We start from the raw sequence: 72,089 nt of genomic DNA, 5'->3' as shown, positions 1-72,089 counted from the left end.
AGGAGGGGAAGGGAGAGGAGAGCCACGTTTGCTGGGAGTTGCAAGCAGAGCAGGTCTGCTGAGTGCCAGTGTCGCTGAGCCCCGCGCGGGGGAAATGGAGCTGCCGTTCTGCTCCGTACATCACAGCCAACGATGAAAAGTTCTAGAGCTGGGATTTCTCAGGCAATTTGGCCAGTGATGCATGGGGCAGTAGATCCTCGCGCACTCTTCCGTGCTTCTGCCAAGCCAGCAATAACAAAAACTTATTTTTTGCCAGGGAAACGGATATGAGTCAGGCAAGCCATCAGGAATAAGGGGGCCTCTACCACGCCGCTGCGATTTGTACCGCTCGGCTGTTTCCCCGAGCTCTAAAGACCTGCCAGGAGGTGACAAAGGCGAGACAATTTCGAGTTCACAGTCCTGTGTCCTCGAAGCATAACAGCACGCCAGAGCTGGGGACTTTCAGGGGCTGTGGGTTGCAAAGTCAGCGGTCTTTTCCCCCAAGCCCACTGAGGAGGGGGGAGTGGAGGTGAGCAAGAGGAGAGGGACAGAGAGCTGAGCCCTGGGAGAAATGTGCAGCCCTTCCTTGCGCTGGGCAGACTCCCCAACAGCTCCTTCCTTATGCGGGGCATGGCAGGAAGAGGGCAGGGGGGCAGTGTTGAGGTGCCCCGCTGGCCCTGGGGACCAGATCAACAGACAGGGGCTGCTGCCGGGGTCTTTGTCACCCACGCACCCCACAGGGTCATGCCTTTGCTGAAGGGGCGGGTCTGGAAAACCCATTTGATCCTGTGTTTGCACTCTCGCTCTTGAGGTGTGAGCCCTGAGGAGCCCCGTGCTTTCTCTGAGGCTTGATCAGGAACACAGATAACCTGGGCTGCAGGCCTCCAGGGAAATGTGCGGATGGCGGATGGCGCTTCAAGGCCTTTAGACTCAGCTATCACTCATCTGACACCGCCAGTAACCACGAGTAAATACCCGCTGGCAGGGACCCAGGGCCTCCGGCTCGGCTCGCTTGAGTTGCCCCTGAGAACAACAGCAAGGAGGTCTCACCAGTGTCACAAATACACACAGATCACCCCCCAACATCCCCACCCTCACCGGGTGTTGCTTAGCAGTCGGGGGCACGCTGATGGGGGGCCATGGGAAAGGCCTAGCACCGTGAGCTAAAAATATTCTGCACATTCCTCAAGATAAAGGGCAGAGGTTTAAAAAGTGAAAAACCCCTTCCCCCAGCCTCTGGATGCTTTTCTTATGCCTACCTCCTGCCTCCCCACCCCTCCCCACCCCCCCCCGCCCCCTGCTGGGTTACTTTGCTCTCCCTACATTACACGGAGGCCTGTGGCCATCTCTGCATGAGTTTTCCTTCTGGGCACTCTCCCTTTCTGCCCTCCACTGATAAATATGAAATTAAAAGGAGACAGACCCTCAAAGTCAGAGGAAACAGGGCTGGGGCCAGACTTGGACTTGCCCTTTTGTCGGGCACAGCTCTGTCCTGGCTTCCATTCAGCAACGATGTGGAAGTAAGCAAGCGCACGGCCCCCAGAGTCCTCGAGCCTCCAAGATGGAAAAGTTTGCAAAGCTCGGAAAAAGAAAAGTGGGCCTGCTAGTCGGTCTATAAATTAGAGACTCATTAAGGAGAGGCGGGAAGGGCTTTGGGGGCCTGAGCCTTTCGATTTCTTGTTGAGCTAGTTTATTGCTATTGTTTCTATTTCATACGTTTATTGCAAAACCAATAAAAATTATCTATTAAGAGCAGGAAACTCATCTTTTGACTTGTTGGTTGAGGTTTCTACAGAATAACCTTTAACTGGTCCAGCATGTCTACAGGACAGCAGCAGGCCTGCAGAGATCACTCCAGAGGTCAACCAGGCAGAGAGAGTAGGCATGCCCTACTCTCTGGAGGGGACAGAGAGAGGGGACAGCTCTCCTTCTAGAACCAGCAAAGAGCAGAGGTTGGGACTCTAACCAGCAGTCAACCGTACTCTATTTCACTCACCCCACATTTAAAATGTTTTAATTGGTTGAAACCATTTAAATTTGAGACTTTTCGCCAAAATATCCCGATACCTGGCTTCTCTTTAAACATGGAAAGATCATACCAGAACTCATTCTCACCTGGGCGCATTAGATGCTGTCTTCTCTACACAGGCTCATGGCCTCCTGTCCCCCCACCCAGCTGCTCAGCTGGCTCACTTGTATTTACTTTACCCGCCTGACAGCTGTGATCGTGTAAATTTGCAACTCCTACCTTAGAGGAGGACTAGGTTGGAAGGGGGGACAGCTAAACATTTCATTTACAGAACTACTCTTAAGATAAAATTGTATAAGAACGTTTCCAAATCAGACTGATAAAATTTCTCTTCCAAGATTCCCCGAGGGAAGGCCTGGGTCTTTGTCCCCGCTGGATGGGAAGGGAGCTAACACGCGTCACATGCCTTCCATGCCAGGATCAGCCCCTCAAGCTTTCTGGCCATCATCCCTATTTCACTAACAGGGAAACTGAAGCTGGGAGAGGGTCAGTGATATGCCTCAGGGCAAAGGATAATATAACCCTCCACCAAAGAACACCAGCCCTAGAAGAACCCCGTAACCATCTCTCTGGTTTTGAAGAAAGAACAGAAGGTCCCCAGTGTTACTCTCTCAGGCCCGGAGAGGCTGGCCCCAGGGAAGATTCACAACCGACTGAGGGAAAATCCACCCAACTGTGACTCAAGTTAGAACTTGCCTCCAGAGTTACCAATACCCCTAAATCTATTGAAAGGGAACCACAGGGTCTTTAATAATCACTCTGTCAGGTCACTGGATGGTGACTAATGGGCCTAGAGGAGGAGACGGTGAAAAACACTCTAGGAAATAAATTTGGGTGATTAAATTTCAAGGCAGTTCATGGAACAGCAACCCGAGGCCTAAACGAAGCCATCAAGTTACCAAGAGAATCAAGATTTCAATTTAAGCACTGCTGCCCAGGATCCCATCCTGAGTCTGCGAAATAGTGGGTTCAGAGAAGCACCCCCACCATACACAAAAAACTTTCTAAGTGGCTCTGACATCTTCCCAACTCCAGCCCTTCCTTCCAAAGGGCCAGCCAGCAACAAGTCGAGGAAATCATTGTCTTTGTCTGGTTATTACACAACTCCGAGTCTCTAAGGAAAAAGTCATTGCTCACTCAAGTCAGGGAGAGGGGGGTGGGAAGGGCCTCCAATCAGACGCAGGCTAGAGCCCTGCACAAACGTCTGAGAGATTCTCAGTTTACTAAACTAACAGAAGAGGCCCCAACTCCTCCAGGTCTCGGCTATTTCCAATGAATGCCAAGTCTTCTGATTGGATCTCAGGCCCAAACAGTCATGGTCTAGTGTCTGGGACATAATCCACCCCCCCCCCCGCCCCCGGCTGAATCCCACCCACGGTGCTGTTAAGCTTTGTAGGTGAATACTACCTGGGCTCTAGGGTAAGAGCCCTGGGTCTGATTCCCTGTCAGATATCGTCCATGTCCGCTGGTTCTAGTCCTTCGGGCCTCACTCTTGCTTGTTTCTTTTTGAGAAAAGCCAGGGTGGGGAGCTTTGGAGCTGGAAGGCCCCCACAACCCCATGATCGAGGAGTCAGGGGCGGGAAGAGCTTAGCAATGGCAGCTGCTCCCATGGCTGGCTCTCCCTTCTGCAATCCCTTCCTCTCTTGGGGCTTCACCTCTCCCTGCCCTGGCTCCACCAGCTGTTTCCTGCAAATCCAGCTGAGACAGCTGCTGGCCCACCATGTGAAATTTCCAGGGGCCCTGGAACCCCTTGACTCTCTTGGCCCAAATGTGGGCAGATCTCAGGCGTCCAGACAAGGCTGAGATTGTTCAAAAACCACTCCACTAGGAAACTAGTGGGGTAGGGGGAGCCAAAAAAAAAAGTAAATTACAAAAGCAGAGAAACTGACAGCATGGAGAGTGCAGATTCTTTCTCCCAGAGTGACTCAAGTCTAGTCCCAGGAAAGTTTGTTGTAAGTCTAGGTGATTAGGGAGGGAGGGAGGGAGGGAGGAAGAGAAGGAAGGAAGCTCCAGCTTGCTGGGCACCCTCCCCACCTTGCTCCTCACTCCTCCTCAATTCTCTAAGGCTTGGATACAAAACAAAGATGCTCTCTCTAGCCAGAGATAGAGGTTAACGCCATCACCGTGCCTGATGGAGCTCTAAGTCGTTTGACACTCTGCCATCCAGGCCTCTGGTTTGATCCAGCCCACCGATCGGGCTATGCCGCCTGCCTGCATTGCCCTTTGGTGGGGGCTCCTTACCAGGCCCCCCAGACAAGAAAAGCACTCCTCTGTCGCCGCCTTCTTACACAGGCTCCAGGCTGTCCCTTACAGAGAGTTCAGTGAGCTTCTACCTCTCCTTAAAGTTAAGATCTTGGTCTCTGGGTCTGGTTAGGTGCAGGGGCCTCTTGGGTTGTTAGCTGACTGGCAAGATGGCACTGGAGTCCCCACACCAGTTGCCTTTCTCCTCTGAGTGCCTAACCCTGGCAATTCTCTCAGGTACCCTGTCCTACCTCACTCAGATGCCAACCCAGCCCAAAGGACCTTCCTGGATTCTAGGACTTTCTAGTACTACAGTGGAGTAGTACAAAAAGCACAAATTTTTACCCACTGTCAAGAAGAATGTCAAAGCTTTTCTCTCAGAGAACCTCCAGAAGAGGTAAGGCATATGCCAGATGATGCCTCTAATTTCTGTCTCTACATCTTGGCTCAGCAGAGTTCCACTTCCACACGCCCGTGTCCCATTGCTTAGAGGATATTTCTTTTCTTTTTTTTAAGATTTTATTTATTTATTTGACAGAGACAGAGACAGAGAGAACACAAGCATGGGAGCGGGAGAGGGAGAAGCAGGATTCCCACTGAGCAGGGAGCCCCATGTGGGGCTTGATCCCAGGACTCTGGGATCATGACCTGAGCAGAAGGCAGAGGCTTAACGATTGAGCCACCCAGGCTCCCCGCTTAGAGGATATTTTCATCTAGCTGATTCATCAGCACCTCAGTACCCATTATCCAATCCAACCTCAACCGAATTTGTTATCCCACCACTGCCAGTAACTGGGATCTATTAGTCCCACCATGGGCTTCACGTTCCAACCCTGGTTCTGTCACCTTTTAGCCAGATGACCTCGGTTAAGTCATTTAACCTGAACTGCTTTCTTTCTGTGAAAGAAAGAGGAGCATTTGTAGCGCCCTCTCATGGCTGATGTGAGGAATTGATAAAATTACCGCCGTAGAACATCTAGCATTTTGCGTGACGAATGCGAAGAATGTTAAAATAGATCTAAGCGTAGAAATAAGTATATAGCTATGCTCCCTTTCATGTGCAAACTGGTGCCCCACATCAACCCTCTAATATCCTTAAATGATGCCATCTTTTCCAAAAAATTCTGCCTCCTCAGAGAGATGGTGATGCCTGCAGGAGTCTCCTGGATCCCTGCGACAAGACTGCTCGTTATAAATTAATAAATTCACATTCTGGTATTAGGCATCCGTCTTTCAAGCCTGATTAATATGCTCTTGCTACCAGACAAGGATCTGCTTCTGGTTGCAGATAAAATGAGATTTATCTCGTTTTTTCTGAGCGCTGTAGGCCGGGGGTCAGATCTTGGACCCGAGAAAAGTCTCCAAGTTAATGGCTATCCCCTGAGAAACCTCTCAGGGGAGGTATTTAGGAGGTATTTAGGATCCACTTGTTTTGTCAGTGTGTGGGTGGGTGGACGGTTGAGCGGGTCACCGGGACCCGCCTGTTGGCCTAGCAACAGGGGAATCTGCCTAGCAACAGGGGCGGGAGGCGGGGCTTGCTGGAGTCGTGGGGAATGGCTGATGGGAAGGAGACCTTTCTGGATCTTGTCAAGCTGGGGTCTCAGGCCAAAAAGAGAGAAAGCAGACCCACAATGATCAGGAGAGAAGCGTGGGAGGCAGGGCAGGAATAGAGTCGGCGTATTTGGAAATGTTACAACCCTAAACTGGAAAAAGCCTCCTGCCTTTCCCAAAATGTGCGGAAGCTATGAGCCCTCCCCAACCCCACCCCTAGGGAGCGGAGGCCCGGAAGTGGACAGATCTGAAGAGTGTACCACCTTTTCTGCACTCCAGTTTGCAAGGGTACAACAGGATACGATTTCACGTATGTTGTCAAGTCTGTAATTTGCTCAACTCAGAAAGCCACAACCCCCCACCGCCCACCCACCCACCCAACCGGCCTGGAAAGGATAAAGCCCTATATTCACTTAAAAACAATCCAGAGGAAGATTTAGCAACTTTCCAACCCTGTCTGTCTGTCTAGGGCAAGTAACCATTAAGAACTCAGGACTGATCTGGCTTGAATCGCTTCCCTCCTTCCCTTCCTTCCACCCATCACAGGACAAACGGCTTGGACAGCCCCTCCTGTGAACTTTCAAGACCCTCCCCTGAAGAGAAGAAAAATTGTCACCAGCCTTTGACCTGATTAATAATTAAAACTGCTGAGTCTGAGCTGCCCCTAACAGCGAGGTGCTCCAAAACTCCAGCAAACTTTAACAAATAACCAGCCTGCTCAGGGGAGAGAGGAAGCTTTTTTCACTAGACAAACTGACAATTAGCCGCTATTCAAATCCCCCTCTAGTCTTAACATATTGGTTCTCCTTTGAAAGTGGCTCGGCATGGGGTAGAATTTTTGGCCTAGAGTTTAGAACTACTGTGCATAAAATCAAAGCAAGGAAGCCAGCAGTTGAGAGAACAGAGGCTATTTGGGGATTAGTGATTTCGGAGTTAGATTTCTAATAACTTGGTGAGTGGTGGGTTAGGAATGTCCTCCAGGAGCATCAGGCAGTCAACACCGTGGGACATGTCCTCACATTGAACTGGAAAGCAGTGAGTCACTACCCTAGAGGGTAGAAATACAAAATGGCATAAAATGACGGCAACTCAGCAGCGCTGCATGGTAATCTGCCTTTTGTAACTGCTGCGGGCTGCATCCGGGGCTGGCAGTGTTGGGGTCCCTTGTGAAACCCCAAGTTGGGCTCAAAGTTTTCTCCCCACAGAGCCACAAATACAGGCACCCCACATTAGGAACCATTTACAGAGAACAAAGGGAAGAGAGTGGGGGAGATGGGAGAAGGGAGAAGGAGGGGGCAGGCATTCAAACTGCTCATTTTCCCCTAGGAAGCATAAGGCCCAGCCACTACGGTGGGTGAGCAAAGCAAATTGGTAATGGGTGATCCAGATTGCATCGCGGAGTCTTGCTTGCTTTCCAGGCACTTACTGAACTTTATAACTCTTTTGGGGGTAAGGCACAAAAACCCAGGGTTTCTTATTGACCAGTGGGGGAGAGGGAGTTTGAGCCGGCTGGTCCAAGTCTGCTGCTTTTCCACAAGACTGTACTGTATTCCATCAAGAGATTGTTTTTAAAATATATATCCATATTTTTTAAAGAGGGGAGGGAGCCGGAAAATTGTGATGGGAACAGCAGCTGCAGGCCCATCAAGATGGCAATAGCCCAGCCTAGAAAGTGCTAGAAAGCTCAGTTTTTCAGAGACGTAGAAGTCAGAAGACAGGGGTGGGCAGATGGCCGCCCATCCTAGGCACCCAGAAGGGGAGAAGGGCCGTTCTGTGAGGACAAATTCCCTTTTATCCTTTTTTGTTTTAATTGAAATGTAACTTACAAACAGTAAAGTGGATGATTCAGAAATGTGTGGCTTGCTGGGTGTGTACTCACGTAATCATTAGTCAGATCAAATGTGGAGCAGGACCACTACCCTGGGACTTCCCTGTGTATCCCCTCATGGTCACTATGCATCCACCCCCCTCAAAAGTGACCACCATTCTACCCTATGTCTAGGGTAGTTTGGTCAATTTTCAAATTTCACGTAAATGGGATCGTAAAGTATGAATTTTTTGGTGTTAGTATCTGTGAGATTCATCTACAATATTGTGACTATTGATACTCCATTCTTTTTCATTGTTGTGTGGTAATTTCATTGGATAAATATGCCACAGTCTATTTTCCATTCTTCTGTAGGGACAGTTGTGTTGCTTCCAGTTTTTGTGGTGAATATTTTTGTATGTGTCTTTGGGTAGATGTGCATTCAGTTCTGTTGGGTATATACACAAGAGTGCAATTGCTGGGCCATTTACTTATTAAAAACAATAATCTGGAGGTGTGTGGTTGGCTTAGTCATTAGAGCATGTGACCCTTGATCTCGGGGTTATAACTTGGCACCCTATAATGGGTGTAAAGATTACTTAAAAATAAAATCCTAAAACAAAACAATAATCTGGACTCAAAGAGGGCAGAGATCATGTCTGTCTTCTTCATTGCTCTATCCCCAGAGCTTGTCACAAAGTACATGCTCAGTAAATATCTTTGGAAAAAAAATTGATAACAATGTCGATTTTTCCAAAAGTAATGTACACATTTGATGCAATTCTAATTAGATAACAAGAAAATTTTGATGGGGTGGATTGAGTAAAAAAATTTTAAATTATATAGAAGAATAAATTCTTTACAATGGCAAGTAAAATGTAAAAAAGAAAAATAAAGGGTGAGACTTGCCTTATCAGATATCAGAATGTACTATAGAGCCACTGCAATTAAATCAATTTGGTATTGGCATAGGAATAGATAAATGTATCATTGAAATAAAATAGAGAAGCCAGAAATAGACCAAGTGTATATATGAGAATTTACTGTATGACATAGTTGGTATTTCAATTCTGTGATAAAGGACGGATTATTTAATAAATGGTGCCAAGGCAACTTCCATCTGGAAGAAAATAAAACTGGACTCCTGGTTTATACCACATACAAATTTAAACTCTAAGTAGATTAAAGACAAATGTAAAAAAATGAGACAATACCAATCTTGGAAATTTAGGCGTTCACTTGTTCAATATAGGAGTCAAGGGAGAGGGGCTTTGCAAATCAAAACTGGAGTCCAGAATCTATACAAAAGAATACAGACATACTTTACCTGGTAACAATAAAAATGAATAAATAAATAAAATTAAAAACCTGTATGGCAATAGATAAACAAAGTCAATAGACAAAATAGATTTGGAGGGAAATATTCATAATGTCCAGGACAGACAGATAATTAAGAACAAAAATAAACAAAAAGGCTTCATAAATGGACCAGAGACACCTAACAGGAAAATAGGCAAAAGCGGTTGGAAGGCACCTCACAAAAGAGCATTTGTAAATGGTCAACATGCGTAGGAAAAGAAGCTCAAAATTATTAGTATTCAAAGAGATGCAAATTAAAGTACAATGAGATATTGTTTCATACCTTTCAAACGCAAAAATTAAAATGAGGGTAATTTCCATTGCTGGCAGGGATTCGTGGAAAACAGTTCTTACATTGCTGGTAGAATTATAAATTTCTACAACCCTTTATAAGCTGGCAACATCTTTTGAAATTGAAAATATGTATTCACTTTGACCCATCAATAGAAATGAAAACACCAGCACAGAAGGAGATGTGTGTGTGTGTGTGTGTGTGTGTGTGTGTGTGTGTGTGTGTATTAGCATTGTCTATTTGTACTGGAATATTCTCCCTCCCAAACCCCTCCCCCAGAAAAAAAGCTAGATACAAACTAAAACCCATTAATAAGTCTTTGTGATGGGCTAGTTAAAATAAGAAAAAGCCCTGTTCTGTAGCTTTTGCAGATTCCTAATATGTAACCAGTCTCACCATGCCTAACTTGGAGCTACCAGCCTAGTGCCCTTGAACGCCAGGCTGGGAAGAGATGTAAGGTCAGCTGGGGGCTTCAGCACAGCCACAGCTTGGACTATTATGCAGCCATTATAGAGAAGATGATCCTATAGAAGTTTACTTGGTAGATTTCCAAGAGCAGTTGTTGCAGAAGAAAAGCAAAAGGCAGAAAAGTGTGTAAGATGACATCATTATATTTTTGTAAAACATACTTTGACAAAAAAAAAAGTGTATGTGTGCAAGCATGTGCATGTGCGTGTACATTCTGCTTGTACATGATTACATAAAATATGAGAAGGAGAGAGCCAAGGAAAAAAATAATAAGGGCACGTTTATACATTAGATGTTTGTGTATAAAAGTAAAATATAATTTAAAAAATATAAAGAGCCTCCGCTACATGCCCAGTTCTGCAGCAGGCTCTTGGGAACGTGTGAGAAGGAACACGTGAGACATGGTTTCATTCCAATATCTAGATGGAAATATAAAAGCAAATCATTACAGGGTAATTTATTAACTCCTATTAGGTATGAAATAAGTACCATATAGAGGGATAAGTAAAATGAGGGTAGGGGTGAGAAATCCAACAGCGGAGGGCTTTTTATTTCTTCTTGTTGTTGATGTTCTGTGTTTTTTGTTGTTCTGTTTTTGACTAAGCCCTCCAGGGTCTCCTGGGCCCAGACCTGCTGTTGGGTCCGGGTCTCTTGCCCCGTTTCACAGTAGGTCCCAGGCCAGCCTCCTTTTTAGTCTCCCTCAGCGGGTGCCTTTGCCAGACCCCCACAGCCCCCTTCCCTGCTGCCCCCAAAGACAAACACATTTTATTTAAAAGCTCTGGCCGCTTTACTGCTACTGATTGCTGCTAATCACCATGGAAACAGACCTGGAAAAACATAAACTGGGGAAGCCACACACATAAAGAATCATACAGGTGTCAGGAGGTTTGGTTTTCCAGGCCTGGCTCTTGACTCCTTTCTACTCTGGTAACAGAAGCGCTCCCTGGGCAGCCACACTCCCCTTTCATGCTCCCACTCTCTCTCTCCTGGAGTGGCCAACCATTCATCAAGCAAGAGCTACTTTGGGTTGCCATCAGCTTTACCTTGGGGAAGGGTCCTTCTAACTCAGAGAGTTCTGTTCTCCCAGGCCTCCCTTCGACTGGGTTTGGTCTCTGTATAACATACAAGCAAATAGCCAGACAGGTCATCTGTGAGTCTCAGAGCCAAGAATTGGCGACAGCCCAGTAAATCCCCATTGGTCCCAACAGCCTTTGTCTTCAGGAAGCTCCAGACTCTGATGAATTCTCCACCCAGCCAGCCAAAGCCCCCATCACCACTTGAGAGCCCCACCTCCCACTGCCAACTGGCCACCTTTCGTCCTGCTCCTCTGTTCCAGTGGTTTAGCTTTCATCCCAGGATGGCAGGAACCCTGTGAGCAACCTCCACCTGGGAGAGGCTGGCTTTGGCTCCTGTTCTCTCATTCAAACACAGCTTTACGAACTTTCTGTGTTCAGGATCTTTGATTGCACCCACGTTTTACACTCATCCAGCTTGCCAGAGCACTTCCACAAGGTTTTGAATCATGCAAGAAAATGGCCAGAATGCCTATTTATATAAGAAAAAGGGGTAGGGTTTAATTAGAAGGTCTGGGGTCATATCAAAGGGGTCCATCCAAGCTGAAAAAGAGAAAAACAGTTGAGAATCTTAATAGTCAGATGAAAGTCAACCGAGACCAGCTGGACAAGGGGACAGGTAGACTATGGTCAGAGGTCAGACGTGGCAGCAGTGAATCAGGGTGAGCCTCCAGGCCAGGCTTGTGGGAGAGATTTTGTCCCGGAGTGTGACAGTGGAATCTCAGTAGCTGGAAATAGGCGGTAAAATCACATAACCTCACCGTCGGTGAGTGATATTCCCCGGCCAGACCCAAATGCACACTGCCTAAAACAAATGTGTTTTATTTTGTTTTTCATTTATTTTCCTAATTACAAAAGTAACTTACACTCCTTGTAAAAATGTTAAAATTTACAGAAATACATAACGTAGAAATTAGACCTCTATCCTTCAGAGATAAACACTTATAAGTTGAGATGTATTTATCCAGATTGCTTTCTCTGCATATATGAACATCTAATATAGGTGTACATATATGCAAATTTTCACAAAATTAGTATCATAACATCACAGCCAGACTTAGAACTTCAGCAGCCCTGAGCTTGGAAATGGTTACGGTGTACCCATCCCACTTGTGCTTCATTCGAAAAGAAAATTACTGAACAGTAAAACAAGCACATGGAAGTCAAAGTTTTGGTTTTTTCCTTCCTTTATAATTCCAGTACTCTAAAAACTACGTGTACTCTTTCAAAACTTTTTTTTTCTTTCTTGTCACCCTAAGTGTATGCCCGGTTTGCAATTAGGTCGTCTAACACTACGTACAGTACACACTGTCCAGCAACCTATTTTGTTTTTCATATGAGCTGTATCTTGGGCATCTGTCCATGTCAGTATCTAAACAACATTGTGACTGGCAGGTGTGGGCTCCTTTCCAAAGCAAAACAGGATCCTTCAAATGCTGGTGCCTGTGGCCAAGGGTTAGGATCTTGGAGGAATTTCGTGGCTTTCATACATTAGTGTGACAACCACTGACAAGGAAGTTTCCTCCGTGTTTAGCCTGAGTTCACAAGCAACCGAATGGCCTTCAAACCTGAACAGAAAGAGATGAGATATAAATAAATAAATTGACTTGTTCACTTCTTCACAGCTAGTTCAACTTAGGAACAGCAAACAGCCTCATCATAATTAAGGGGAAAAGTAAAAACCAGAGAAAACTCATTAAGACAGGGCTTCCTTTATGTTATCACTGTTAGAGAATTGAGAATTAGACTATGTCTTCAACTGGTATTTAACTATTACTTAAATGTAGTACTTTTGTTACTGATTTCTAATTTTATTACGTGTGGATAGAGCATGTTTATATGCTCCCAGTTTTTGGTATCTTCTTGCATCCTGCTGTGGCTTAGCACATGGTCATTGTAAATATGTGGCAAGTGCCTGAAATACTGCAATTTTGTCCACCATCCCGGGTGAAGGTATAAATAAGAAAACTAAAGTCCATATTCCTATTTGAAATTAGTGTTCAGGGACAGGCTTCCAAATACTATAAATTTTGAAATTTGCCCATCTAAAACCCTCAAAAGTGCTACAAAAAAATACTTCTTAAAAATTATAAATGGCCTCGGGACGCCTGGGTGGCTTAGTTGGTTAAGCGGCTGCCTTCAGCTCAGGTCATGATCCCGGGGTCCTGGGATTAAGTCCGGTATGGGGCTCCTTGCTCAGAGGGGAACCTGCTTCTCCCTCTGCCTGCCACTCCCCCTGCTTGTGCTTGCTCTCTCTGACAAACAAATAAATAAAATCTTTAAAAAAAATTATAAACGGCCTTTAAAACTTCCAAACAGGATAAAGATCATAAAGTTAAAAGTAATAATTCCCGGATATCTCCCCTATATGGAATCCCAGAAGGTGGATGTGAGGCACTGACAATTTCAGAGAACTTCCCCCAGACACGGTCTTTGTAGGTGCAAGAATATTGTAAATACATTGCATCTGTCCACTGGGGAAGGGAAATGTCCTGGAAAAGTGCTATTTTACTACTCACGCACTGTTCCACGATCTGTTTTTCGCTTAGTGTATGTTAAGTATCTCTTTTTATCACCAAGCTTATATCCTCTCTTTTCATTTTTTTTAATATATTTTTTAAAAGATTTTATTTATTTATTTGACAGAGAGAGAGAGAGAGACAGTGAGAGAGGGAATATAAGCAGGGGAAGTGGGAAGGGGAGAAGCACGCTTCCTGCTGAACAAGGAGCCCAATGCTTGGCTCCATCCCAGGACCCTGGGATCATGACCTGAGCAGAAGGCAGACGCTTAATGACTGAGGCACCCAGGTACCCTGTCTCTCCATTCTCTTTCATAGCTGCATGGTATCCCCTGGTAAAGCAGGGCAATGATTTATTGAGGCATCCTCTACTGATGGCCACGTGCATTGCTACCAACATTCTGTTACAGCCCATGCTGCTGTGTGCAGTCAAGTTCACACATGAAATTGCTACTGCTTGGCTCTGTCCTTTCTCAGGACCAACTGCTCCCTCCTGCCGTGTGCCTCACCAAAACTCTCCCGTCGTCCTTTGCTGCAGACCCAAGTATTCCGTCTGCCTCCTCCTCCTTTGGAGGCTGCCACACCATCACCCCCACGGGCTAAGGAGCCCCGTCCAGTTCCCTATGCTCCCTGTTTGGCTAGAACTCCTGATGACCGGCACGCAGGGCTGTTTGGATTTTAAGTGTTTTCTTTCACAGCTCTGAGAAGCAAACAGAGAATCACAATAAGAACAAATGCGGGGTGGTACAAAGCTTACAAAGTGTTTTAGTTAGCAGTCCCTGGCTCTGGTTTCTGTCCAAGAAATGCCTAATTTCCAAAATTCGACAACTCCATTTCTGATCCCCAAATTAGAGAAAGTCCTATTGATGCTTTTTTCCACAGAGGTCCTTCCTCCGCCCCGGAAACCGTCTTCTTGTTTCAAGAAAGCAATTTGTGGCTCTGAGGACCCCACACTGGGCTCCCAAGTCAGCAGGTCACTCTGCTCTGTCACTGTGGCCATTCCTGAGCATTTGCTTCAACCATAATTTTTCGTTATTACACAACATCTCTAGGTAGGCTGCAACATTCTATGACTAATAAACAGCCTGAAAATGTCAGAACGTTGTGTCCTAAAGCCGGCTAATTCTCAGTGAGTCACACATAACCTGCTAGTACCTGTAACATAAGGCCAGCAGAATGCCTCATTTCCCAAGCCCTGCAGAGATTGGGTGAAGGGGGCCGCACAGAGAAAGGGTAGATTTCATGAGAGAATTCAATCCCGAAGTAAGCTTTGACTATGAGTGCCTCATGGGTCGGTACATCTGTGGACACCTGTTGTTTTGCCATTCGTTCTACTGAGCTGTAGACACCCAGAATCCCCCAGGCTGATCCCTTGACTTTCACACCTGTCCACATCTGAATTTTTCATTTGTGATCGAAGCCAGCAGCACTCTAAGGGTGTTCTAGAAAATCAGGCATGACATTTCTAAGCTATGCTCTACAAAACAAAAACAAAGCATATTTTTCCTGCTCCCAGCTACCCGGGAAAGGTTTGTGTCTGCTCTCGTCCTAAGAACACGAAGTGAGAATTTTGTGCTTGAGAGAGTTCAGAGAGAGAACGTTCCGGTAAAGACCATCTGAGTCCCTACCATGGGAAACTGTGGATTCTGGGGGAATCTTGGAACGGCTGGTTTGGGCTTATCACACGTGGAGACCTCAGACTGAAGCCTGCTTCAAGGGTGAAGAGAAGAGGGAAAAGGCAGATTTGGTGAGTGGCTTGGAAAGGACTGGTGGGGGGGTCGCAGAGAGGGGCTAGCCAAGGTTTTTAAAATGCAAAGAATGTTCCCAGATTCATTTGATGTAATGCATTTTTCTAATGCCTACAGTTATTTCTGGTATGGTGGTTAAGTGCCTGGGATGGAGGAGCTGGGGAAAGAAAGGAGGAAGAACCGGCACCATTGAACAAGCCAGGACTAAGTGAATAGTGGGGATTACGCCTGAAATTTTAGTTGGGATGTCTGTGTGTCACCTAGGCTAGCACTGCTCCTACACTAAGCATCTCCTCTTGCCTTAGGAATTGCTTTTTGAGAAATGGGCCTATGTCCAGAAATCAGAGGAAGCCGGGACTGGGCAGGAGACAAACTGGGGAACTGACCCAACTATAATATAAGAGCCAGCCCCCATGGAGGATGTAATACCCCCAAAGACAGGGGACACATGTTTCAACAGTCTCAGTACTAACTCTGTAAAGGGCATTAAAGACATACAGTGCAGGTGGACAAGGTATTCATGCAAATATACCAAATGCCTACCATGAATAAGTAATAGTTATTAATAATAGGTTAACAAACACAGATCATCAGAATTAACCTTTATCGGGCACCTATTGTATGCTATATACTATTGTAAGGACTTCATGTGTATCAACTGATTCAATACAAGCCAATGAGGTAGGTACTATTATTATCCCTGCTTTACCAATGAGGAATCTGAGTCACAGAGAAGTTAAGCAACTTCTCAAATAGTAACAGAGCTGAGATTCAAACCCAGGCCATCTGTGGCTTCAGAGCTTCTAGTCCTAACCACTCTACTCTACTGCCTCTTGCGACAAGCAGACAGAACCCTGGCCAAATGAAGGTTTCAACCCATAGAGAAGATGTATATACAATAAACCATTCCAATGCAAGGTCATGAATGTTTTAGTGGGGTCATAGTGTATGTGGGTTGAAAAAGGAGCAACCAGGTCTCTTTAGGGATGTCAGGTAAAATTTTACTAGGAGGACAAGCTAGCAGTAGAAGTGAGGTACACAGAAGCCCAGAAGCATGAGTGAGGCCTATGTGTTCAAAGAATGGCCAAAACCACTGTTCCGACAGGCAGGAAGTATGACACACGGGGAGAGCAGTATGCTGGCCTGGCAGAGGTAGAAGGGGATCAAATCGTGGAGTTCCTCATACGGCCTGCCAAAGAATTGAGTTGTGGATTCGGTGCCTTAAAATTTGTTTGCCCGGGATTTGGTTGTTGATGATGATGATGATGATTGTGTTTTGGTTTTGTTTTCCTGTCAATAATGAATTTGGGAGTGGCATACTCAGATTTGGTTGTTAGAAAGATAGCTCAGGCTGGAGTGGGGAGATGGATTGAGGAAGGACAAAGGGACCAGCTTGGAAGCTGTTGCAAAAGACTTTGCAGGGGATAATTAGGATCTGTATTGGAGTGCAGCAGGAGGGATGGAAAGGACTTTAAAGTACAGAATATGTAGTTTTAAGTTCTACAAACCAATAAGAAAAACACAAACAGCTTAGGAATGAGTGAAATATGGAAATGGACAGTGGACAAAAAAATAATCCAAATAGACCCCCAAAAATGTCTGAGGACCTAGTCAACCTCATAAGTGAGGGAATGCAAAAGAAAACATGAGAAGCCACTTTCACCCTCCATACAGGCAAAAATAAAAAAGGAGCGTGGTATCAAAGATTAGAGCAGACATGATGCAAACTGAACTCTTATATGTTGCTAGAGGGCCATAAATTAATTTGACCATTTATGGAAAGCAATTTGGCAGCATACAATAAATTTGATAATGCAAATACCCTATGGCCCAATGATTTCCCTTCTGATTCTATAACCCACAGATATTCTTGCACATGGGCACAAAGAAGCATGTACAGAAATGTTCATGACAGCATTGTTTGTAATGGATAAAATGTGGCATAGGAACTGCATACAAAAATAAGAGTATGCAAGTCTTTTAAAAGCATGCAAATCTTTTAAAAACCATATACAAAATAATCCTATATATTCCTTATGATTGAATACAGGTATATGTAAAAAATAAGGAATCTGAGGTGCAGAGAACTTGTGTACTTGAAAAACCACAAGAGTGGGGGGAGGGGAATTATATTGGGGTATTGGTTAAAAGGGACTCAGCTATTTCTGTGATATTTTGTTATAAAAAACAGAAAGACCAGAGTGGCTCCTGGGTGGCTCAGTCAGTTAAACTTAAGCCTCTGACTTCAGCCCAAGTCATGATCTCAGGGTCCTAAGATTGAGCCCCACATAACCCCTCCCATAAGGATCCCTGCTCAGCAGGAAGTCTGCTTGTCCCTCTCCCCATTTCTCTGTCCCTCCTCCTACTCATGCTCTCTCTGTTCTCTCTCTCAAATAAATAAATGAAATCTTTAAAAAAAGGAAAAAGACCATTAAAGAGGAAAGGAGAGTAAAGCTGGGCAAAACGTTAACAGTTTGTGAGTCTGCAGTGGAGAATATTCACTTGTAATATTCTTCTTTGTGTTTGTCTGTATCTTTCACATTCCCAAAAAGAACGAAATATATATTTGTGTGTGCATGTGCATGTATTTTTAGGAGAAAAAAAAAGGATACAAGTGATATTGAGGGTGCAAAATCACTAAGACTTGATGACTGATGACAGGTGGGGGCTGAGGGTAATAGAGAGGAGGGGTTAGAAGGATTCCCAGGCTTCTGGCTTGGACGGCAGGGAAGGGGAGATGATGCCACCATTCTCTAAGATAAGAAATACAGGAGGAGAGAACATTACATTGGGAGGTTCAGGAGGGGAGATAGTGAGTTATGTTTAAGACATGCGGAGTTTGAGAAGTCAGCATCAAATGTTTGTACTACTGAATCCCTCCTCAGGCAACATAACTAAACGGTCTCCATGTTGCCCACAACAAGCAGACAGAAGCAGGGATGTCACTGTCAAGGTTCTAGGGAAAGAAGATGAAGGAGAAATGGGCAGAGGCTAACAGAAACAGTGGCGGGTATCTGGCAAGTCTTCCCTGAAAGCAGTTAATATAAGAGTGTAACTTTTAATCTGAAACTATTGGTCCTTTGACTTATTTTTTTTAAGATTTTATTTATTTATTTGACATACAGAGATCACAAGTAGGCAGAGGCAGGCAGAGAGAGAGAGAGAGGGAGGGAGGCAGGCTCCCCGCCGAGCAGAGAGCCCAACGCGGTGCCGATCCCAGAACCCCGGGATCACGACCCCAGCAAAGGCAGAGCCTTTAACCCATTGAGCCACCCAGGCTCCTGGTCCTTTTATTTTATTTTGTGAAGGTGAGAGAGAGAGAGATCTTTGGATCTCTCTTGGGGTTTTGGAGTTTCTTTGGAAACGTAATATATATAACTGGTAAAATACAAATTTCACATGTAAGGGAAAAACTCTCTCTAGAGGCAACCACTGTTAGGAGCTTCTTTACCTATGATCAAGGCGGCCACTTAAAGGCCCAGCGGCCTCACACATGGGGAGGTCAAGGGAGGCTTCAGGCAAAAAGAGCAAGAGGACCTGGAGTGCATACCTTTTTTTTTTTTTATTTTAAAGATTTTATTTATTTGTCAGAGAGAGAGAGAGAGAGAGTGAGAGAGCACAAACAGGGGGAGCAGCAGGCAGAGCAGGCAAGGGAGAAGCAGGCTCGCAGCTGAGCAAGGAGCCTGGTGCAGAACTCAGTCCCAGGACCCTGAGATCATGACCTGAGTTGAAAGCAGACATTTAACCACCTGAGTCACCCAGGAGCCCCAGCACATGCTTTTCTTAGGGTTCATGATAGAATCCTTCGGGGTTCCCAGGCTGAGGCCCGATTGGTCAATTCAAATTGAAAAGAGCTGGATTTTGGTAAGCTCCACAGGGGTATTATTAAGGGGCACATGAAAGGAAGGCCCTGGGAAACAGGGGAGACTGTTGATCGCAGGGACTGTTGGGGGACCATATCAGGAACTTAACATTTATTTGTTACACTGCAGGCTGTTATCTCAGCCTGCACGTGGGAGGGCAGATGTCAGCTCAAGGCCCCTGCAGGCTGCTTGGCCATACAAAGTAGCTGCCGAGGTGGCAATATTACAGAGTGGTTTCACAGAAATCTCTACACTTGTGAACAATATAAACTGGTATGAAATAGCTTTGAAGATACATTAAGCGAAAATATTAAGTTGCAGAATAGTGTATGTCACCCTGTATCCATAGACTGTGTTATTGCTTGTATAAATAAAAGGGGTGATTCACATGGATATGCCAGGACTCTCTGGAAGGATCCTGCGCTTTCCAAGTGACTTCCTAACGGCAGCGCAGCATTCTACTGAATGGCTGTGCCATGATTTGTTGTGTCCCCTACTATCGGGCTGGTTAGTTCCTTTTCAGCCTTACACTACAGCTAATGCTACAACAAACAACTTTCTAGACCCATCTTTGTGAATGGAGAGGTATAGTTCTAAGAGACATTAGAAGGGGAATTGCTGAATCAAAAGATATGTGCGTTTTACATCTTTGATAGATATTGGCCATCGGTTCTTTGAAATGCCCCCAGGTATTGATTACAGGTAAAGTGTGGCCAATTTCCTTAAAGAATCCCTGACTGAGAGCCCTGTTAACTCCCTGTGACACTCCTCTGGGCACCGATAGCACGATTTCCTCCTCTGTTGGTTCCCAGAGACATTTGCTTTAAGACAGCATTCTCTCCTAGAACTTTGGAAACAAATATTAGGACATAAATTAAAACACCTAGGGCAGCTCAAAGAGGAGTTGCTGTGCACTGCCCTGCCACATCTCCTCACTGCCAGATGCTTCTCTCGTTGATGCTGAGAGAAGATGAGGAAACACTAGGCTTACAATCCGGCGTGGAAACTGTGGCCTAGAGAGGTTGTCTCAATTCAGCAGGGAATGTGCCCCCCACCCCCTGGTTCCCCCAGAGCCTTGTCTCTCTACTCACTGAGGCTGAGTTCCACGTGCCATTTGTCACCATGCTTGTGCAAACACTGGGCCAATGCCACAATTTCCTAACTTGCAGGAACGTGGCAAAGATTAAAGGGGTACAGCGGTCATAAAGCGCTTACGACAGTGTCTGACCCGTAGTGAGGCCCAGTGGGAGTTCACCACCATCATCGTGCCACCTGCGAAATATTTCTCTGATCCCCCACTCTCTATAAAAGTCAGGAAAATGAAGTCTGGTTCACATATATATTTACCCAGCCACTGTGGGCATATGCGTGAGACCCCTCTTTGTACCTGTCAAAGCCAGAAATCTAGAGTTTTGTGTGAAATCTCTTGATTTTTAAGTGTCGTCCTATGTCTTTAACAAACTCTTTGGGAGCTCAGGGAAGCACGTTTTCAGGAAGGCCAGCACAGAGGGTTCCGTATTTTGGTGTTGTGGAAGCTTCCAGCTTCAGGATAATGTTGGTAGGGAATGACTGAAGAGGCGAGTCAGAGGCTGATGAAGTAAGGGTCATGCTGTGAGGAATTCTGGGAAGAGCACTGCAAAGATGTGAGATCAAATGCATTCTCCCTCCCGGACCCTCTCCAGTTCCAGGTGGTGGGGTTTTATATAAGGGGCAGGTTGGACAGGGGATCTCTCCCTCGTTTGCAACATTCTCCCTTCTTCCATTTCTCACCCACAGTCCCTAGATTACTGAGAACAAGGCTGGACCTAAGGGGGCCACCTAGGCCATCCTTCCCATCTTGAAGCTCTTACAGCGCAGGGCGGGGAAAGGCAAACTCCTCTGGAGAGGCATCAGCCTCCCTCTACAAGTCTCCCCACTCCTGGAGGGAACAGCCTTACGAGGACATAAGGGGAGCCTGAGTTGTATCTCCCCACCCTCCTCACCAGCAGGAGTGAACAAAGGAAGCCCACCTTTTCTCCTCCAAGCTGCATCTGCTGTCATTGCCTCCAATACACAGAAGGGTGAAAAGTATGAATACAGATTACGGCAATGACTTTCAAACGTTTCCACCACTGCGCACAGTAGGAGCACGGAACTACCTTTTACATCACTGCTTGTAAAAGGAAATACAGACAAGTGAAGTTTTGCAAAATAACACATAACTACAGACTATGTGCCATACACGGATATTCTCTATTCCACTCTCTCACCATTTTTTTCAATTACGGTCTGTGACCCCTTACATCAATTTCAAAACCCTCTAATGGTTTGCTAACCAAGTGTGAAAAACACCTGATCATAAGCTGGAGTCCGTAAAACTAGTATTTCCCAAAGACTCTCTTGTATTTCACGCATATGAATAATATCTCTGCCTACCACCACTAGTAAACAAGATGACCTTAGGAGAAATGTGGGGAGATAGTTTTTCTAGTTCTCATCTAGTTCTTTATTAGTTTTTACAGTCTGCTTCCATTTGGAAAGTTATCACTTTTCAAGGGATACTGATTTTTGACTTATGGAAATATTTTCAGTTTTCTTCCAAAATAAATTGATATAAGTGAAAATATTGAGTCAATAATAGTACAGGAAATATTCAGGTATGTCAAAAATCCCAAATATGTTCCTTGTGTTCTAAAGGGTAGGAAATATTATCTTACATTCCATAATGAAATAACACGAAATATACTTTCCCTAACATCGGATCTGCTTTTTCAGAGTGTTACTAGTTATTCCCAGGGAATTTAGATGATATGACATTACATCATATTACATTTGGCACTTCCCTAGCGGCCCCTTAAAACCAAGCCAGTGCTTTTTCCAAATGCTTTTTGGGCAGTTTTGAGTTCGGCATCCATTTGCAAAGTGACTCATGTGGCTCTTGAGAAGCAGGAGCTCGCCTTTCCTTCTTCAGATCATCACGTGGTCTTTCTTTCTCCGTCAGGCATTCAAGTTAATTATTTCCTTGGGTCTCAAGTTAATTATTTCTCTGGGTCTGTTCCTTATCCCCTTCCCAAGTCCCTCTACCTTCCCCTCCACAACTACAGGCTCAGCCACCAGCGGGCAGCTCTGCCATAAACCCGTCTTTGTCTCTCCACTTGCCCTAGAAAACCCTCTAACAAGAGCCTTGGAATTTACCAGAGGGTAGCAATGTCAGATCAAAAGTATGTCATTACTGTAGAACCAGAAGTTACTTTTACTTTAGTTCTCTTCTTTTTAGTATCGTTCTCTGTAACTTGCTGATCTTTTGTTCTTTTAGTCCCTGCCTGCTAAGGTACTGCATGAGCCAGTCTGCCCACTGCTGTTTTCTTTGTGCCCGCCTGGAATCTCTGGCATCAGTTACACTGTCACTCCTCTCAGGATTCCCATGTTGGGCTTACACTCCTAGCAAACTTGATCTGTTGCTTATGTAACACTGTTTCTGCTGCTGCCCCATCCCTTCCCATGAAGGCCGGAATCTGCCCTCCTCCTAATGGTCTTTAACAGTTCAGGGTCCCCGACGGAGCTGAGCTGCACCCATAGAAGCTTCATGCTTGGAAGCCACTTCACTCTTACAGTCTTTGCTTCCTCATCCCCACTTGCACTCCCAGAAATCTTCTCAAGCTTGACTTTTATGGCCATCTGGCCTTAATTTCTCCAAACTCGTCATCCAATCCTGGCTGAAGTTTTGTCTTAAGTCTCTAATTCAGTCTTGTCTACTTTATTCATCATCCTCTCCCCCAGCCCCACCCCAGTTCTATTCTCCTCTTGTCTTCTCACAGGCAAACACCTGAGCTCTTTACCATCTCTCACCAGGTGGACAGCTCCTGACTGTCTATTTCTGGTCCACGACATGAACCTTATGTGAACCGTGTGTGCACATGTGGCCTAGGTACACATTCAATGTGGGGAGAAGGCGTATAAACACAAAATAGACCGCCCAATGCTATTTGTGGGGGAAAGAGCCCGAGATGCTCCCAGCAGTTCTAGTTAGTAGTTCAACATATAGTAGTTAGTATGTTCAATATATTTCACCCTGTGACCAAATTTGTATCATTTTCAAACACAGCTTAAACAAAGAAGAGCGTTGATGCTTATTGAGGATTTAGAGAACTACTTCCCTGTTAAGAAGAGATTTTTAAAATTGTGTTTTCATTATGACTCCATCTCCATTTATTGATCAAGGGATTTCTTGCCTCACTTAACTCCATAATCTGTTGCTCAGATTAAGAAAATGTGAAAACTATTGTTTGGTAGTATGAGTACAGACTTTAAAGGGATACCTTGGAGGCCAGATGATTCAAATACTATAACCCAAGAAAAGCAACTGATTGATCATGTAGAATGTTCTTTTTTAAGCATCGCTCTTCCTTATGGACCGAGCATGCAGTGAAAAGAATCAGATTAAATGTTTTGTAGATGTGCCATTATAAAAGCAAGAATTTACTAGTGTTGAAACACCCAACAGAAAGCACTAATACAAGACAGAAAATAACACATGTAAAAAACCCCAAATAAACAAATGTGTAAATCATTATTCATTCAACACATTTCAAGCATCTACTATATTCTTTGTTAGGTAAAGAATGATGCTAGGTACAATTTCTCACTTATTCGCAGAAAAATGCCCCTTATTTTAGTATTTCCTTTCTTGTATTACCATCATCTAGTATATAGCTGTGTATATATGCTTTTTTGGATGTATGAGAGATCTGTACATTCACTGTTTATCTTTTTTCTTTTAAGATTTTATTTATTTGACAGAGAGACAGACAGCAAGAGAGTATACAAGCAGGGGGAGTGGGAGAGGGAGAAGCAGGCTTCCCAGCAAGCAGGGAGACTGATGTGGAAGGCAGACACTTAACGACTGAGCTGCCCAGATGCCCCTCACTGTTTATCTTTTACCCTATACTTTGCAACCTTGTGGGCTGCTTTTATTCTTCATTAATTCTTCCTCCTAAGGGCTGACTAGGAAGGAAAAGAGGTGAACTTCAGGTCAGTTAGCCTTGCTTAGCTACAGAAGCAGTCAAATCTCAGTACAATAAACTTAATTTATTTTGTTTTAAAGATTTCATTTATTTATTTGACAGAGAGAAAACACAAGTAGGGGGAGCAGCAGGCAGAGGGACAGGGAGAAGCAGGTTCCCCGCTGAGCAAGGAGCCCTATGTGCGGTTTGATTCTAGGACCCTGGGATCATGACCTGAGCCAAAAGCAGTCGCCTAACAACTGAGCTACCCATGCACCCCTCAGTACAATAAACTTTAAAAGACGTGTCTAAATTCTCTTGTGTCATTTAAGATTTTGTTCCACCCAAATGATTGAACAGGCCTGACAAAGCTTGGACATACTTAAGATTGATATTTTGGTTAATAGTTATTCCATATATGTGGTATACGTATATGTGATGTATATATAAATAACTATCAATATATTACATACAATATATATTGTATATATATATTCTATGCATATATTCTATGCATATATTCTATGTCAGACAGTATCTGATGTATCTCTATAAGATTTAAGTCTAAGAATATGTCTAAAGAGCAAAACAAAGGGAACACTAATTTGTTCAGTACTTACCATGCGAGAGACTCCAAACTGTTAAGTTTACACTGCTTATCTCTTTTATAGTTTACAATTTCCCAGAAAAATAGAATAGCATTTTACAGATGTGGAAACTGAGGCTCAGAGATATTCTGACCATTCTCAGTTTGTAGGGAAAACCCTGGCTGACAGCCTCCAACACACAAACCCCTTACAAAGAAGGACTGGAGAGTGCTGGCAGCTTTTAGTAATCTATGCTGTCCACACTTAACATGGGTAATTGAAAGCTGACCCTTTGTTCCTTTCAAAAATCTCCAAGGAAACTGGCTGCAGACTTCATGGATAACTCATTTCAACAGCTGAGAAACAAAATGCTCCTGTGGAATAAAAACAGCCTTTATTTGGGGGGGGGGGGTTCTTTCTTGAAAAAAGAGAGAAAACATCCACAACACTTAACAAGAACTCTTACAGAACAGACAAGTCTTCAGATTGGATTGTGCACCATTACCAAGGAAATGGTGACAGCATTAGGGCACTTTGGCCCAAGATGTTAAAAAGACGATGTAATGAACAGCTGGAGATTTCTAAGGCACAATTGTATGACACAGGAAGCCCAACCGCTGGCCACCCTCACTGAGGGCAGCTGCCGGGCTCGGGTTTGCTTCTACAAATCTCGTCCCTCGCCCTCGACCAGGCGGCTGTCGGCAGCTGCCGCAGAGCCCGCAGCGGCCCGCGCCTGTCCGCCCCCGCGTGCCTGCTGAGGCCGACGCGGGCCCGATGCAACTGTGCGCTCCCCCCACCCCAACTGCGCACGTGACGGGGGGGGGCAGTTTTCGTATCCCCCACCCCCTTCTCGAAACCCCGCCTTCTCCTAAGAGGCTGCGGCTTTCTATTGCTCCACTACTGAAATGACCGCCGTGTCAGCCAGTCAGAGTGCGACCCTTCAAGTAAGGCCCGCCCCCTGTTGGTCCTCAGGTTCCTTCCCGCTCACACAGGAGTCACTTCCGAAGGGAGAGAACCGCCATGAAGAGAGAAGGGGGTGCCGCCCAACTCTGCTCCGACAGCCTCCCCGAGTCCCAGCAGCAAGACGGCAACCACGCACCCAACTTCTCCAGCCACAGCTCATGCCGCCGTCGCCAGCGGCGCCGACATGACAAGGCGCTGCATGCCCGCTAGGCCAGGTTTCCCCTCATCCCCAGCCCCGGGGTCGTCGCCCCCGCGCTGCCATCTGAGACCCGGTAGTACCGCCCCTGCTGCAGCGGGAAAGAGAACAAAGAGTCCTGGGGACAGGTACCGTGCAGAGGGCTGGAGAAGGGGCCGGGTCGCGGGGGCAAGGGTATGAGGGAGGACTGCGGACGCCCGCTCTTTCAGTTCCCGCCATCCTCCGCGAGCTCGGGCGTCGGCGTTCCGGGGCCTGGCAAACCCCTGCCCCGCCTCCGCGCGGGGGCTTCTGGGACTTCGAGTTTCCTTTTCTGTAGTTGGGACGCAGTTCTCCGTCTAGTGACCACAGTACAGCCTGGGTGGCTACGGAGAACCCGCCTTAGGTAGACCGTGATTTTTGTCCTTCACGATAACTGGACCCGGGGCCCTACCTGCTTAGTGCATATTTAGGTGGTTTTTTTGTACGTTGCAGTTCTACGGATCGTAGTAGCTTAACAGTATAAATCTTTTCTAAATTGTGGGTGAAATTATGTACGATGTGACGAGGAAAACCCTTCCACGAATTACTTTATAGTCCAGTGTGCACGATAATTGATACTTATAATATGCAGATTTGGAATGTGGTATGTTTTTTTTTCCTTCAGTAACTTTCTGCCTCTCTAAGAGGCTAGGTTTTTTGTGAAGATTTTGTGGGAGCTATGTAATAAGATGGGGAGTTTTGACATCCTCTGACAATAAAACATGTTTAAATTCTCTACGCACTTGGTACTGTCTTTTTTATTTTAAGTTTTAAAAAGCTTGTAACTTAAGTTTAACAGTAAGTTTATCTTCTAATGTTGTGGTACAGGTCCACAATCCCTTATCTCAATTGTGAAAGCCAAAATGCTATGAAAATCAAAAGTTTTCAGTGTTTGGCACCACCTCTGACTTGGCAGCCAAACCTGACTAGAACTAATGGAAGGCTGTATATGGGCTTTATCCCATTAAGTGGGAGTATTTGTAAGCGATGCTGGAGAAATACTGGTGTGTTTGCTTTTGGGGTGCAGTGTCAGACCCCACTGGGGGGCTTTATGTAATGCATCCAAGTTACCCCCTTTCTAAAATCCAGTAACTTCAAATTTCAAAAACACGTTTGACCCCAAAAGTTTCAGATAAGGGCTTGTGAGCTGTCAAAATTTTTTAAAAGGTAGTTATAAATAACTAATGCCCATTTCTGTGCATATGAAATTAGAGAACGGTTCCTACTTGAAAGTTACATTCATGGTTATTTTACAGATTCCTTGTTTTACCCAAAACCATTTTTCCCTCTGGTGTATTACTCGAAAAGGAGCCTGGGATCTAATGTTTTAGGAAAGATGTAATGTTAACTTAGTAATTAATGTAAAGGCATATATAGTATTGTTTCAAATTAGCTGCTGCTTAATCCTTTCTCATCTCTTTCCTCGACCAGTAGCAGAGGGCATCATTTCCCGATTTGCAGAACCTGTGGCATTTCTTCGTTTATTCTCCTGTGGAATTAATTTTTTATGTTTTATGAAAGCAAATGCATAAATTCTTCCTTAGTCTGTCACTCATATTCATTTCATAACCAGTTAGCTTTTCCGCCAACATTTCACAAACGTGGACTTTCAGCAAACCATTAAAGAAGGATGTTGTCTTCTAACGTGACCTGTGAGGCGTACAAGGGACATGGATTGTTCAAGTTTTCTCTGAGCATTCCAGCCTCATAGTGAATAAATGTTCAGGGAAACTGGTAGTGTATTGCTTCTCTTTCAGTAAAATGAATACATTTTAGCAGAATTTTGCCGGGAAGTTAATTTTTCGCTCTATATATGATGACATTCCTCTTTATGCAGCTGACAAATAACTCTAAATACATCAATCCAAACACAAATTCTGGTAATAATGGTTCACTTTGTGTTACTGTGCAGAAAGGATCGGAAATCCTTAAAAATTAAAACAATTTGGATTTGGTAATTGTTCACATTCTTCCTTTTCTCTTGTGTTTTCCTCAATGTGTTATTTTTGTTATTTTGTTAATATCCTAAGAATTTTTAGGTAAAAGACAAGATTTTGGAACATTAGTTGTGATGACTCATTCTAATTTCTGCTGTTACGTAGATTAACGTCTTACATTTTAGTATATAAAGAAGGTAGTATCAGCTTGGCGCTTGATCCTTTCTGCCTTTTGGCCAGCATGCCCTTCAACTCAGCTCCCTCCCCATCTGGGCCCAATAACTGATACTGCCATGCTACCATCTACACTTGTTATGAGTCTTTTCAGGTTTTACTCAGTTTTTATAATTTCCATTATTCATTCAGCAAACATCTATTGAGCATTATTTTGTACCAGTTACTGGAGATACCAAGCAATAGGATCAGATCCCCTCATGGAGCAGTAAACTTTTCTTAGGAAGCACACTGTCAATTCCCTGGATCCATACTCCAACAATCTTACATTTTAGTACTATAGATTATATAAACCTCAGTTGTGCATTTATAAGGTTGCTCCTAAAGGAAATGGTAAATTATATTGAAAATGGAAGTTTTTAATAATCAGCTTAGCAAAGCATTATTGCTATTGTCAGAACTTGATTAAACCAGGTAATGAGATCCAATCTATATTCTATAAATCTAGTATTCTCCCCTTAATCTGAATTAATGAGGTTTTAATATTTGCTTATGTGATACTATATTAGTTATGCTTTTATTTTCAGGAAGCAGTCAATTATAGATTTCTTCAAACCAGCTTCAAAACAAGGTATGTATACTATTGATGCATTTTTTTACAGGATCTTTTAAAGAGGGAGATGGATTCAATTTTTAAATTTCTCTAAGCTCTTACTTGATTAAGCAGAATGTTCGAATTGAAAAAAAAATGAAGATGCAGTGTTTTTAACAAACATAAGTTCTAAACATCATGAAGAAACTTTTTGCTGTTATTCTTTCTTACATTTAAAATATTCCAGTCAATAATGTTCATATTGTGTACTATTTTAATTTTCTAATACAGTAAAATTTTGTAAATAGAGCCATATAAGTTTACAAGATGTAGCAAAAGGGAGCATTATGAAAGTAAGGTTATTAAATAAACCATGTCTTAATCTCCGCATAAAATGTGTGTCATCATCTAAATATTGATTTGAAAATTTTTGTGATGACTTAGTATTTTTATTTATATAATTGTACAAAATGTAATAGTTTGTGTTATTTTTAATAACATGCAATTTGTGTTTTAATTGACTATTTAGACAGACATATGTTGGATTCTCCACAAAAATCAGACATCAAATATGGAGGAAGTGGATTGTCCATCACTGGGACAGAGCAGTTTGAAAGGAAACTATCTTCACCAAAAAAATCTAAACCCAAAAGGATGCCATCAGAAAAGAGCACTATTTTAGAGGCTTTCATGAAAGGTGTTAAAGAGCACCATAAAGATCGTGGTATGCATGAGTCACGTCGGCCCTGTGTGTCAATAGCCACCAAATACCCAAAAGCAGTTACAAAAGTCTATGTTCCTCCATACTGCTTGTCAAAGGAGATGAAAGTACTGAAGAAAAAACATCGATCTCCAGAGAGGAGGAAGTCACTGTTCATTCACGAAAATAGCAGGGAGAAGAATGATAGAGATCGAGACAAGACCAATACAGATTCCAAAAAGCAGGCCACAGTGACAGAAACTGACATCTTCAAGAACAGCTCTAGAAGTCTTAGCAGCAGGAGCAGTCTATCCAGGCACCACCCAGGAGAAAGTCCACTGGGGGCTAAATTCCAGTTGTCACTAGCTTCTTATTGCAGAGAAAGACAACTAAAGAAGTTGAGAAGGGAGCAAATGGAGCAGAGAATCAACTCAGAAAATTCTTTCTCAGAAGCAAGCAACCTTTCCTTAAAATCTTCTAGTATAGAAAGAAAATGTAAATCAAGGCAGGAACAAAGTAAACAGAATGACGTCACACCTGGAAAGAGTAATCTTTCAAACCTGGTATGTGTAATAATTACTGAATCAGTTTGACTACTACTTTAATTTAGCATGCTAAATCTAAAAATATTTAATAACTGTTAACATCATATTGGTATCTTTTGTTAAGGGAATACTGATACACATTTTGTTTAAAACCTAATTTCATTATGTTTCCTCCGACTGTCCATAGAACTTAGTAGTGTTTCTTACCCTTAATTTTTTCAGACCATGAACAAAGACCTTTCTTAAGAAAGTAAGCATTCTTTTTTTAGGCAAGTACCATCATTTTTTTTTTTTTTAAGATATTTTCTATTTATTTGACAGAGAGAGAGAGGTCACAAGTAGGCAGAGAGGCAGGCGGGGCGGGGCGGGGGGGAGCAGGTTCCCTGCTGAGCAGAGAGCCCGATGCGGGGCTCGATCCTAGGACCCTGGGATCATGACCTGAGCCGAAGGCAGAGGCTTTAACCCACTGAGCCACCCAGGTGCCCCCAAGTACCATCATTTTTAAATTAGGCTGTGCTGAAGGGAGATACTTAAGGAATGGAAAATCTAAAACAGGAGGAAATGTTTTAGAACAACGGTTCCCTAGACTAACCACATCAGCATCACCTGGGAACTTAGAAATGCAAAATCTTGGGCCCTGCCCCAGACTCAACTGAACCAGAAATTGGAGGTAAGACCAGCAATCTGCAATTAATAAAGCTTCCAGATGATTCTGATGTACTTTAAAGTTTTGAGAATCACTGTTTTAGATTATATGTAAGTCCTAAATAATTTTGAGAATGGGTCTTAGACAACTTAGATGATAATACTTAGAAAGCTATCCAAATACATATTAACTTCATCATATTCTCCCTTGAGAATAGACCAAACCTAGATAAACAAAAGCTGGTCCTTTCCCCTAGAAAGATAAGTGCTCTGTTTCAGGGAATTTCTCTACATACAGAGCCAATAAAGTAAGTTCAGATATCAAGAAAGGGCTGTGTTGATATGGTGCTATAAGATTTTAAAACCAGATAGACCAAAACAGTAAGCGTAACTGTGACATTTTAGGAGGGAATGGAGAGTGTTGCTGTGTATATTGCTAGAAAATGTATTTGTAAACTCTGTGGTTGATTTGCAAGGAGTTTGGTGTCTTTACCAATGAGATTTGCTAATAATCATTAGTAACATTCGTTCCATTTTTTTTTTTTTAAGATTTTATTTATTTGACAGAGATCACAAGTAGGCAGAGAGGCAGGCAGAGAGGGGGGGGGGGAAGCAGGCTCCCTGCTGAGCAGAGAGCCTGATGTGGGGCCCGATCCCAGGACGCTGGGATCATGACCTGAGCTGAAGGCAGAGGCTTTAACAACCACTGAGTCACCCAGGCACCCCACATTTGGTCCATTCTTACAAGATTGCATTGTTTGGTTGTACATCAGTATTTGAACTGAAGTATTGAAGAGTCCATTATGTCCATTATTTTTAGAGATTTTATTTATTTGAGAGAGAGAATACAAGCAGGGTGAGGGGGCTAGGCAGACGGCCCTCTCAGGGGGGAGCCTGATGCAGGGCTCCATCCCAGGACCTTGAGATCTTGACCTGAGCCGAAGTCAAAGGCTTAACTAACTCAGCCACCAAGACGCCCCTGAGTTATTTCCCTTAATTGGCAAATATTAGGCTTACTATTTCTTTATCAAAATTATAGTGTTAATACTAATCCTGAGTTAATATAAAGCTCTAAATTTGCATTACGAAAACTGGCTCTTATTTTTATGACATTTTTACATTTTTATCATACAAATACCCTTCATTTTTGTAAAATTTAAGAGTTTAAAGTGTCTTTTTAAAAATGTTTTATTTATTAGAGAGCACAAGCAGAGAGAGGGGCAGAGGAAGAGGGAGAAGCAGACTCCCCACTGAGCAGTGAGCCCCATGTGGGGCTCGAACCCAGGACCGTGGAATCACCACCTGAGCTGAAGGCAGCTGCTTAACCAACTGAGCCACCCAGGCGCCCCTAAAATGTCTTACTATAGAAGTTTGAATTTACCTCCAAATAAAAGTACTTGATTTATTTATTTTGGTCTAGAAATCTGTGTTTAAATGTTATAAAGAAAAGTTCACATCCTTTACTGGTCTCAATTCCTAATTAATTTTTTCTCATTTTGCTAATAGGAAAATGGACATTTCTCAAGGAAAAGATCCTCTTCTGATTTATGGGAACCTGCTTCAGGTAGAATCAAAATTAATTTATTAATTTTTATATAAAACTGTATCTCAGTGGCATTTTTATAAAGCAGATTTGTTTAAATACACAATTTCCTTCTAGGAAGGAAATTGTGAATGTCTGAGATTAGTTAAGAGTTTGGTTAAATTATATTTAAAAAGACTAGTCCCTGAATTAGTATGCATAACCTGTGGTTTTTCTTGACTTTTTGCCTCTTTCAAGAGTTCCTAGCAACATGTTTCTCGTTTTGGTATTCAGTGCTCTATTACTGAATCTTGGCTACAGTAAGAAGCATAATATTTTATTAGTGGAACTGTGGACTGAGATCTTGGTATTATAGATGCCTTGTATAAGGTTGAAACTGTTATCATCATTCACAACAACATCCAAATATTTCTAATATTTCAAGTACAAAGATAAACTTTTTAATATCAAATTTCAAGGACACCTACATAATATTAATTTGTACTTTTACTATCTATTAGTTGAGGAAATACATAGTAATAAATAGCTACTGTTAATTCAGTAATTCTTAAAGTATCTTTATCTTTTCTTAACTGGAAAGTAGAACAGTGTAAAAGTCAAACATTGCAGAAATTTGTAATACAGAAAATGAAAGGCTTCCAGAAATAACAACTGTTAATAGTCTGGTGTAATAGATTTTTTTTCTGCCATGATTGCAGACTTTGAAAAATGGATTTTACAAATTCCCACACTGAGTAAGATACAGTGAACATAACGATAATAGCTAACATTTACTGAACAGTTATTGTGTGCCATGCCCTGTTCTATGTGCTTTTAATTCATTTGATCTTCACATCCTCATAAGATGATTACTTTTAAAGAAGAAAAAACAGAGGTACAGAGAGAGACAGATGTGACTCCTTGCTCTTCAGGTTTCATGTAAAACTGTATTTTTTGTATATTTTAGAGGTGCATTGCATTTTGACCAGGTGATCTCAAGTGTTAATATCAATTTTTAGCCAGGGCAGAAACCATAGTTTACCATCGTAAAGAGAGCTTCTAGATACAGGAATGAATTTGAAGTTTTATATGGTTTTTAAATTTTTTATTTAATTTTTACAGTGTTGATTTTAGTGATTAAATTTTCATTGAATTTTGACATTATGAAGTACAAGAACAATAATTTCTCAGCCATGAGATTGTTCTGTACTCACTGTATTATACATTTATAGTAAAAAGTGATCAATTTGCAGTGAGGTGAATGGAAGAACAAAATATTTTTGGTATAAAATATTTTGCTCTTCCCACTATAAAGGGCTGCTATAAAAGCTTGCTTTTTCTTTCTCTAGTAATGACTAAGATAAAAATTCTATTCAGTTCATAGATTTGCAGATTTCGTCAGTGGCAACTGTAATGTAGTTTCATTTATACAGTTCCACATACTGCAGTTTTTGAACAGTACTTGAAAAAGATGCTTTCTGGGCACCTGGATGGCTCAGTCAGTTAAGCATCTGCCTTCGGCTCAAGTCATGATCCTGGAGTCCCAGGATCAAGTCCGCATCGGGCTCCGTGCTTAGTGGGGAGTTGGCTTCTCCCCCGACCCTCCCCTCCCTCGTGCTTTCTCTCTCTCAAATAAATAAAATCTTTAAAAAAAAAAAAAAAGATGCTTTCTGCATGTTTTCATAAGTAGATTTAAGAAACCTCTTATTTATATTTTATTTATAACCTTCATCTATGTTTTTATTTCTAGTATTTTGCATGTTTCATAATCATTTTAAGTTATGGTATTGTACTTTTTAATAAATACACATTTATGCTGCATTTCACTGTCAACAGAATATAAAGGACATAAGGGACTTTTTCACTAGATAACCTGAAGAATGCTTATCTTTATCTGATAACGAATAGATCTTAATAATCCAAATATATTGTCTTGTTCATATTTCTGCTATTATACTTCTCAGTTGTGATGTACATAATAACACACAAGTTTGAAGATTTCAGGAATGTTGATAAATTCATTTAGCTCTTTAGTCTCCAGAATCCTGTCCTTGGGCTGCATTCTGAGGTCTAAATTAATCCATCCCTTGTTTATTCTATAATTTATTAGTAACCAATCCCCTATTCATGAACAGTTGGATTTTTACTTTTTTTATGTTTACAAATTCAACCTGTCTTGTCTGTTTTTTTTTTTTTTCTTAAGATTTCATTTATTTATTTGACAGAGATCACAAGTAGGCAGAGAGGCAGGCAGAGAGAAGGGGGGAAGCAGGCTCGCCGCTGAGCAGAGAGCCCGATGTGGGGCTCGATCCCAGGACCCTGAGATCATGACCTGAGCTGAAGGCAGAGGCTTAACCCACTGAGCAACCCAGGCACCCCTATTTGTTTTGTATATTAACAGATATTTGAAATGTTCTTAAACAATCTGCAGTTTGTACTAGCAGTGCAAAAAGTGGGTTTACATGCAGTAAACCCACTGCTTTAGAGAGCTTGCAAAAGGGGAGCTTACTTACAGTACCAGTTCAACCTCCTCTAATTCCAGATGACAAAAGCTTTTAGTAAGGTGATTTTTCCTAAACTTTGCTCATAAACAGTTTCCCTCTCCTTCTGTTCCAGAACTGAAGACCTGAACAAATCAAAAATTCCTAAATCAGAAATTTCTAATTTCTAGCTGTATATAAATTAACTTCTCTAGGAAATGGAACAGAACTCAAGCTGGCAGCTCTGTAGCTATCTTTTTTGAAATCCCAAACTTAAAATAATCAGTGTAAATCCACTCCAAGTCTTTTTCTTAGTTAGTTGATTTCTCATCTTACACTATAAAGGACCCCTGTCCTTTTTTTACAAGACATTTAACCCCAGCAAAGTGAGTGGACATAGAATGATTTCTTCAGGTAAAAGGAGCTACCTGTAGAAAAATGGAGATCGGGCGCGTCGGTGGCTCAGTTGGTTAAGCCTCTGCCTTTGGCTCAGGTCATGATCTCAGGGTTCTAGGATCGAGTCCCGCATCGGGCTCTCTGCTCAGCAGTGAGCCTGCTTCCCCTCTCTCTCTGCCTGTCTCTCTGCCTACTTGTGATCTCTCTCTCTGTCAAGTAAGTAAATAAAATCTTTAAAAGGAAAAAAAAGAAAAATGGAGATAGAGACATTTGTTTATTGATTTTTTCATGTTTATAAATGGAATTTTTCAGACTATATACTGATCAAGCTATAAAAAGTTTCTTACCTCTTGAGTTATTTTGTTGTTGTCTTAATCAAATTGTTGAGAATTTGAGGACATATGCCCTTATGCAGAGAGAAACTTGATTTGGGGAATACTGATTATATAAATAGTAATCTTTAATGATTAATGGGTTTTAATTAATGATACGTCACATTTTTAAACACATTAAGAAACGTTTTAAACCTGGTTAACTCAAATACACGTAGTTTATTAAAGTTCTCTTGGATGGACCCCCTAAACCAGGTGGCTTAAAACAGTGGAAATATATTTTCTCATGGTTCTAGAAGCTAGAAATCCAAAATTAAGGTTATCAGCAGAACAATTCAAGGAGAGAATCCTTCCTTGCCTCTTCTAGCTTTTGGTGTTTGCCTACAATTCTTGGCATTCTTTGACTTTTCGATACATCACTCTTGTCACATGTCACATGGTATCTTTTCCCTGCGTGTGTGGTTGGGGTTTTCTTTGCTTTTGTTTTTTTAAAGATTTTATTTATTTATATTTGAGAGAGAACATACAAGCGGGTGGGGGGCAGATGGAGAGAGAGAGAAGCAGATTTCCCACTGAGCAGGGACCCCATCTTGGAGCTCAATTCCAGGACCCTGAGATCATGACCTGGGCTGAAGGCAGACATTTAACCAACTAAGCCACTCAGGCACCCCTTCCCTGTGTGTTTCCACTTCATCTTCCTCTTCAGTTCTGTCTCCATGTCCAAATTTACCCTTTTGAAGGAAGCCAGAGAGGAAGGTACTTAGGTTCAACTAAAATGCCAGCCTGCTCCACTCAGAGAAGTATGTTGTGTGAGAACCAATGGAAAGAAGCCTGGTTTGCTGTAGTACATTCCCTGTGAATTCATGACATGATAGTGTGAAAGAGATAAAAGACCTCAAGACTACAAATTTCCCCTTCTTCTAAGGATACCAGTCATAACTGGATTAGGACCCACCTTAATGACTTTTATTTTAACTTAACTACCCCTGTAAAGACCCTATTTCTTATTAAAGTCACATTCTGAGATCCTGGGAGTTAGGACTTCAACATATCACCTTTTTATTTATTTATTTATTTATTTTTAAGATTTTATTTATTTGACAGAGAGACACAGTGAGAGAGGGAACACAAGCAGGGGGAGTGGGAGAGGGAGAAGCAGGCTTCCGGCCGAGCAGGAAGCCTGATGTGGGACTTGATCCTAGGACCCTGGGATCATGACCTGAGCTGAAGGCAGATGCTTAACAACTGAGCCACCCAGGCGCCCCTCAACATATCATCTTGGGAGCCACAATTCCACCACAACTCATAACACAGCTAGTGACTAGAAGGATACACAGGAAGGAATAAACAATTAAACACTGGGGAGAAAGACTTGGGTGGATTTTTATTTTAATTGAGAAAATATGTCTGCCTTCAGCTAGTTATCGTATATATATTTTAAGATGCTATAAATTTAGATGTAGAAGTATTACATTTCTGGAATCAGATAGTTCTTGATCTAAGAAAGAATATATGAACTTTGAAGGAATTGTCTCCCATGATAATAGATATGCAGCTTTTGTGTTTTGGGAGTAATACCTTGAATTTTGTTTGGGTAGTAAACTTTTAATAGCTTTAGAATGAAAATGGGCATTGTCATTAGCTTTAAATTTGGACACCAGTATTTTATTAGTTAATAAATAAATGATAGTACTAACTCTTTTTCCTTATGCCACATATATTGAATGATCTCAGCCTAAACTTTTACAATTTAAGCATTTTGTCAGAGTATTCTAGACACTCACTAAACTTTACTACGATAGGAAAATTTACTATTCACTAATCTGGCAAAAATTAAATTTTAGCAGGGTCTAAGCAGAATAAGTTCCCTGACAAAAGAAAAAGGAACTCTGTGGACTCAGATCTGAAAAGCACAAGAGAATCTATAATGCCAAAAGTAAAGGAGTCCTTCCTTGAGAAGCGTCCTGACGGACCACATCAAAGAGAGAAGTTTATAAAACATATTGCACTGAAGACGCCTGGGGATGTATTGCGCTTGGAAGATATATCCAAGGAACCCAGTGAAGAAATTGATCGCTCCTCTGGAGGCTTGGCACCTTCAAATTCTGGCCACCATTCTTCCAGGAATAGTGACCAAATCCGTGTGGCAAGTACCAAAGAGACTAAGATGCAGAAACCCCACATATCTTTACCTCAGGAAAAGTCTGCAGTTAAAAAAGCTAGCACCCTTCAGAAAAATAAAACTGCTAGCTCTGTGGCATCAAAGGAGACAAAACTTCTACCTTTACTTTCCCATGTTCCAAGTGCTGGTTCCTCCCGGGTACCATTAAATGCTAAAAATTGCACTCTTCCAGTTCCTAAAAAAGAAAAAGAGCGTTCCTCATCTAAAGAATGTTCTGGGCATTCTGCAGAATCCTCCAGACACAAGGAACACAAAGCAAAGACTGATAAAGCTGATCCTAATGTATCTTCAGGGAAAATTTCTGGGGGATCTTTGCGTTCAGAATATGGCACTCCTACAAAGTCTCCCCCTCCTGCTTTGGAAGTTGTGCCAGTGCCATGTACCCCAAGCCCTACAGCACCTTCAGATAAAGCCCCTTCAGATAAAGAGAGTTCAGGAAATTCCAATGCAGGTAGCAGTGCACTGAAAAGAAAACTAAGGGGTGATTTTGATAGTGATGAAGAAAGTTTAGGTTACAACCTAGACAGTGATGAGGAAGAGGAAACATTAAAATCACTGGAAGAAATAATGGCTTTGAACTTCAATCAGACTCCTGCAACTACAGGAAAGCCTCCTGCTCTTTCCAAGGGGCTTAGATCTCAGTCATCAGACTATACAGTAAGTAGTTCTGTGACATTTATCTTTACCTGAAGAGGGAAGATTGGATTGATGAGTGAAAGAGGGATAAATTGCTAGAACTGTTTAAAAACTTAGTATCTGTTATGATTCGTAATTGGACTGAAACTGGTATAGTTCTTGTTTGGTTAATGGGTTTCCCATATCCTTAGTTTTATTACTGTAAATCAGTGGTCTCCAAACTTTTTTGATCACAAACACTCATATTAGTAAAAAAATTTTAAGCATGTACTCCAATATATATGTATACTTATAGATTATATACATGTACCACTATACTACTGTGTACTTTCTAAAGCATATGCAAAAACAGAATTTAAAAGGAAGAAGAAAAAAGTATTTTCCTATAGAAGTTATATAGAAGTTACTATAGACTAAGTTCTACTGGAGTTTCTATAGAAGTTCCATATAAATAGAAGTTCTATTATTTTCTTCCTGCACCCCAATGGATCACCTTGCACACCCCCTGCTTTGGAGACCACTGCTGTAAATGAAGGTAGAGTGTAGAAATGTTGTTAATTGTGGTGTGCAATTTTATTTATAAAGTGCTTCATTCTATCTTGGGAATAAGCTGGATTAAATTCTAATATGTCTGTAAAATTTGGTGGGGAAGGTGTTAATGTTCCATGGTAACACCTAAAAATTAGTTTGATTACATTAAAATAGAATTTAAAAATAAAGACATGGTAGCCATGGAGCCCTTGGGTGTTTATAGTCAGTTCCTAAGGCTGGCAGGGTTTTATAATTAGTGCCTTTCCTAATAAATGGTAAAATCAAATTGCCTGCAGTACAAAATACTAGATTTAAAGCATGATGGTGAAAATTCTCTAAGATATCCTCCTGGCCTAGGTTTTTGAAATAGAAAATATTCTTTAGTACTCTGAATAACTTAAAACATCCCAATTCTTGTACTAAGATATGTTATAAAGTATCCCTAAATTTTCTTCTTGTTTTAGGAACATCTTCATAGTGGTACATATACAAATACTTTAGAACGTCTTGTGAAGGAGATGGAAGACACTCAAAGGTCAGCATCATGACTACCTTGCTAAATTAAACATACTGCTTGTTTGTGTGGTTGGTTGGCTTTTTAATTTTCCTTTAAGGATTATGTGAAATTAGCATGCATTTTGTGCCAGTACTACTATAACAGTTTTACTATCAACTTTGTTAGAAATAAAATATTCTTGTTCACAGGCCAGGTCAGAAGATCAGGTTTTTACGGTTTACTGTATTACTGTAATAATTCAGATTCCTTTCTGCTTACCACAATCAGAATCTAACTGGTAGCTGAAATTCTTTATCAAAAGTATGGGCAGAATTTTTTGTGTGTATTTTTTTATTGTGATAAAATATACAGAATTTAATTTACCATTCTAATCCTTCTTAACTGTGCAGTTCACTGGCATTCCATCCATTCACGTTGTACAATCGTCACCACCATCCATCTTCAGAACTTTATTCAGCTTCCCTCACTGAAATTCCGTACTCATTAAATAATAACTTTCCATCCTCCTCTTCCCCCAGCCCTTGGCAGCCACCCTTCTTCTTTCTGTCTCTATGAAATTAACTGTTCTAGGTACCTCATATAAATGAAATCATACAGTATTCATTCGTTTATATTGGCTTATTTCACTTAGCATTGTGTCTTCAAGATTTGTCCATTTCATAGCATGTGTCAGAATTTCCTTCCCTTTTTTTTTTTTTTAAGATTTTGTTTATTTATTTGACAGATAGAGATCACAAGTAGGCAGAGAGGCAGGCAGAGAGAGGGGAGGAAGCAGGCTCCCCACTGAGCAGAGAGCCCTACACCGGGCTCAATCCCAGGACCTTGAGACCATGACCTGAGCCTAAGGCAGAGACCACCCCAGGCACCCCTATATCAAGTTACTCTTAAGGAAGAAGTTTAGAATTACGTTTCTCTTTCAGTCTCTGGCTCTCTGTGTCTCTCTCACACACACACACACACGCGCGCGTGTGCGCACAGAGAAATCAAAAAGTTTGAGGATCATAATGGACCTAATAAAATTTGTGTCATTCGTTGTAAACTGCTTTTGCTAATGAGGGGGAAAGTATCTTCCTCATTTAAGGAATATCCTCAAAACTAGCCCACAGAACTTCACTTAAAGCTCAACTGACTTGGGGCTCCAGGGTGGCTCAGTTGGTTAAGTGTCTGGCTTTGGTTTAGGTCATGATCTCAGGGTCCTGGGATTGGATCAGGCCCCACGTTGGGCTCCTCTGAGTGGGGAGTCTCCTGGTCCCTTTCCCTCTGCCAGTCCCCCTGCTTGTGCTCTCTCTCCCTCAAATAAAAAATAAAATCTTTAAAAAGGCCGGCGGGGGGGGCACCTGGGTGGCTCAGTGGGTTAAAGCCTCTGCCTTCGTTCAGCTCAGGTCATGATCCCAGGGTCCTGGGATCGAGCCCCGCATCGGGCTCTCTGCTCGGTGGAGAGCCTGCTTCCTCCTCTCTCTCTCTCTGCCTGCCTCTCTGCCTACTTGTGATTTCTGTCTGTCAAATAAATAAATAAAATCTTTAAAAAAAAACCCTCAACTGACTTGAAGTTGGTATATATGTGTCTCAAACTTGATAGATGAGTTAGCTAACCATAGGATATACAATTAGTCAGAAGTGTTCACCTTTCTAAAGTTAGAGAAATTGTTTCTATTGTAAAATTCTTTAAACATTTCATGAATTTATGTGATTTGTAATGTCAGATCTGAAGTTGTTTATTTGAAGTGAACATTGCACAGACCAGAGGCAGAGATGCTAGTTTGATCTGATTATTGACTCTTTTCTGCATTGGTAGAGCAGTACATTTACTTGTCACTTACTGTTGTATTACACTCATCTACTGTGGGGCTGGAGCTAGGAATAAGGCCCGTGGTTAGAATAACTTAATCTTGGCAAGCATGTAAGCAAGGACTCCAGAGCTAGATTCTCTGGCTTTGAATCCCAGCTCCTTGCATTGGGAGCTTGAGCAAGTTAGCATTCCTAATGTCTGTTTCCTCATGTGTAAAATGGGTAATAATAAACTACCACATGGGGTTCTTGTGAGGGTTGAAAGATTTAATACATAAAGTTCTCAGTATAGTGCCTGTCCCTTAGTAAGGGCTCAGTGTTAGGTACTGTAATGATGATGATGATGACAATGATAATGACTACTGCTGCTAGAAAGCCTAATTAACATTATCAGTTTGTTGGTCTACTTGAAGTCAAATGAGCATTAAAGATTCAAGGGGATAATCAAATTATTTGCCATTTTTCCTTCCCTTTTCTCTAAATGATTTGGATTTCATTCTTGAAGTCCTAGCTATAAAGAAATATTCAAGTCTTCTGTGTGAAGGAACACTATTCCAATACCATACCAGTAGCTGGGTAAAAAACCTGTTATACATCATGGTGTTTGGAAAGATATAATTTGACCTTTAGTGCAACAAAGTTTGTCATATAACAAGGTACTTATTAATGATAAGAGGTTGGGTTCCGGGGGGTTGTTTTGGTTTTTTTGGTGCTGCTTTCAGACAAGATTGTTTTTAGAGTAAACCATTTTTTGTAATATTCTTTCAATTCTCAGGCTAGATGAACTGCAGAAGCAACTACAGGAAGACATAAGGCAGGGCCGAGGTATTAAATCCCCCATCAGAATTGGAGATCAAGACAGTACAGATGATGAGGATGGCCTCTTAGAAGAGCACAGGTATAGCATTTTTCATAATGTATATCCTATTAAGTTTATATATCTTAATTTTGTTCTTGTGAAATAAATGAACCACTGATGGTTATGTACTTAATGAGTAATCTATGATGGTTTTCTAATCCATCTGTGATGGATTTCAAGGACAAATGTTAAGGCCAAGATACATCTTTTTTCTCCTGGTTATTATTTCTTTTCACATAGACCCATTTAGCGGCTTTGGATTAACTACTAGCAAACAGTGGGAGGAAAAAAACACATGTTCTCATGCTGGTCTTCTTATCTGAGGTTAACATTGGTCCTAAGAAAAGTTTTCTTTGCACCCAGGCTTTAAACACAAAACCACATGCAATGTAACTATTTGGTATTCAATAACTTTTTTTATTCCAGGGAATTTCTAAAGAAATTTTCGGTTACAATTGATGCTATTCCTGATCATCACCCAGGTGAAGAAATATTTAATTTCCTCAATTCCGGAAAAATTTTCAATCAATATACCTTGGATTTAAGAGACTCTGGTTTTATAGGACAGAGCGCTGTAGAAAAGCTTATTCTTAAGTAAGTAGAAAAACAGAAAAACATTTTACTTTTTCCTGTATAAAAATTACCCTAAAAGTTTCTAACTGACATAGTCTTCTAAAAGGTTAACTTCTGTTATGATCTATCCAGTTTTCAAATCCTTCTTATTACTATTGCTTTTTGTGTTTATTATTTAATTAGAGGCAGCAGTGTAAGACAGTTGCTTGGCATATATGCTTTTATTAGTTAGGATTAAGATCAGCATATAGTAACAGCAACTGTCAAAATAATAGGGGCTTAAAACAAGAAGTATATTTCTTTCTTATGTGAAAGAAGTTCGGAGGTAGGCGGTCCAGGGCTGGTGTTTCACCATATAATCTTTCTTCTCCGCCATCCAGCCCTTTACATTCAAATTCCCAGAAATCCCGCATATTTCTACTTATGGTTAGTTGGGTAGAACTTAGTCAACATGACCACACCTGTTAAAGGAAGGCTGGGAAATGGTTTTTATTTCAGGCAGAGCTAAAAGTCAGCCACTCGGTTGCCAACAGGAAAGCCAAGAATAGATCTTGGGATGGGCAACTAGCAGTCTGTACCACAGTGCCCAAGTTGGTCTAATTTCTCTCAGTGCACGATATCTCAGATCCAGAGAGATCACATTAATTCTGGTGCTGAGTTTTATAGAATTACAAACCCAAGTTGGCAAAAGCAGACAGTGCCCTGAGACTTAATAGGCACCTTCTTAAAACTGCCAGCTAATGTAAATTTATCCACCAGATAAATCTGGAGACAGGCCAACAGAGCGGATCAGCTTTAGGCCATCACTTGAATTTCCTTTTTGAGTAACCCATCCATTTTGGAGTAGAGTCTGCCTCCAGGGTCGGAGGATGGTGTGCTTGTTTGCTCATTTCCCTGATTATGTCAGATGTGGTGGTAGATGTTTCTTACCCTGAAAGTACAGTCATTGATTTCACTTTATTTTTTCAGATCAGGAAAAACAGATCAGATTTTTTTGACAACACAAGGCTTTCTTACCTCTGCTTATCACTACGTCCAGTGTCCTGTACCTGTGTTAAAGTGGCTATTTCGGGTAAGAGAAATGTTTGGGGAGTATAGTTGTCTCCTACTGCATTTCCTAGTCAAAGACAAACTTAAAGTACTATATTTGCACATTACTAAAGAAAAAAAAACAGCACATCAAACCCATGATTTCAGTGGGTTAAAATGAGGCAAAAAGAGTCCCCGTGAAGAGATTATAAAAGGAATGCTAATGCAGATCTTGTGCAGGGTAGTAATGTTAATTGTGCCTAAGATATTTCATCCCACTGGTAAATCACTATCATGGTTAGTTTTAGAAGAGTTCTTCTCATTCTTAGATTACCTCTTTTTTTTGGAAGGGGAAGAGGAGGGAAAGGAGGCTTTGTGGGGTTTTTAAAAAAAATTTTCTACCAATTTTATGGAGACTCTTGCATATTTATTTTTAGGATTTGACTTGTATACTAATATTTTCCCATTTGTATATGTGTGTATGTGTATCTATCTGCAACCCAATACTTCTTTTCCCCAATAACGTTTAATTTTTAAAACCACTTAATTACCTAAATTTTTATATTATCTGCTAAGTGTCAGTGGTAACAAAAAATATGACTATTAAAAATATGGATATTGTATGAAGTGAAAAGTGGGAAAAACACAAGAACTTTCTATTCTGGGCCTTAAGATAGCATTTCAAACAATCTCATATTTGGTAAGAACTAGATATTCCAGTACAGCCTTTTATTCATTTTTTTCATATTGCTGGCATTTTTTGAGTGCCAGCTCTGCCAGGTACTGGAGAGAACAGCAATGAAAAAAATCCACATTTCTGATCTCATGAAAGCCACATTCCAGTACTATAGAGGAGAGAGTAAGTGGGTATATGTGTGAATGCATGTTTAGAGAGATATTATGTCAGATGGTGAGTGCTAGGAAGAAATATTAGGCTAGGGTAGGCACAGAGAAGTATAAAAAAAGCTTGCTTTTTTGATTTTTCGATATATATTTCTAAAAATCAAATTACCATATATATATATATATTTTATCTTTTTTTATCATTTTTTAATCTTTTTTTTTTTTACCATTTTTATCATATGTATATATATGATAATTAATGATGAGGGCCTTACTGGTCAGGTGAGGTCTGAGTAAAGATCTGAGAAGAAAGTAATGGAGTTAGCCTTGCCGCTATGCGGTAAAAGAGCACTCTGGGTGGAGAAAAGAGCAGGCGGTGCCGACTGGGGGGCAGGAGTGTTTACTTCCAGTGGTTAGGAGCTCACTACTTTGACCCCAGTAAATTTTTTTTTTAAACAGTCCTAATTAAATCAAAACTCGCCTCCCTGTGGTTTTTACATAGTAGTACTAATTATCTTTTCTAGAGCTTCCCAGAATATGCTGCATCTAACAGTCCTTCATTTATTTTAAAACAGCTTCATGACCCTCATCTCCCCCCAATACTAAGCTTTCTCCAGTCACTAAATATCTAGTCCCTTTACTGATCATCTTTCTGAATGACCTTTAGCTCCTAAAGCGTTTCCCCCAGAAATGGACATAAGCTTGAGATAAGGTCTTTCAAACAGTAGGTTCCAGTGAGACTCTTTCCCTTCTACCCACTGACATATTTCTGTTAACTGCAATTCCAGACTTCATCTGCTGTCATGCCAGAGCTTTGTTATTCTCTTAACTCTGCAATATCTCTTTTCTTAAACTTATAAGTAAGACTTTGCATCTATCTGTATTAATTTTTATCTTGTTGATGTGGGCCCTCATTATAGCCTTTAAAACCCTGATTATAACCTATAAGCATACTTTTGTTTAAGTGGTTTTTAATACTTTATGTATTTATTATTTGAAAAACTTAACTAATAACCATACATTAGTCACTTTTTCTGTGTAAAACACTTTGTCTCATCTTTCCTTTTCAATTCCAAGTCCATTTTTCATAATGGACAGATATACAACTTGTAACTATTTTTCTTTTTTAGAGAGTATGTCAGAATTTATTTTAATGCTGTGGTTCTAATGGTTTTTTTTAACCCTTCTTACCCAGAGAATACAAAACACTAATTCAGAAGGATATGTACATCCCAGTGTATATTGCAGCATTATGTACAGTAACCAAATTGTGGAAGCAGCCCAGGTATCCATCCATAGTGAGTGGATAAAAGAGATGTACATGCACACATGTGCACACGTACAAAGGAATATTATTCAACCATAAAAAAGGAATGAAATCTATGGTCCTTACATTTTTGTTAATTTAATTGTTAAAATGTAATTAAAATATTTGCATTTTCCTGAGTTTGTGAGTGTAAAACTAGAAGCACACTTTACTACTTCTTAAAAACTTTTTCAAAAGCAATTCATGTTTGTGAAAACTTAAAAGTAAAATGGCTTAATGCCATCCCAGTTTCCAGGGGTTATTAAATTTTAGTGTTGAGATTGTTCTCTGCATGTACATAGATTACTGTATGACAATATAAATAGAATATGGGTTTTGTGACTTATTTCAGATAACAACAAATTATTTATTTTCATGTCAGTATAAATATGTTGTCATCTTTTTTAATGGTTTTATAGTATTCTGTTGCCGTGTTACACTGTTTTATTTAACCCAGTCTCAATTGATAGACATGAGATTGTTGTATACACCTCTTTACACATTTATTTAATTATCTCCAAGTACTGGGTTGCCCACCTTAGAATTCATTACTGCCTAAAAATGATTGTTAACCAAAATTTGTCTCGTTTCCAACATGTCCTTGAATGGTGCTGCCCCCTAGTGGCAAAACATAACACAAACGTTATACCTGAGTTTTTGACACAGGCTGATTTTGAAAATGGCACAAACATACAAGTGATGCGAGTACAAACATACAATGATACAAATATGCCTGATTGAAACCAGAGTTTGTGTTATTCTCCCTTACACTTTAGATTTAAATTTACTATAATCATAATCTACAGCTCCAAAGCAAAAGGGAAACAAATGTTTTCCCCTGCAAAACCACTTTAAAATTACCTTCAGCCTGTCATATGATTCTCCTTTTTTTAAAGATTTATTTATTAGAGAGAGAGAGCGTGCATGCAAGTGCAAGCAGGGGGAGAGGGAGAACCTCCAGCAAACTCGTGCTGAGCGGGGAGCCTGACACAGGGCTTGATCTCACAGCCCTGAGATCATGACCTGAGCCAAAATCAAGAGTCATATGATTAACAGACTGAGCCGCCACCCAGGTGCCCATCATGTGATTCTTTAAAATGTTTTTTTATTTTTTATTTATATATTTTTTTTAAGATTTTATTTATTTATTTGAGAGTGAGTATATGAGCAAGCACAAGCAGGGGGAGCTGCAGAGGGAAAGGGAAAAGCAGACTCCCCACTGAGCAGGGAACCTGATGGCCTCAATTCCAGGACCCCGAGACCATGACCCGAGCCAAAGAGAGATGCTTAATGAACTGAACCATCCAAGCGCCCCTATTTTTTATTTTTTTTTTTAAGATTTTATTTATTTATTTGACAGACAGAGATCACAGGTAGGCAGAGAGGCAGGCAGAGAGAGAGGGAGGAAGCAGGCTCCCTGCTGAGCAGAGAGCCTGATGCGGGGCTCGATTCTAGGACCCTGAGACCATGACCTGAGCTGAAGGCAGAGGCTTTAACCCACTGAGCCACCCAGGCGCCCCATATTTTTTGTTTCTTAAAATATTTTTTAAACTTGAGATTTTGTTCCCCCCAAAATTCATTTTATACAGTTATATTAATTATTTGCCTCTGCATACAAATTTCTGTATGTAAAAAGACTAACCAGATCAAATTACTTTTTAAATTTTACCAAATTATACTGGACATGCTACCTCTTTCTTAGTACTCTTATGACCACTGGTTGTTATCAGTGTTCTTGATCATTAACAATCTTGAAGTCAAGCTTCTTTTTTTTTTTTTTTAAGATTTTTTTAAGATTTTAAGACTGAGCCACCTAGGTGCCAAAAGTCAAGCTTCTCTTAACAAGCTAATAACAGCTTGTCACTTCTCTTTGCATTTCTTTGATTGCTAGTGATATTGAACATCTTTTTTAAAAGTATATTGATAGGGACGCCTGGGTGGCTCAGTGGATTGAGCATCTGCCTTCAGTTCAGGTCATGATCCTAGGGTCCCGAGATTGAGTTCATCCAGCTCCCTGCTCAGCTCAGAGCCTGTTTCTCTCTCTGCCAGCTGCTCCCCTTGCTTGTGCTTGCTCTCTCTCTCCCTGACAAATAAATAAAAATTACAAATAAATAAATCATGGTTAATTTATTAATCATAAATAAATGGTTTATTGATATATTATTTTGCATATTTTTATTAGTGTGTGGTTTGATTTTTGCCTGTGATCAGTTATGGTTTTTGGATTTCATTGCACAAATGAACTAGAAAGGTATTTTTTGATCGTTTTCAGTTGTTTTATTTGTCTAATATAAATGAAAGTTGTAAAACCAGTCAGCATGTTAGAATGGAAAGGGCCCTGATTTTAGAATCAGACCTGAGTTTTAAGTTCCAACTCCTCATGTATTGTGTTGGGTATCTTAATCTCTCTGAGCCTATCTGCTCATGTGTAGTGTATGGCCACTTCATAAGGTTATTGTAAGTATTAAAATGGAATGCATATAAAATACATACTAAAGAAAATCCATAAAACACCTTTACATATGCCTGGCAAGTAGTAAATGCTCATTTTCTTTCTTCTTTTTTTTCTTCTTTTTTAATATTCTTACCTACTTTGGCAGATGATGTCGGTTCATACAGACTGTATTGTGTCTGTGCAGATTTTAAGTACATTGATGGAAATAACAATTAGAAATGGTGAGTATATAAATTTACTCTAATTAGCACTGTGAATTACAGGTTGCTATGTACAGTCTCTTTCGTATTGCTAAACATTTACGATATTCAGAAATACAGAACAAAAAGTAATTTTTTTGTGATCTAAAATCTTTAATAATGATAAGAAACTCCATTCAAAAATAAGTATCTGCAGTTTTCTAGTCGCATGGAGAAAAAGGGTATAAGATCTTGCAAGTGACAGCCCTAACCTGATATTTACCAACTCATGGGTTACTGTCCTGGGTAAATGCAAATAGTTACAAGTTTGTTATTTATTTAGCCAATTAACTTTAACTGGCTTATTGATGTGCAAGTATTGTACTGATTGTGCACTGAGGAGATTGAAAGTATCTACTACAAAAATGTTACAATTGTTTTATTATCTTTGAGATCCCTTAAAATGAAACGAGCATTGTGATTTACATCTTTCACTTGTTTTGAGGATTGGGACTGTATGGGCACTGAAGATGGTAAAATCTTCCTGTGTTAGGAGTAGTTGGTATTTTACCATTGTTATTTTCAGTCTTTTCAAAGTGTGTTACTTCTTGAGTTACACGCTTTTATTCATCATCACTCTCAAATACTTTCATAAATGTCGTTTCCTTCATATTTACTTGATAATCTCTAATTCCTATATGATCATTCTAAATAACTATATTGTCAACATATCATTACCAGATGTCCTTTCTGTAAAATCATTGTATAATCCATGTTTCATATGCAGACTGTCACCTTGCAATTGTGTGTTTGTGAACCTGGGATTTGGGATAAAATCATTTCTTCTGTTAACTAGATACCTTCAGCGATTCACCAGTTTGGCCCTGGATCCCATCATTATCTGATATAGCAGCTGTGTTTTTCAATATGGGAATTGATTTCAGATCTTTGTTTCCTCTGGAGAATCTTCAGCCAGACTTTAATGAAGACAATCTAGTGTAAGTTTTATTTTCATAATTAACTCCCAAAAACATTATTTTAAATAATTTGTAATATGATAACAGTAATATTCATTTGATAATTTCAGTACCCACTCTTGGTTTTTAAAATCTCTCAAAGTTGAAATGGATCTTGAATTAGATACATTCCTAACATCTGTCTTAATCTGAAAGTCATCATCAAGTTTAACAGGGAGGAAATAGAAACATTTAAAATTTTTTTATTTTTTTAAAATAAAACATTATTTGACATTATCCTGTTATTATTTGTCATTATCTGACATTATTTGCTTATTTGACATTATTTGTTGGCATTATTTGGCATTATTCTGTTGGCAATGCTGGCCAAAGCAATTAGATAAGAGAAAAAAATAGATATAAAAACTGGATATGAGTTGGTGAAAGTTTCATTATTTGCAGAAGTATGTTAATGTATGTAAAGAAGCCTAAGAGTCAGCTGAAATGCTGTAACAAATAAAAGAAACAAGAGAAATTGGTATAGGGCACCTAGCTGTCTCAGTCAGTAGAGCATGTGACTCTTGATGTCAGGGTTGTGAATTCAAGCCTCACATTAGACGTGGAGCCTGTTTTAAAAGGGGGAGGGGGGCGCCTGGGTGGCTCAGTCAGTTGGGTCACCAACTTTTGGTTTTGGCTCAGGCCGTGATCTCAGGGTTCTGGGATCAAGCTCCATATCAGTCTCTGCACTCAGTGAGGAGTCTGCTTAAGAGGCTCTCCCTCTCCTCCTCCTCCCACTGCCCCTCCTCCCACTCACCTGCTCCCTTGCTGTCTCTCTTTCTCTTGCTCTCTTGCTGTAAAATAAATAAATCTAAAAAACAGAGAGCAGGGTGCCTGGGTGGCTCAGTGGGATAAAGCCTCTGCCTTCACCTCAGGTCATGATCTCAGGGTCCTGGGATCGAGCGCCGCATCAAGCTCTCTGCTCAGCAAGGAGTCTGCTTCCTCCCCCTTCTTTGCCTGCCTCTGCCTACTTGTGATCTCTGTCTGTCAAATAAATAAATAAATCTTTAAAAGAAAATAGAGAAGTTGGTATGGATGCTGGGGTACAAAGTTTAAAAAGAGAAATTAATAACCTTCAGATATATGAACTATAGCTAGTCTAAAAGATAAATTGAGGGGTGGCTGGCTGGCTCTGTTGGTAGAGATCTCAGGGTCATGAGTTTGAGCCCCACCTTAGGGATAGAAATTACATTTAGAAGTTAAAAAAATAAAATATTTAAAAAAAAGATAAACTGGAAGAAAAGACTTCATTTACAACAGCAAGAAAAATATATGAAATACCTAGGAATAAACTTACATAGAAGAGACAGAGAGAGAGAGAGAGAGTGTGTGTGTGTGTGTGTGTGTGTGTGTGTGTGTGTATAAACATTACTAAGAGACAAAATAGAAGACCAAAATAAATGAAAGAGCATACCATGCTCTCAGGAAAATTCAACATTATAATATAAATAGATTAGAGCTCCTGACGTTAAACCATAAACTTAATGATATTTGAATAAGGAATGACAATGGGATAGGGGCGCCTGGGTGGCTCAGTGGGTTAAAGCCTCTGCCTTTGGCTCAGGTCATGATCTCAGGGTCCTGGGATCGAGCCCCACATCGGGCTCTCTGCTCAGCGGGGAGCCTGCTTCCTTCTCTCTCTCTGCCTGCCTCTCTGCCTACTTGTGGTCTCTGTCTGTCAAATAAATAAAAATTCTTAAAAAAAAAAAAAAAGAAAAGAAATGCCAATGGGATATTTTGTAGGAAAGGGGAGAGTTGATACTATATAAGTGATTCTAAAGTCATATGGAAAAAAATAATATCCAGAAAAGCTTTGAGCAAGAAGAGTTAGGAGGTAGGACTGGCCTTAGCAGATAATAGTATAAGACAAATGCAAAGTGCAAGGCTCTGTCAGTAGAAAAAAATAAGTCCAAAATAGAAGCAAATACATATAAATACTTCATGAATGTTAAAGATGCTATTTCCAGGGGCGCCTGGGTGGCTCAGTGGGTTAAAGCCTCTGCCTTTGGCTCAGGTCATGATCCCAGGGTCCTGGGATCGAGCCCCGCATTGGGATCTCTGCTGAGTGGGGAGCCTGCTTTCCCCTTCTCTCTCTGCCTGCCTCTCTGCCTACTTGTGATCTCTGTCTGTCAAATAAATAAATAAAAAATCTTTAAAAAAAAAAAAGATGCTATTTCCATAAATGAAAGAGTAGGCTATTAAGTATCTCATATTATCCATTACCTGGAAAACTGGGTAGCCATCTGAAAACAAATTTTGCATCCATACCTCAAACTGATAGAGCAAAGATTTAAATGTATACAATGAAACCGTAAAAATAATAGAAGAAACCAGCAGGTTTTTATAATCCTAGAAAAGGGGGAAATAATTTTGTGTATGAGCCTAACACTCAAAACCCATAAGAGGAAAATTAACTTATTTGACCAAAATAATTTGCCATGACAGTAATCACTATACACAGTCAAAAGAAAAACCTCAAAAGGGAGTGGGAGGGAGATCTATATTTATATGAATTTTTCATATTCATGCATATATGTATGAATGAAACAATTCTGGTTACAGATAAAAGTTTAGTTTCAAATTAATAAAAAGATCAGTAACCTATTAGAAAAATGGGCAAAGGAATAAACTGATCACAGAAATGAAAATGGTTCTTAAATATGAAAATATACTCATCTTCACTTCTGAGAAAAAGGTAAATTCTTGTTATTGCTAAACTCACCTCTCTAGTTCTCTTTCCATCCATACAGGATCCCTTCTTGCTCAGATGTAATCTGTATCTAAAAATATGTTGACTAGCTAATTTTCAGATAAAGACTATGTTCTATCACTAGGGAAAATAATGCTTTCTCAGCCAATCCAAAAAACCCAACCATTTCCCCCAAACATTACTAAAATATTCAAAACACCTATATTTAAAGTTAAAATACCAATTATTTTATTATTTAAGCTTTAATGAAATCAGTAACGTGGCAATGTGTTGTATGCAACAGATTTGAATCTTTCTTCAGTGTTGCAAGCAAGTACTGTAGTGGACATAGTGAAATAAAGGTTATAATGAATGCATTAAGACATAATACATGCAAATGATATTTAGCAAAATAGGTTTTTTTTTAATTGGTTACTTACCAGTTGAAGAGTTGCCCTCAGTTAGGATTGTTGACTACAGTGGGGTGGTGGCTGTGGCCACCGCTGCTGCGTAGTGGTAAGCACTGATGAGCACAGGTAAGCAAGGAGGAGCTGGTGAAGGGATGAGTGAACCATGATGAAATGTTTGTTTAAGCAACATGAGTACAAGACTGAATCCTGCTGAGATATGACCACACTCTTTTCACTAAGACTCACGTGCAACTTAACCATTTTTGTTGGGATATGTGAAATGTTTGAAAGCTCTTAAATTTTCAGGTAGGGAGAGTAAGATGCTGAAGGATAGTAGAACAGTTCTTTTCTTGAGCGTTTCTCTGTCAGATGTACAGACTTAAAATCTGAGTCACAACTAACCTCTTTCTCTCCTGCATTCCATCAGTTCTCACATCCCTGTGTTCTACTTCCTCTGCTTATGTCACAGCTATTTTTCCTTTTTTATTACCAGTGTTACTCTAATTCACATCCTCTTTTCATGCCGACCCTGGCAAAAAGATCTCCATTTCTCCAGGGGGTTTCTACCTCCCAAGATATTAATTGTTTTCACTGTTGCAGGATTCCTTTTATGAAACATAGCCTTGAACTTCTTTCTCCTATGTTCTCAGGCCTTTTACACCTTGTATTTAAGACTTTACAATTTGACCTATTTTCTATTTTGCTGTCCCTTTTGTTTTAGCCAAATCGATCTGCTTGCTGTTCCTCCGTATTGGTCATCATTGCATTGGCTCTTCCTCATACTGATCCCTCACCTCCACCCTCAGTGTCTGCTCACCAGAATGTTACCTCTCACTCTCACTGAAGCACTGTTTCTAAGAGCAAGACAGTCAGGGAGCCTGGGGGGCTCAGTCCATTAAGCATCTGCCTTCAGCTCATAATCCTGTGGTCTGGGAACAAGTTGTGCATGGGGCTCCCTGCTCAGCAGGAAGCCTGCTTTTCTCTCTGCTACCACCACCACCACCCCCACTTGTGGTCACTCTCGCTCGCTCTCAAATAAATCTTTTTTAAAAAGAGCAAGATAGTCTTATCTGTATGGAACAGATTAATAAATCACGGTACGATGATCATCATCATCACAACTACTAATGGTTACGTATTGCTTACTATGTGCCAGGCACAGTTCTAAGTGCTTAATGTATAGCACTTCATTTAATGGTCACTACAACTATTAGATAGTATTCTCAGTCCCATTTTACAGGCGAGTCAGGCACAGAAAGGTTAAGTAGTTTGCCTGAGGTTTACAGCTAAGAAGACACACAGGACTACCAAGCAGAGACTTTAAAAACTAAGAAAGCTTTTCATACATACTTAAAGAAATATAAGACCTACTAAGTGAAATAAAGAGAGGTACACAACAGTATGTAGTGTGCTGCCATTTAAATTAAAGGGGGGGGGCAAATAAATACGTAATTATTTGTATATACATAAAATGCCTGTGGAAGGAAGGACTAAAACTAGTAGTGATTATGGGGAGGGGAAATGGGTGACAAAAGGCCTAGACTGAGGACAGTTCTTCACAGTATACTGTGCCTTGATACCTTTTGAAGTTTTTTAGTTCTTTAACCATATGAAGTTATTATTAATTCAAAAAATTAACCAAGAAAATATCTCTTGAAGGCCAAATTCATGTGTCTCCTACTCCATGAACCTTCACTGATTGCCACAACCAGAACTGTGGTGCTTAGAATTGTTTCTTTGGATAGAGCTACCCTACAACCCAGCAATCGCACTACTGGGTATTTACCCCAAAGATACAAATGTAGTGATCCGAAGGGGCATGTGCACCCGAATGTTAATAGCAGCAATGTCCACAATAGCCAAACTATGGAAAGAACCTAGATGTCCATCAACAGATGAATGAATAAAGAAGATGTGGTATATATATACAACGGAATACCATGTAACCATCAAAAGAAATGAAATCTTGCCATTTGCGATGACTGACGTGGATGGAACTAGAGGGTATTATGCTTAGTGAAATAAGTCAATCAGAGAAAGACAATTATGATATGATCTCCCTAATATGAGGAAGTTGAGAGGCAACATGGGGGGTTTGGGGGGTAGGAAAGGAATAAATGAAACGAGATGGGATTGGGAGGGAGACAAACCATAAGAGACTCTTAATCTCACAAAACAAACAGGGTTGCGGGGACGGTGGATAGGGAGAGGGTGGTTGGGTTATGGACATTGGGGAAGGTATGGGCTATGGTGAGTGCTGTGAAGTGTAAACCTGGCGATTCACAGACCTGTACCCCTGGGGCTAATAATACATTATATGTTAATTTAAAAATTTTAAAAAGAATTGTTTCATATTCCTGTTTATTCATGAGACCTTTATTATGAGTTCTTTTATAGCCAGAAGCCACCTTCTACATAGTTCTCTGACACCAAGAACAGTGAGGATAGTGCCTTATAAAAAGTAGCTGTTCAAGAGAAAACTAACGCATAGAGATAGAAATTCAGATTAGGGTTTACCTGGAGTGGGAGATAGTAAAGTGACTTGGATCTAGCATGAAGGGACTTTTGTAGGTAATGAAAATGTTCTGCTACTTCTTTATTCTGTTGGCAGTTATACTACTACATATATATTTATCAAAACTTAAAATGGGTATATTCCTTTTATTATATGTAAATTATGCCTCAACAAAACTTTTTTGTTGTTCAGTGTTTCTTAAAATAATTATTTTGTGCCTGATTTCACATTGCTTTATTCACTTTTCAATAGTTCTGAAACACAGGTGACATTGGGTGGGGAAGGAAGTGAAGATCCATCTTGTAAGCCAATTTTTTCAACTCTTCCTGAAACCAACATTTTAAATGTGGTTAAGGTAGGGAAAAACTCTTCTTTATGACTTTATCACAGAACTGGAACCATTTAGTTTTGTGGTTAGTGGTTTTAAAACAAAATCACTAGTGTTTTACCAGGTGATTTCTAATCTTTGAAATTTGTTAGCAGTATTATTTGTATTAAATGTTGTTTTTGCTGTTTTTATTTTTTGTTTTAATATTAGGAGCGAAAGGGAACTTTATAGGTTAATATAGTTCTAGGATACCTTTCCCAAGAAGATTTTAGAAACCAATTATTTTTTAGAACCACTAATTATTTTAGAATTCGAATGTATGAAGAAAAAAAGTTATTACTTGTAACTTGGTGATTAAGAATTAGTAACAGCGTTGGGATGCCTGGGTGGCTCAGTCATTAAGCGTCTGCTTTCAGCTCAGGTGATGATCCCAGGGTCCTGGGATCAAGTCCCGCATCGGGCTCCCTGCTCTGTGGGAGGCCTGCTTCTCTCTCTCCCACTCACCCTGCTTGTGTTCCCTCTCTCACTATCTCTCTCTCTCTCTCTCTCAAATAAATAAAGAAAGAAAGAAATCTTTAAAAAAAAAAAAGAATTAGTAACAGTGTTAACACTTTTTAGTGGCTGAATCAAGTCAATGATACTGAACCATTAAAAAAAAAATCTCAAAAATGAAAATTGGAGAAGAAAATACTTATCATGTCACCTGATTTAACTATTAACACAAGTATTTCTTGCCTTCTTTTTTCTAAACATCTGATGTTTTGTTTTCTATAAGTTCTCTTTTATATTAGTTATCAGAAAGTTTTTATAATTTAAATTCTCCAAATAAAATATATCTCCTTAAGTTGTTTTGTCTCTGTACTTCTGTCACAGTTTCTAGGCTTGTGTACATCTATACATCCAGAAGGTTACCAGGATCGTGAAATAATTTTGCTGATTTTAATGTTGTTTAAAATGAGTTTGGAGAAACAGCTGAAACAGATTCCTCTAGTGGACTTTCAAAGCCTCCTGATAAATCTGATGAAAAACATTAGAGATTGGAACACAAAGGTAACCATACTTAAAGCTTTTATATTGGTGTTAGCGTTGGTTTTTTGTATATCGTCACAATTTGACTTTCATAGTGCATATGGAATTAATAGTTTCTAAGCTCAGTTAAGATCTCTGGCAGAGGGCACCTGGGTGGCTCGGTTGGTTGAGTGACTTGCCTTGGCTCAGGTCATGATCCTGGAGTCCCAGGATTGAGTCCCGCGTCGGGCTCTCGGCTCCATAGGGAGTCTACATCTCCCTCTGACCTTCTCCCCTCTTAACCTCTCTCTCTCTCTCTCGCAAATAAATGGATGGAATCTTAAAAAATTTTTTTTTTAATTTTTAAAAAAGATCTCTGGCAGATGAAAAATAAACTGAGAAGGGACTTACCTTTGTTGGAACTGTATTAAATTTATGATAACTGAATCTTCTCTAAAACTGAAAAAAAAAATGCGTTTATTGGGGATTTACTGGGGACCAAGCGTTAATGTAAGTGCTAGAGATACAGCCCTGGAAAAAGATAAATACATTGCCTTTATGGCAGTTTTATGTAGTTAGAGAATTAAATAATAAGGTAAATGTATATTATAATACCATGCCAGTTGTAAAAAGTGCTACAAATTAAAATAAAGTGGGACCTGGGTATAGAGAATAGCAAGGTAGTAAGTAATCTGCTGCTGTTTCAAATAAGGCAGCCAGGGAAGGCCCTTCTTAAGTTACCTTTGAGGAGAGACCTACATGAAATGATGAAGCAAAGTCACACATACAACAAAAATTTGAGTTGAACCCCTATAGCCATATTAAGGGTAAACGTATAATTGTTAGGTTTTTAAGAATTATATTTTTTAACCATTTTGATGGAAAATTTCAAACGTGCAAAATTAGACAAGTATGATGGACCCATAAGTACTTACCACTCAGGTTTAGCAATTGACAAGACATAATCAACTTTGTCTCATCTGTTACCCTCATCCCATACTTTCTTCCCTTACTCAGAGATTATTTTGAAGCAATTTTGTTAGACTTTAAATACTGAAATAGTTGAGGATCCCTAAAATGTAAGAAATCCCAGGTCAGGAACATGTATGATCTTCTGCAGCTCTCATTATACACCTGTAGAAACTGGTATTTGTATTTCGCTCGATTTAGGGGCACCTGGGTGGCTCAGTCAGATAAGCATCTGACTCTTGATTTCAGCTCAGGTCATGGTGTCAGGGTCCTAGGATGGAGCCTGCAGTCGGGCTTCACACTCAGCGGGGAGTCTGCTTGTGAATTCTCTCTCCATCTGCCTCTCCCTCCGCTAGCATGCACTGTCTCTCTCTCTCACAAATAAATAAATCTTAAATTAGATCTATTTAGATTTAGATTTGTTTTCTTCTGGGGAGGACTGTTTAGATATAGGCATAGGTATGACGTAGAACAAAACATGAAAGCCAAGTGAAATTCTGATAAATATATCTGTTCAGTGTGTTCCAAAGTTGAAGATAAAACTGAATCTGTGTACCATGCATGTTTTAGCAGGTTCTAGACTTCATGCGGTTTCTAAAAATGAGTGTTCTTTTTGTCATAATGCTCCCATAGGACAAGAAGGGATGTGAATGACTTGGTTCCACTTACCTATTTGAAAATCTTGCTCATTCTTTGTTTTCAGGTGCCTGAACTCTGTCTGGCCATAAATGAGCTATCTAATCATCCGCACAACCTTCTGTGGTTGGTACAGCTGGTCCCTAACTGGACATCACGTGGCAGGTATTGAAAATTGAGGATTAAACATTAAGAAAAATTTTATATTTACATTATTGAAATACTTTGGGGTCCTTTATTTCCTTTCATCATTCCTTGATTGTTAGATCAGTCTTTTATTTCTTAGTCAGGTGTGGGAAAAGGCATTGACAGCCTGATTCTAATCCTTAACATAGATCATTTTGTGATATTCTTGATTTTTAATTTTAGCTTATCTTATAACTTAATACAGGTGGCGCATATCATGAAAATGAATGAATTAGCTTTTTTCTTTCCTTTTTTTTTTCCTTTAGTAAACATAAATGTGAGCAATAAAATTTTCCTTCAGTAAATCAGCAGGGCCAAAGATAAAGGCTCTTAATGATTTGCCTGAGTTGCAGGCAATTCTAACTTTATGTACAAATATTTTACATGAAAATTTTACTGTTTTGTTAAAGTTTATATGTTGTTATACTGTCTTCTCTTGAAACACTAGCTGTGTTTCCAGTTAGAAGAACTTTGGGCTCATTCATTTGCTTCTCAAACAGTATTGATTAAAATGCATTCTAAATACTTTTAAATTCTAATTCCAGGCAACTAAGACAGTGCCTCAGCCTAGTGATTATTTCAAAGCTTTTGGATGAGAAACATGAAGATATCCCTAATGCCAGTAATCTGCAGGTATAAATAGTATTTTTGATTTCTTTTCATAAATGGAAAAGGCAGTGATGGTTCTTAAGTTCTGGGGTTAGATCTCAGTTCTCAAGCATGATATTACTCATATAATCTTTGGAATGGTACTTAACTAATGAGGTCCATTACATGGACATGATATCATACTCAGTAACATATAGATTGGTAGTGGACAATTAGATGAACTAATGTATAAATACTGGGAAAATCAAAACGTGTTCTATAAATAGGACTATTTATATAATTATCAAGGTTAGTTTTATCACAAGATTAGAACTTGCAGAACTATTTTACATTAATTGCATCTTTTACCTGTTTTAATATTAAATGTTCCTTAAACTATAGAGCTTAAACATGGCTGTCCTCTAGTAATTGTTCAGTAGTAAATACATCACGTATAGATGAGTGGGTTTAAATGTGTCCAACAGAAGCTCCACTGAAAGGTCCTGAAAGCTTTTTACAAACCTTAATAACACTAAGGGAGCTACAGGGGCTACACATAACTGGAATTTTAAAACTCAACATCTAACCGGTTTAGGTGTGTTCTTCTGTGAACTGCAATTCAGTACAAGATGCTCTGTTCTCTACTATGTCCGAGGAATAAAAAAATGAAATTAGAGACTCTGCTTTTGGAAACATAATCTAGGTTGAAACAAAATAAACCACTGCAGTATAGTGTAGTAAGAACAACGATAGAGGTATGCGCAGGGCGCTGTGGGACAAAGAAATTGGAAGGCGCAACTGGTTTCGTTAGTAGAGCTCAGGGAGACTTGATTCCAGATATATGGGGACTGTCAGTCCTTTCAGTGATACTTACTTTCATCAAGAGAATTCTTTTTAGAATTCAGTGACTTCTACTCATAGGGAGATTCAGCTTTGCTGACTTTCAAATAATTCCACAAAGAAAGCATTCTGTGTGGCCTGTATTGTAATGCCATTCCGTCTCTTCCTCAAGCTTTTATCCTTAATTACAAGTATTGAACCTTTTAATTTAAAATCCCTTTTAAGCAAATGAGGACTTTTAGTAAAGGAGAATTGGGTATCACTGGACTATAAAGAAAGCTAAAGGGACAAAATTAGAGAAGGCAAAATGAACAAAGGACTGCTAAAAAGAAAGTAGACTAAGAGCGAGCAACTGTATTGCTTAATATTGTTGAGTTTCTCCTCTGTCTGTTGATAGATATCAGTCCTACATCGCTATCTTGTGCAAATGAAGCCTTCTGATTTGTTGAAGAAAATGGTCTTGAAGAAAAGGGCTGAACAGCCAAATGGCACTATTGATGATAGTCTTCATTTGGAACTCGAAAAGCAGGTATACAGGGCTAGATATCTCAAAAGAGTACATTTGAGTATAACTGAGGCCAGTTACCTAACAACAGGCTGGTAGCCTAGGCATTTCTTGATTTAGAGACTTAGATACATTCTAGCAAATAAAATTATTAAGTGAATGGTATTTTTTACTTACTGCCGTTACGAAATTCATAAGTAACCTTGAGAGTTGAGAAGTGAGGTAAAAGGATGGTTGTTGGTAATTCAATACTGGGAGTATTTTTGGTACTCCTTTACTAGGGCAGTTGTGAGATAGTAAAAGGAATGCACTTGAGATAGAAGTCAGGAAGCCTAGGTTAAATGGTTGGCTTTTCCCTACCTACCAGGCTCAGTTAACTTTAGCAAATTCTTTAATCCTTCCTGGGCAACTCTCCTAATGTGTAAACTGGGATGATATCTATGCTAGCTAATTCATGGGTGTTTGTTTCACTTACTTCTCTAACAGGCATATTACCTGACCTACATTCTTCTTCATTTAGTTGGTGAAGTTAGTTGTTCTCATTCTTTTTCTTCTGGACAACGGGTAGGTAGTTTTTCGTGTTCTTTGTTTCTAATTAAATGTCACTATTGATGGAATGAATGCATGTTCTTTATATAGAAGAAAACTTCGTAAAAGTTAACTTTGGGTTTGCTGTAGAAATCCCAGTGTACACTGGAAGAGGGAAGTAATATAGTAACTTTGCAACATATCATTGGCAAGAATTATTTGTCTGCGCATGTTAGTTGTGTTTATTGGAGTGTAACTTAATCATCATAACTTGACAACAGTGTAATACATTAATAAGATACCAAAGGTCACCAAACCAGCTGTTAGCTGGTTTTTTCCCCACCTCTTCACCCACTACACTTTTTTTCCCTTTAGAAATAATATTGCCTTCAAAATTAAATTGATGTTAAGTCAGAGTACTTTATATATGCATTTCTTAATTATCTCCTCATGTTAAGATTTTCATTTTGAATTATTCTGTCCTTCTCATACTACCATAATCCATACTTCTGGGGAAAGTTCTTAAGTCATCATGTTTCATACTGTGGGTATTCCAACGTGTTTTAAAACTTGGTATCTCCTTTGTCATTATGAAAAGGACATAACACTGGTTCATATGGAGTTTTCTTAGGTTTTGTTGTTTGTTTTGCTTTTCGGTTTTTTTTTAGGTAGACACACAATGTTACATTAGTTTCAGGTGTACAACATAGTGACTAAACAGGTTTATATATTATACTATGCTCACCACAAGTGTAACTACCATCTGTCACCATACAGTGTGTTATAATACCATTGACTATATTCACTATGCTGTACCCTTTATCCCCATGACTTATTCATTCCATACCTAGAAATCTGTATCTCCCACTCCCCTTCAGCCATTTTGCCCATCCTCTCACCACCATCCCCACCCTCTGGCAACCCTCAGTTTGCTCTCTCTATTTATAGGTCTCTTTCTGCTTTTTGTTTGTTTATTCATTTTTTTTTTAGGTTTCACATAAAAGTGAAGTCATGTAGTATTTGTTGGGTTCTGTCTGATTTATTTCACTTAGCATTTCTGGATTTAGAGACTTAGATACATTCTAGCAAACAAAATTATAAAGTGAGTGGTATTTTTTACTTACTGCTGTTATGAAATTCATAAGTAACCTTGAGAGTTGAGAAGTGAGGTAAAAGGATGGTTGTTGGTAATTCAATACTGGGAGTATTTTTGGTACTCCTTTACTAGGGCAGTTGTGAGATAGTAAAAGGAATGCCCTTGAGATAGAAGTCAGGAAGCCTAGGTTAAATGGTTGGCTTTTCCCTACCTACCAGGCTCAGTTAACTTTAGCAAATTCTTTAATCCTTCCTGGGCAACTCTCCTAATGTGTAAACTGGGATGATATCTATGCTATGATGTCTATACTCTGTAGGTTTATCTGTTTATCCATTTGTCTCACATGGTAAGATCTCATCCTTTTTATGGCTGGCAGTATTCTATTGTATAAATATATATATATGTGTGTGTGTGTATATATATATATATATATAGTAAGTGTAGATTTTTAAATGATTGTTAGTTCTAACGGCACCATCTCTTTGTTAATTTGCAATGCTTCAGAGTTGTTTTCATCCCTCATGTTTGTTTTGCACAGAAACACTTCGTGCACCTCTGTGGAGCTTTGGAAAAGCATGTTAAGTGTGATATTAGAGAAGATGCAAGACTGTTTTACAGAACTAAAGTAAGTGTGTGTTTTTCATAAGAAATGTTAGGGGTTTTTGTTGTTGTTGTCTAGCTTTGATTACATTAATATTTGAGGAAGAGAAGCACCCCTTTAAAAAAGGGGTGGGGGTTGGGTAGCTCAGTCAGTTAAGTATCTGCCTTTGGCTCAAGTCATGATCCTGGAGTCCCGGGATTAAGCCCCACGTTGGGGGCGCCCCCGCCCCCAGCAGGGAATTTGCTTCTCCCTCTGCCCTTCACCCTGCTCATGCTCTCTCACCCCTCTCGTGCTCTCTGGCTCTTGTTCTCTCAAATAAATAAAATCTTCTTTAAAAAGAACATATAAGATGAGAAATATGATTTTCTCTATTAATAACAGAAGTTAGTTTCTACTAAATACTTGTATCTAAATTAAAAGTGAAAGGAAAGGTGCCTGGCTGGTTCCGTCAGTAGAGCATGTAACTCTACATCTTGGGATTGTGAGTTTGAGCCCCACAATGGGTGAAGAAGTAACTTTTTTTAAAAAAGTGAAGGGGAAAAAAAATCTCAAGACAAATATATTTTTCATTTTACTATACTCTATTCTAAAACTCCTGACACCTGAAGAGAAAGTTCTTCCAGTACTTATTGGAGATGCCTCCATCTCCAGTGGAGATGAAACTTACTGAGATGAAGCTTATTGAGATGCCTGCATGGTTCAGTCAGTTAAGCTTCTGCCTTCAGTTCAGGTCATGATCCCAGAGTCCTGGGATCAAGTCCTACATCAGGCTCATTGCTCAGCAGGGAGTCTGCTTCTCCCTCTGCCTGCTGCTCCCCCTGCTTGTGCATGCTCACTCGCTCGCTCGCTCTCTGACAAATAAATAAGATCTTCCAAAAAAAAAGAAACTAGTAAGTTTCTTTTGTCATTATACAAATTAAGACTTTTATGCCAAAATTAGTTTCAGGGATTAAAAATAATTTTGTGACGATTGAAAACTTGTTTTGTTCATGGAGAAGAAATAGGTTAGCTGTTGTTCTTTGAATGTCCCATTAGAGAATGTGTTAAAGAAGGATTCTTCAGGTTACTAAGTCCTACTCACCCAGTCTGAGCTCTAAGATGGAAATGATTCAGCAGTAAGCTTGCTAATAAGCTTTTTTCCTAAACGTTTAGTACATTCAAAGATAGTAGAAAAGCTGACTATGAGTATGGAGTTAGGAAAACCACTTGAGTATTAAAATAGTGATTTTAACAGTTTTACCTAAGACATTGAACACTTTTTAAAAAAAACTTTTAAGGATTTTTTATTCCAGATCATCTTTTAGCATTTGTAATGTAAAGCTGATTCTTTTTTGCCATTGTGTTTGGATAAGTCAGTAAATGTGAAGTTTCAGCTTTGTAACTTTATATCTTAAATTAATTAGCTATAAAGGTTAGTCATTTCAGCAATGCCCTTTTGGATTCAATATGTGTATTTATTTTAGTAGATTTCAGTTAAATACAGAGATGAGCAACTAATGAAGTTGTATCAGATTGCAGATTTTCAGAAATATGTAGGGGATAGCTCTTTGACTTAAGAGGGGAAACCATAGTTTCAAAGCACATTCTTTTGAACATTGACTAGAGTTACTGGCCCATAGAACTTGGTGGTAGTAGCTACTGCTGACAGATGTGCTAAAAAGGGACCACCCAAGGTCTTTGTTTCTTAAAGCCAGGGGCCTGCATAGATTGGTGCCAAGGCTTCTCTTACTTAGAGTGGAGAGAGACACAAGAGGTCTATGGAAATTGCATTGGGGGATGGTCTGCTGAGGAGTTGTCTCTTCAGAACCTGTAATAGAAAAGGTGATTATTTTGGAGAAATTGAATCTGCTGAACTCTAAATGGAGAAGAAGGTAGACCTTTTAATTTACTTTATAAACTTAAAGCAGCTATGAAATTCCTGACTTGTTTAGAACATTTTTCTTAAGCAGTTGTGTTTAAGAGCTAATTGAGAATCTCTAGAGTGGTAGGAAAGTTTAAGTTTCATGCAAAGATTCACTAAACCTTCAAACATAGGAATATACCTTGTATTTGAAGGGGTTTTGTAGTACTTTGCAGAAACGTAGAGAGGCAGAATAGTGAATCTTGGATCTTCTGATAATGTGGAAAGGAACAAATGACAGCCATTTTTTGTGGCCTTGAGTCTTTCAGATAGAAGTTGGAAAGATAAGGACAGCCAAAGCCTTGGGCCCTATAACAAACCCACACCTGAGCTTATCTGTGTGGGTGTTCAAAAGCCAGCAAGTTGAAAATATAAGTGTCTTGCAGGCAGGAAAGGAGCACATTTTTTCTGGATGATCTTTAGTAACTAATGGGAAAATAGAGTCCTAAGCATTCAGTAATTTAGGTTATGGTGATCGAGGAGTCTTATATTAATCTCTGTGATTTGAAACCCCTCCAGAAAATGAGCAGTTTTTTTCTTTCTTGACAGAAATTAAATTGAATTGTTGGGTGTGGGCCTGTCACAACTATCAGATCTTTTATCAAGCATTAAGTGGATTTTAGTTAAGGATGTTTTGATCTGATTACTTTTCCCCTTTTTGATGTTTTTAAGGTAAAAGACCTGGTTGCCAGGATACATGGAAAATGGCAGGAAATAATCCAGAACTGTCGGCCTACTCAGGTGTCATTTTATTAAAGCTTTTTATTTATTCTTAGTAGTTTTGCTAAATGGTAACTTTTTATGTTGTTTGAAAAAAAATATGACACAGCACTTTCTTTTAGGTATCTTAAGATAAACTGAAAACTCCAGTATAATAATGTGTGTATGTTTTTTAGTTTTTGTTTGCTTTTCTGTTTATTAACTTATTTCCAGAGATGGTTGAACCCATTTTAAAATGTCACATTGCCTCAAAGGTGATTGATATTTCATGGAGAGCATTTTTCTTAATAGCTTTATTGAGATAAAATTCATGTATCATATTTCACTCATTTAAAGTGGTTTTTAGTATATGTACAGAGTTGTGTGACCATCACCACCAAATGTTTTAACGTACTTTAAAACATTTTTGTCACTCCAGAAAGAAATCCCAGAAGCCATTAGCAGCCACTGCCTATTTCCCAACACCTGTATTTCTATTCCCAGCTCCCCCAAAGCCTTTAGGTGATCCCTGTTCTGTCTGTCTATATAGATTTTCCTATTCACATTTCCTCTAAGTGAAACGATATACTATTTGGTCTTTTATGACTGGCTTCTTTCACATAATGTTAGGTGAATCCATGTTGTAGCATGTATGTCATTTCTATTGTCAAGTAACATTCCATTATATGAATTACCCACTTATTAGGTGGACATTTGAGTATGCTTCCACTTCCTGGCTGTTCTAAATAATGCTTCCATGAACAATACCACACGGGTTTTAGTGTGAACATGTTTTCAAATGAAAATATTTTGGGTGTATACCTGGGAGTGGAATTGCTGGGTTGTGTGGTAATTCTATGTTAAATGTTTTGAGGAATTGCCAGACTGTTTTCCAAAGTGGCTGCACTGTTTTACATTCCCACCAGAATATATAAGGTTTCTAAATTCTCCACATTCTTGCTAACACTTGTTATTATCTGTGGTTTTGATTATAGCTATAGTAGGGGGTTGGTAGTAGAACCTCATTGTGGTTTTAATTCATATTTCCCAGTGATGAATGATGTTGAGCATCTTTTCATATGCCTGCTGTCCATTCATGTAGCTTCTTTGTAGAAATGTTGGTTGAAATCCTTTGCTCATTTTTTAATTGGGCTTTTTATCTTTTTATTATTGAACTGTAGAAAATTTCCATTTGTTCCAAATACAAGTCCCTTGTTAAGTATATAATTTGCTAATATAGTCTCTAATTCTGTGTGTTGTCTTTTCATTGCCTTGATAGTATCGTTCGCAGAACAAAAGTTTTTAACTGTGATGAAGTCCAGTTTTATTATTTTTCCTTTTGTTAGGCTTTTGGTATCCTATCTAAGGGGACTTTGCTTAAGAGGGGCATTGTGTAAGCAACTGGTATTACATTTGCTATACTATAAATTTGCCTTTTACAAACTAACGGATATGTTATTGTCTAAAATTAGGCTTCTCAAATTTTAATGTGAGTATAGGCATCAATTTGTTGAAATGCCAATTTTGATTCGTTAGGTCTGGAGTGGGACCTGAGAGACGCTGCATTTCTAGCAGGTTCTCAGATTTATGGCAGTGTTGCTGGTCCAAGAACCATAATTTTAGTAGGCAGGACCTAGAAGTTGCTTATAGTTTATGTCAAAGCAACAGGAGCACTGAAGATTAATTAGAAAAAGTAATCTCAACTCTTCTGTATTTTGAATCTCTTGGCGTTACTGGCCTTAATAAGATATGCCTGCTCTTTGAGAACAGCCTTTGAGAAGTCTTAAACTAATGTTTTGTTGTTAACTTCAGTTTCTGATCCCAAAAGATCTTGTTTTAGCCTGGCCATCTTTTGCTGATGTGGTATTAAAATAAATGAATTTAATACCAAAACTTCTCTGTTAGTCACCTTAACATTTTATTTAATCTTCTTAAATATGATCCTCCACATATGTGTGTTGGTGAGGAAAACATCTTGCACTTATTTTGTACTTTTTTTAATTGATTGTTAATTGTTGGATCACAAAATGTGAAAACTGATTCCAATTACCATAAATGTTCAGAGAAATATATAACATAAAGATTTTATTACTTCTTTTACCAAAATCCTGTTTAATGATTAGTAATTTTATAAGGATTAATGCATAATCTGATTTCCTTTATCCTGTTTTTTTCCCCCTTCCCTTTTCTAGGGGCAGCTTCATGACTTCTGGGTACCAGATTCTTAACAGGAGTTGAAGCAGCAAAAATATGAACCAAGAGAAATTCAATAAGATCTTTTCCTAGAGGAGTAAAAGAATGCTGCAAACTCCAGTGGAATGCTAAGAAAATGTGCTGCAAATGTGCCACTTGATTTTCTAGTATGAAGCTGGTAATGAAGAAATTGCCATTTCTGAAGCAGATATGAAACATGATCTGCTTAATTTTAAAGCAACTGACATTTTAAAACGAGCAGCATCCTATAACAAGAGGGGAGTGGTAGAAGCAACTAATAGTTGCATGTCTAACCTGCCCCTGTTAACTTCTCTTGCTAAATTGTAAGCCAGTTATCCTTTTTTTTTTTTTTTTGTATTTATGGCACTTGGATAATCACAGGAAGTATGTAGGAAAGGGTTTGGACCAACTTGAGTAGTTGGACATGGAAATCAAGACCAAGTTCCAGTTGGGTTTCATTTTGCCCTTGGTTATTTTAAGACTCAAAAAGAAAACTTAGAACTGAGATTAATAACAAAAAGAATAAATCTCTTCTGTAATTGCTATAAACCACAGGGAGGTTTCAGTACATACATTTTCCTTCACTATTCAAGATTATAAATCTGTAAGGTTTTTAAAATACATTTAAACAGTTAAGAATCAGAAATTTGGTATATTGCCAGATCCCCCTTAAGGGGAAGAATTTAAGCTATAAAATAGTGTCTCTGTTTTCATGCCAAAACATTCGTACACAGTTTGTTTTGGATTCCTTTTAAATGTATATATAATTTTTTAAATACTGGTTAAATCTTAGAATCTTGGCTAAATCTTAGAATCCTGGCCTTTGGTTAGCCATATTACAGATATAGTATAGAAGCTTAAAGATCTGGACAAGTTTCCAAAACCCTTACTTTCATGAGTATTTAAGCTTGGCAGAGACCTGGATGGTGTTTATTCTTTGGGACATTGCACACGCGTGTGTGTGCGTGTGTGTGTATGTGTGTGTGCACGCGCGTGTGTGTGCTTATATTTTAAATTTGTTGCACTTGAAAACCACAGCTGCTCTAAATATTCTTAAACACTGGAAAGCCATCCTTGGGTTTAAATGGTGAAGGGTTAGTAGAAGTGCACATGCTGGTCTTAGCCCAAGGGCCCTTTGAAGCCTTTGGTAGTAATAGACTCTTACTAGCTAACTGAAAAATTCTTTTGTTGACTGAGTGTCCCTTTTGGGGCGGGGGTTTGTTTCTTGAATGAGAATGTCAACAACTTTTTTCCTTCAGTATTGACTTGGATGACACTGCTTTCCTGAGCATTCTGAGGTCTCCAATTGTGGGGGAAGAGATGATGGAGAGGAAGGGAATTGGACTTGAGGTTTATGGTTTGAGAGGGGAGAAAATAATTTTTTTAAAAATAGCTTTCTACCTCTAAATTGAGGCTTAGGAGTAAAAAGCATTTTATCTTAAATTTATCATTTACAATAGTATAAGTAACTTTTGAGCCCATGTCAAGCATTGAGCAGTTAGAGATTTTATAGGGAAGATGTAAATCAACTCCCGAGAACCCCAACTGAATGAGGCTCCAGGAGTCAGACCAACAAAAGTTTTATTCTGTGTTGAGTTTACTGGTAAGAATATTATTATCTTGATACTACCTCTCAAGGGTATTATTAGAAAATGCCACTTATGGTTAATGAGATAGATACAAAGAGTTCTATTTGACAGAAGCTTGAAACTCTGGCATCTATCTGCCCAACAATGGGGGCTTTCACTCTTTGTAATTTAATACTTTGTAGATACATTATTTGTGTGTAATTTTATAAGTGTTCATATTTTTCTCATTTTGCATTGTGTAAAGTGTACAAAATCTCAAAGTATAAAATACTGCTTATATTGCTTGTAATTACAGTGTGTAAATATTTTCTAATCGTGTACATTGACGGGGGGACAAGTGGGTTATTCAGGTTTTTTTTTTAAGTGACCCTTTTGTATTGCAGTTTCAAGAGATAACTGCTCATCAAATTTAAAACCACTTTGATACATTTTTATTTAGCAGTTCCAGTAAGAAAAGTCTCTATTTTTAATTGTCTTTCTTCATTAGAGAAAAATACTTCACCTGTCCCTTTAAAAATGGCCAGACATCAGTTTGAGCCCTTGTATTTATGACTCTGGTAGATATCTCCATCTCCAGGTCATAACTCCACTCAGTATTTGCATTGGGTTCTCATACAAATTCTGTGATGATTCTCTTTTAGCACAAGTAGCCCATGACTTTTCTCCCAAATCAAGTATTATCCTTCTCCCTCTTGAGTCCCCATGTTCTGTCTCCCTCCTGCTGTTGTTGCCCAGTGAATGGGATGGTAGTGGGGGGAGAAAATGTTCATTGCACAGAAAATGTCAGGCCACTTTTGGGACTTGGCAAACAAAGCTTGCACTGAGTGGTGGTGTGTTTGGCAATATTACTGTGCCAAAAATAACCTTGTCTAATTTTCTGGATATGTATGTCAAACTTATTACCCTTATTGCAAGCTGAAAATTAAGGTACTTGTAAGTGTTTATGCTTTTGTGTGTAACTGTTTGCCTTTTCTGAACTCCTTTTCTTGTTATCGGAAAATATAATTCTCTTAGTTATATCATGTTAAGTGAAGAGGCTCTCCATGCACAAAATGCATCTGTGTAGCAGTAAAGTAACAGCATTTGTACATTTCCTGTCTATTTTCTGACGGCAGCGGTGCCTTTGTCACCTTTTGGAAGGTTGGCATTTTGGTTTTGTTTTGAAGTACAAATAATAGCTTGCTTTTGACTTCACAAAAATCTCCCCAGATGTAAGAGAGAGAAAAAAGGCGTGTTGTCATCCAGGCCCAGTCAGGAGCATTTGCATTTTTATTTCTGTCCAAACAAGTACAGTTGGTGGGGACTGGCCAGTAATAATGCGTGGAGTCTTTAAACCAAGGGTAATTTTTAAATTTAAAAATAAAAAATTTTAAGAGGTGACCCAAAAACAAGTAACTGAGTTAGAAAATTAGGGAAGAGACTGTCCTGGTTTGTCTCTAAGGAGGCAAGATTAGGGTACTGGTGGCTGGGCATGTGGAGTGTGCTCTGTGATGGTTATTTCTTGCTCATTTACAGTGCTGGGGCACCTCGTCATCTGGCATCTGCTTTCCCTGGGCAGTCCTGTCAGCCAGTTACTCCACCAGCTCTTAGGCAGTTTACAAGTAAATGCAGATTTCTTTTCTTTTTTTTTTTTTTTTTAAGATTTTTTTACTACATCTTGTTTAAAGTCCCATGAATGTATGTGCGTGTTATTAAAAATGCTTTTTCTCAGTTTGAACATGTGTTTGGTAATATTTGTTTGGGAGTGGGGGGGCGGTTAAATATCTGGAATGTCCTGTTTCTTCCCTGCCCGGCCCCCTAGTTTTTAAACTGATTCTTTTTTCCTCTTGCTTTGGATTCTTCAGTCTGTTTTTTTGGTTTGATGTCACTTGTTTCTGGAATACATAAAGCTATAGTTGTACACAGTTCACTTTTACATAAACTACTTAATAATGTGCTGCATAATTTGTGGCCAGCAGTTCAGTAATCTCATTCTTACATTACCTCATTCACTCGGATGATTCAACAACTATTGCGTACCTACTACACGCTAGGCACTCTTGAGGATTGGATTCAGTGACGAACAACACAAACAGATCTCTCATGAATCATACCTTCTGTCATCTGGGTGCAAATACTGTTAATGGCCAAAGAGGACTAGAAAGAAATCCCTTTGGCCTGGCTCCCTTGTTCTAGAGCCTAGGTCAAGGAAAGGGGAAGCCATATGATACAGAAGCAGGGCTCAGGACCACCTCGCACCTGCCAGGCAGATAAAGCTGTGCGTTTGCCAGCTAAGGGGAGACACAAGTTGACAACTCACAGGAGAAACTATGATGAGCTCATAGAAGGGCTAGGCATGGTTGCCAGAGGCCTCAGGTTCCAGAACATGCCAGTATTTCTCCCTTCTGACAGACTGCTTTGGAGAAGACCACTTGTGAGCATTTTTCTGACTGGGGTAGAGGGGTTGGGGAGTAACAGCCAGACAAAAGCAAAGATACTGCCTTAAGTACTGGGATGCTGGCAGTATAGCCTTGTGCAAGTTCAGGGCCTTGACTTTGACCTTCGTCCTGACCTCAGATCCCAGATTGACCAAACTAACCATTGATCTTTGGCAAGTTACTTAACCTGTCTGAACCTTAGTTTCTTCATCTGTTGAAAGGAATAATGTGTCTATCTCAGAGCTTATAAGGATTAAGGGAATAATGCATGAAAAGTACGTAGCAAGATGCCTGGCATATATGCTAGGTATTATTTAGATCTAATTTGAAGCTCTTCTCAGATGACAGTTAAAATTGAACTTAAGGAGGGTCACTTAGCTGGCTTGGTCAGCAGAACATGCTACTCGAGTTGAGTTTGAGCCCCATGTTGGATGTAGAGATTACTTAAAAAGATAAGTTGGATGAAGGCACTTGGTTCACTGACATCTAAGCAAACCATACCTTAAAATTGTAGTGTGGGTATGCTCTCTTCCTTCTGACAGCTCCAGAGCCTTCTCTGTCCATCTCTGTCTCTACTGGTTAAAAAAAAAATATATATATATATATATACACACACACACACATATACATATATATATATATATATATATATGTATATGTGTGTGTATATACACATGTATATATAAATTTATGGCTTTTTTAGGACTCAGCATGCCAAAGCTGAGAAGGTGGTAGATGGTGATTTTCCATCAGTTGTCGCCATATCCTGACACTCCCTTTTCCTTGCTAACCATTCCCCAGGCTGGAGTCAAGAGAGGGCAAACCGGAAGGCCCAGCTTTGGGTCTGACTCCAAGACGACTGGCTGGGAGGAAAACTTAACAGGCAAAACAGGCTTCTGAGGCACAGTGGGACAGTGAGACTACAGCATTGGTGCCCTGGTGACAGTCCCTACTGAAGGAGGACCTCAGCTGTGTACCTGGCCCAAATAAAGATCGCACCACCTAAAGGGAGAGTGCTGGGCAAACCAGAGGTGGAGACGGCAAAGCAGGAACCGAAATGCAACCACAGTGGACAGGAAGCAGGACAACCTGACTAGGCCAGAGTTCTTTGCCTCAGGGAACCTCTGCTCAAGTTTCAGGAGTTCATACCGACCCCCTTCATCTAGGATCCCTGCTATACAGTGAGTAGCTGCTCTGTGCAAAGCCTGGAGCCAAACGCTGGTGTGTAGGTGGCAGAGAACAACAGGCATTTTCTTACAGCGGAGTTGGGGAGAATAGCCTAGCAAAAACAAAACCACATTGTACGGTCTGTGCTTGTGAAGTCATACACCAGAAGCTTTTCAGATGGGATCCTCTCCTAGCCGCCCTGGGAAGCAGCCAGGGTAGTGACTTGAAGGCTGAGAAGAACCTGCTCCCAGAATGCCCTGCCTGTGTCCCAAGACACAAAGTCAGTGGCTAGGTT

General features: G+C 40.0%; 1 protein-coding gene across 2 annotated transcripts; it reads left to right on the top strand.

Annotated features, from left to right (window-relative positions):
• Positions 1-25,484: 25,484 nt before the first annotated feature.
• SLF2 (SMC5-SMC6 complex localization factor 2) lies at positions 25,485-69,925 on the top strand. Of its 2 annotated transcripts, none has more exons than XM_080823007.1 (20): positions 25,485-25,785; positions 28,374-28,417; positions 28,908-29,641; positions 31,775-31,832; positions 36,846-37,837; positions 38,812-38,882; positions 41,428-41,550; positions 41,938-42,105; positions 43,054-43,156; positions 47,863-47,938; positions 48,753-48,894; positions 54,776-54,878; positions 55,725-55,901; positions 57,532-57,629; positions 58,196-58,283; positions 59,476-59,607; positions 60,070-60,147; positions 61,746-61,832; positions 64,381-64,449; positions 66,600-69,925. In XM_080823007.1, the coding sequence occupies exons 1-20, from the start codon at positions 25,646-25,648 to the stop codon at positions 66,633-66,635; spliced, it is 3,519 nt and encodes a 1,172-aa protein (XP_080679133.1). In that variant the 5' UTR covers positions 25,485-25,645; the 3' UTR covers positions 66,636-69,925. The 2 variants fall into 2 exon arrangements, with proteins under 2 accessions (XP_080679133.1, XP_080679132.1); XM_080823006.1 differs by having other exon boundaries at positions 36,843-37,837.
• Positions 69,926-72,089: the final 2,164 nt, after the last annotated feature.

This window comes from Martes martes (assembly GCF_963455335.1).
Source record: "Martes martes genome assembly, chromosome: 14".
NCBI lineage: Eukaryota > Metazoa > Chordata > Mammalia > Carnivora > Mustelidae > Martes > Martes martes.
Note: the sequence above shows the minus strand (reverse complement) of the source record. Positions and strands in the feature narration are given on the sequence as shown.

What these genes read in the sequence shown, in the direction of transcription:
- SLF2 (XM_080823006.1), top strand. Translation starts at nt 25,646, where the DNA reads ATGACAAGGCGCTGCATGCCCGCTAGGCCAGGTTTCCCCTCATCCCCA. An exon ending in GGAAATAACAATTAGAAATG is followed by an intron (nt 47,939 to 48,752) that starts GTGAGTATATAA and finishes TCTGTTAACTAG; the next exon opens with ATACCTTCAGCGATTCACCA. An exon ending in TTTAATGAAGACAATCTAGT is followed by an intron (nt 48,895 to 54,775) that starts GTAAGTTTTATT and finishes ACTTTTCAATAG; the next exon opens with TTCTGAAACACAGGTGACAT.